This window comes from Ranitomeya imitator, chromosome 1 (assembly GCF_032444005.1).
Source record: "Ranitomeya imitator isolate aRanImi1 chromosome 1, aRanImi1.pri, whole genome shotgun sequence".
In the NCBI taxonomy this organism is placed as follows: Eukaryota; Metazoa; Chordata; class Amphibia; order Anura; family Dendrobatidae; genus Ranitomeya; species Ranitomeya imitator.
The window spans coordinates 265,403,429-265,475,517 of record NC_091282.1 but is presented as its reverse complement, the minus strand read 5'-3'; positions in this window follow the sequence as shown (position 1 = coordinate 265,475,517).

Genomic DNA, 72,089 nt, shown 5'->3' with positions numbered 1-72,089 from the left:
AAAAACACTGTGCACATGCTGTGAAAAAATCTGCGCGGAAAACGCTGCAGATTATTTTCCGCAGCATGTCCATTCTTTGTGCGGTTTTACAACTGCACCAATAGGAAACTGCAGTTGAAAATCCGCAGTGGAATCCTCAGAAGAAACCGCAATAAAATCTGCAGTGAAAACCGCAGTCGTTTTGCACTGCGGATTTTCCAAATCCGCTGCGGAAAAATCTGCAGCAAAATTCGCAGCGTGGGCACATACCCTTACAAAGGTTCTAGGCTGTCTCAAAATTAGCAAAGCATGGTGAGCTCCTAAATGGAAATTAAGCCTCAATCTGTTCTACATTAGTACCATTTATTTATCTAACCTTTTGTCAACCATGGCCAAACTTTTTTTTTTAAATGTGCCGCTGTCATTAATTTCTAAATGATTACATTTTTCAAATAAAATGGAAAAATTACTAATTTTCATGTATTGTCTCATGTGTTTTCTATGTTCTGTTGTGAATAAAATATGACTATATGATATTTCCAAATCATTTCATTCTTGTTCTTTTTTTACATTATACACAGCTTCACAACTTTTCTAGAATTGGGTTGTATTCTACAGGCTTACAAAATCCTGAAATTTGTAAAAACAAAAAATATTTTTTTGTCGCAATTTTTGGAGATTGATAACTTCTTTTTTTCTACCGGTGAACCTATATTAGGGCTTTTATGTGCATTGAGCAATAGTTTTTAATGGCTATATTTTGGGGTATATACAAGGATTTGATGACTTTTTCTTAATTTTTTATGGGAACTATGGCAAAGAAAAAAACAGCAATTGTGATGTTTTGATTTTCTTTTCTTTATGACATTTACATTGTGAATTGTATAATTTTATATTTCAGTAGGACAAACTTTTACAGACTTGACAATACTGAATATGTTTTTTATTTTTTTATGCAAAAATTTGGGTGATTCAAATTTTTCATTTTTTAAAATCTTTTTTAAAAATTTTTTTTATTTTACAATGTATTTTATTGTACCTTTATGGGATTTAAACCTGTGGTCAGCAATGGGCATCTGAAAGGGTGCTACCAAGATTTGCCTACATGTGGCAAAGATTACCTTGTAACATGATTGTACCGGTCAGTTCAATTGCGTTGATACTATTCAAGCCACACAGATAAAGATATCAAGCCATAAATGTCCATAAATTATGTGTAATAATTAGAAATGACATATGGAAAAAGTATTGAACATGCTTAGTCTTACTGAAATATATTTAATACTTTGTACAAAATCGTTTCTTGGTGATGACATCTTCAAGATGCCTCCTGCATGAAGAAACTAGTCTTCTGAATTACTCAGGTGAGATTTTGGCTTATTTATTCCACACAAACACTTTTCAAATCCTGAATTTTCTGTGGGCTCCTTCTATGAACTCTGAGCTTTAGTTCCTTTCATAAATTTTCTATTGGATTCAGATCACATGATTGGCTGGGGCATTCTAGCAGCTTTATTTTCTTTCTCTGAAACCAATTGAAAGTTTCGTAGGCCCCCTTCACATGTCCGTTTTTTGTGTCTGTAATGCAGTCCGTTTTTTTAAGGGCTGTAAATACGGACATTTGCACACTGATTGTATTCAATGGTGGAGTGCACATTTCAGGATTTTCACACATACCGTGTGTCCATAAGAAAATCCCTCAGACATTTATCAGCAGCATGGACAAAATAAGTGCAGCACATATGCATACTGATGACATATGGATGATATTTGTGTGTCATCAGTGTGACAAATACCATGCCTGGGAGCAAGCGGTACAGTTCGTGCTGTTCCCAGGCACCGGCTGCTGAAGGCAGCTCTGATCTATGTCTCAGATCAGATTGCAAGTGGATTAACAGGATTGGAGTTGATGTCACCTTTGTGTTGTCAGGTGACATCAAGCCCAGGGGTTAGTAATGGAGAGACGTCTATAAGACGCCCCTATTACTAACCCCATAGTAAGTATTGAAATAAACACACAGCAACAATAAAATCCTTTATTTGAAATAAAACAAAACACCCTGTTTTACACATTTATTTAAAAAAAAATACAGTAATACTAACCTTTACATCTAATCCATTGAAGCCCATGTTCCCTGTAAAAGAACAAAAATAATGACATTCATCATTTACTGTGGTAAATGTTTATTTTTTTTCTGTTGAAGAATCAATGTGGAGTGTTGTTCATGAAAAAATATAAGACATCCTCTGAAACTAAGCCCTGGTGCATTTATCAGATAAAAAAATAATATAAGGCACTGTCCAACTTTGGGGGAAACTGGCAGCATTCCTTGAGTTATTGAGGGAGCATGGAATCATGGCCTTTATTTCACAACTTGCTTCTTTACATCTCTTAGATATTTGATGTCAGCTACTGCAAACTCCCAACCATGCTCTCTTCTTCCACAAGTAACACCTTCCCTGTGCAGCCACTGCTGTTGTCAAATACCCAGAGGGAGTGAGTCAAAGAGAAAAGGGGATAATAAGATATCAGATGATTAGAGCTATGATTAATTTTCTTATGCTAGTGTAAGGGGATATAAATTGTACCCCTTTAAGCTTTCTATGCTATATATATATATATATATATATATTACATTTTATGTATTGTATTAATGTGTGTCAGGGACAGCATAGTGCCCATTTTTGACCACTAGATGGGGGCATTCTAGTCCACACTATAGATAGTTAAACATAGGAGGGGTTTACTGGGATAAGGCAGGAGTAGCTTCCTGGATACAGTTAGTTGGGGCCAGGGTACCCATACAGCTTGGGTGGGCATCTGAGCCCAGGCTCCCCAGTACCCATGCAACGTTATATAAGCAGGAGCCCAGCCATCCACAGTAGTAGACCAGAATAGAGTCGGGCAGCAGCAGAGTTGGAACTCAGACTGGGAAAAAGGACAGGACAAGATGGGTACACAGGTGGCTCCAGAATGTGGCAGCTCATCGCATGGGCCGATGCCCTCAGATCCAGGGTGAAATGGCTGAGGGAATCTCCAAACACAGTGAGTGTGAATAAGGAGGATGCTGTGTTACTGCAAAGGACAGTACCACTGGGCAGGTCACTCACCATGTGGCAGCTGACTTCTTGGGCTGATGCCCTTAGATCTCATGCGAAAGAGACGAGGGAATGCTTAACCGTTGCAAAGCTGGACAGGAAGGATGCTGAGGAACCGTATGATACTGTCCATCCTGGTTACGTGCTGTGTGACAGAGAAAGGAGTTCAGAGAAAGAGAAAGGAGTGTGAGTTGTGAAACCTGCGGTAAATGCTGTGATAAATACAGATGTGCTGTGTAACGAAGTCAGTAAAGTTGTTCATATAAAATTTGAAATGAACTGTGTCTCAATCTGTGCAAAACCATGTGGAGGAAGCCTTCAGCAATGTAGGGGAGACCCTAGCAGTGCAGAAAGTGGAGTCACAGGTATGCTGGCTAATGGACATTGTTTACATGTGATGGGAGGCCAGAGCACAGATATATCGCAATCCTCGGCCATGACTGGCGTTCCCTCATACTACATCACTTCCAAACTGACTGCAGATATGTTATTAACATTTTGAACATGCAAATATAGAGACATTACATTTCAACCAGACCCACATATGGACATTTTGTAATAAGGGTATGTTTGAAAAGCTGTTATCTACAGACCTGTTGTGAATTCTGTGGCAGAGTTCACTCTTGTGGTCACAAGTGGTACTTCGGCTGATTCTCTCTGGGATCTTCCGTTTGTGGAGGAAAGTAGTACTGCAGCTTCTGAGTTTCCTCCCTCAGGTGATCTGGTGAGCTCGTTAGCTTCTTCTCTACTTAACTCCACCTGATGCTTTGATCCATGCTTCCTGTCAATGTTCCAGTGTTGGACTTGTTTTTTCCCTGGATCATTCCTGTGGCCTGCTGCTCTGCAAAGCTAAGTTTTGCTTATGTTATTTTGTTGCTATTTTTCAGTCCAGCTTGCTTTATTGGTTTTTCTCGCCTGCTGGAAGCTCTGAGACGCAGAGGGACCACCTCCGTACCGTTAGTCGGTGCGGAGGGTCTTTTTGTCCCCTCTGCGTGGTTATTTATAGGTTTTTGTGCTGACCGCAAAGTTATCTTCCCTATCCTCGTTCTGTTCAGCTAGTCGGGCCTCACTTTGCTAAATCTGTTTCATCTCTATGTTTGTGTTTTCATCTTACTCACAGTCATTATATGTGGGGGGCTGCCTTTTCCTTTGGGGAATTTCTCTGAGGCAAGGTAGGCTTATTTTTCTATCTTCAGGACTAGCTAGTTTCTCAGGCTGTGACGAGGCGCCTAGGTTCTGGTCAGGAGCGCTCCACGGCTACCTTTAGTGTGGTTTGATAGGATTAGGGATTGCGGTCTGCAGAGTTCCCACGTCTCAGAGCTCGTTCTATTATTTTGGGTTATTGTCAGATCACTGTATGTGCTCTGACCTCTATGTCCATTGTGATTCTGAATTGCCTTTCATAACAGTACAGGAAGCCAAAAGTGCTAATGATTCTCAATAGAGGGAAAAAAGAAGTTCTGAGACCATTTTTTTTTCTTTGCACTGTGTTTTGTCTTTTTTTTCCCCTAGACATTTGGGTGGTTCAGGACACAGGTGTAGCAATGGACATTAAAGGTCTGTCTTCATGTGTGGATCAGCTCACGGCAAGAGTTCAAAATATTCAAGATTTTGTGGTTCAGAATTCTTTGCTAGAACCGAGAATTCCTATTCCAGATTTGTTTTTTGGAGATAGAACTAAATTTCTGAGTTTCAAAAATAATTGTAAACTATTTCTGGCTTTGAAACCTCGCTCTTCTGGTGACCCAATTCAACAGGTTAGGATCGTCATTTCTTTTTTGTGCGGCGACCCTCAGGACTGGGCATTTTCTCTTGCGTCAGGAGATCCTGCATTGAGTAATATCGATGCGTTTTTCCTGGCGCTTGGGTTGCTGTACGATGAGCCTAATTCAGTGGATCAGGCAGAGAAAAATTTGCTGGCTCTTTGTCAGGCTCAGGATGAGATAGAGGTATATTGTCAGAAATTTAGAAAGTGGTCAGTGCTCACTCATTGGAATGAATCTGCGCTGGCAGCAATATTCAGAAAGGGTCTCTCTGAAGCCCTTAAGGATGTCATGGTGGGATTTCCTATGCCTGCTGGTTTGAATGAGTCTATGTCTTTGGCCATTCAGATCGGTCGACGCTTGCGTGAGCGTAAATCTGTGCACCATTTGGCGGTATTACCTGAGCTTAAACCTGAGCCTATGCAGTGTGATAGGACCTTGACCAGAGTTGAACGGCAAGAACATAGACGTCTGAATGGTCTGTGTTTCTACTGTGGTGATTCCACTCATGCTATCTCTGATTGTCCTAAGCGCACTAAGCGGTTCGCTAGGTCTGCCACCATTGGTACTGTACAGTCAAAATTTCTTCTGTCCGTTACCTTGATCTGCTCTTTGTCATCGTATTCTGTCATGGCATTTGTGGATTCAGGCGCTGCCCTGAATTTGATGGACTTGGAATATGCTAAGCGTTGTGGGTTTTTCTTGGAGCCCTTGCAGTGTCCTATTCCATTGAGAGGAATTGATGCTATGCCTTTGGCTAAGAATAAGCCTCAATACTGGACCCAGCTGACCATGTGCATGGCTCCTGCACATCAGGAGGTTATTCGCTTTCTGGTGTTGCATAATCTGCATGATGTAGTCGTGTTGGGGTTGCCATGGCTACAAGCCCATAATCCAGTATTAGATTGGAAATCCATGTCGGTGTCCAGCTGGGGTTGTCAGGGGGTACATGGTGATGTTCCATTTCTGTCAATTTCGTCATCCACCCCTTCTGAGGTCCCAGAGTTCTTGTCTGATTACCGGGATGTATTTGATGAGCCCAAGTCCAATACCCTACCTCCGCATCGGGATTGTGATTGTGCTATCAATTTGATTCCTGGTAGTAAATTCCCAAAAGGTCAATTGTTTAATTTGTCCGTGCCTGAGCACACCGCTATGCGCAGTTATGTGAAGGAATCCCTGGACATGGGGCATATTCGCCCGTCATCGTCGCCATTAGGAGCAGGGTTCTTTTTTGTAGCCAAGAAGGATGGTTCTCTGAGACCTTGTATAGATTACCGCCTTCTTAATAAGATCACGGTTAAATTTCAGTACCCCTTGCCATTGTTATCTGATCTGTTTGCTCGGATTAAGGGGGCTAGTTGGTTCACAAAGATAAATCTTCGTGGTGCGTATAATCTGGTGGGAATTAAGCAAGGCGATGAATGGAAAACTGCATTTAATACGCCCGAGGGTCATTTTGAGTATCTCGTGATGCCGTTCGGACTTGCCAATGCTCCATCTGTGTTTCAGTCCTTTATGCATGACATCTTCCGAGAGTACCTGGATAAATTCCTGATTGTGTACTTGGATGACATTTTGATCTTCTCGGATGATTGGGAGTCTCATATGAAGCAGGTCAGAACAGTTTTTCAGGTCCTGCGTGCTAATTCTTTGTTTGTGAAGGGATCAAAGTGTCTCTTTGGTGTGCAGAAGGTTTCATTTTTGGGGTTCATCTTTTCCCCTTCTACTATCGAGATGGATCCTGTTAAGGTCCCAGGAGAAGGCTCAACTTTTCGCTAATCGCAGACGCCGTGTGGGTCCCCGACTTCGTGTTGGGGATCTGGTTTGGTTATCTTCTCGTCATATTCCTATGAAGGTTTCCTCTCCTAAGTTTAAACCTCGTTTTATTGGTCCGTATAGGATTTCTGAGGTTCTTAATCCTGTGTCTTTTCGTCTGACCCTTCCAGATTCTTTTTCCATACATAACGTATTCCATAGGTCATTGTTGCGGAGATACGTGGCACCTATGGTTCCATCTGTTGAGCCTCCTGCCCCGGTTTTGGTGGAGGGGGAATTGGAGTATATTGTGGAGAAGATTTTGGATTCTCGTGTTTCAAGACGGAAACTCCAGTATCTGGTTAAATGGAAGGGTTATGCTCAGGAAGATAATTCCTGGGTTTTTGCCTCTGATGTCCATGCTCCCGATCTTGTTTGTGCCTTTCATGTGGCTCATCCTGGTCGGCCTGGGGGCTCTAGTGAGGGTTCGGTGACCCCTCCTCAAGGGGGGGGTACTGTTGTGAATTCTGTGGCAGAGTTCACTCCTGTGGTCACAAGTGGTACTTCGGCTGATTCTCTCTGGGATCTTCCGTTTGTGGAGGAAAGTGGTACTGCAGCTTCTGAGTTTCCTCCCTCAGGTGATCTGGTGAGCTCGTTAGCTTCTTCTCTACTTAACTCCACCTGATGCTTTGATCCATGCTTCCTGTCAATCTTCCAGTGTTGGACTTGTTTTTTCCCTGGATCATTCCTGTGGCCTGCTGCTCTGCAAAGCTAAGTTTTGCTTATGTTATTTTGTTGCTATTTTTCAGTCCAGCTTGCTTTATTGGTTTTTCTCGCCTGCTGGAAGCTCTGAGACGCAGAGGGACCACCTCCGTACCGTTAGTCGGTGCGGAGGGTCTTTTTGTCCCCTCTGCATGGTTATTTATAGGTTTTTGTGCTGACCGCAAAGTTATCTTCCCTATCCTCGTTCTGTTCAGCTAGTCGGGCCTCACTTTGCTAAATCTGTTTCATCTCTATGTTTGTGTTTTCATCTTACTCACAGTCATTATATGTGGGGGGCTGCCTTTTCCTTTGGGGAATTTCTCTGAGGCAAGGTAGGCTTATTTTTCTATCTTCAGGACTAGCTAGTTTCTCAGGCTGTGACGAGGCGCCTAGGTTCTTGTCAGGAGCGCTCCACGGCTACCTTTAGTGTGGTTTGATAGGATTAGGGATTGCGGTCTGCAGAGTTCCCACGTCTCAGAGCTCGTTCTATTATTTTGGGTTATTGTCAGATCACTGTATGTGCTCTGACCTCTATGTCCATTGTGATTCTGAATTGCCTTTCATAACACAGACCCATACCCCTGGATAGCTAAAAATCTGATGCTAGTTTCCCTTTAATGGAAATCTGTCAGCAGATTTTGGACAGGTTTTTGCTAAGTAATCTGAAGACTGAGGATGAGCGAAAGTGCTCAGTGATACTGGAAGCATTGGCTAGTGCTCAGATTTGAAGATTGAATCCCTGCTCCACATGTTTGAAGCTTGTTACACAGCCAATAAGCATGCAGCTATTGCCTGCCAGTCACTGTAATGCCATAGCCATCTTGGTAGTGGCATTAACTGTGATTGGCTGGCCACATTACCTCTTCAGAGGTTATAAAAGGACCTAACACCATCAATACCTTTGCACAGCTCTGGGACAGTTCTAATTGGAGGGAGAGAACAGTTATCCAGTCCTTTGTGTGCACAGTATAATTAATCAAAGTACTCTAGTGTTGATACTGATGTTGATGCTGAACAATCATGCTAACTGTCCTTTAAAGGAGGAATCTTGTGCTATAATATTTGTATCAGATACATTCTGCATTTAGTCTAGGGACTGTTGCAGGAGAAAGGAGAGTGGCAGAATAAAGCATCTATGCAGGGCTTAGGGCTTTGCAGTCTGTTGCTAAACATATAGCTTCTGGATGTGACCACATTCTTTTTTGGGGGTTAAAAAATTACTATATTATAATCCATATAGTGTTGTGTACTTTGTGTTACATTTCTGTGGTGTACAACACTCCAAAGCCTTCTGCAAAGCCTTTATGAGTGTATAAGTACATCAATTACACTTTCAAAATATTTGAATGAGGCCCACCAGTTGTTGCATTCAAGGGTCTATGGATGACTGTATTACCCAACTTAGATTTTTGTCTTGGCTTCGCACTTGGTGCAAAGCCTCCATGAGTGTACAAATACACCAACTATACTTTCAAAATAATTGAATGAGAATTTTCTACCTTAATGGGTCTATATAATACTGGATGACCCTCCTTATAATTTTTTCCTGACTTTGCACTGTGTAAAGTCTTTATTATTGTATAAGTGGCACAACTACACTTTCTTATTTTTTATGAAGCACTCCATTTGGTGCCTTCAATGGTATATGGATGATCCTGCTTATAATTTTGCTCTGGTTTTGCACTGTGTATAGAGCCTTTATGAGTGTAGGAGTACCACAACCATACTTTGTTGACAATATTTGAATTAGGCTCTACAGTTGGTGCCTTCCAGGATGTATGGATGATGCTGCTTGTAATTTATGCAGGGTTTACACTGTTTGCAGAGATTTTATGAGTGTAGGAGATCCACAGCTACACTTTGTTACAATATTTGAATGAGGTACTACAGTTGGTATCTTCAACGGTGTATGGATGACCCTGCTTGTAAATTGTGGCAGGCTTTGCACTGTGTGCAGAGCATTTATGAGTGTGGGAGTACCACAACTACACTTTGTTCACAATATTTAAATGAGCACTACAATTGTTGCCTTCAAGGGTGTGTGGATGACCCTGCTTGTAATTTTTGACAAGCTTTGCACTTAGTGTATAGTCTTTATAAGTCTTTGAGTACAATTACAGGACAATTTAAACATAATGTATATGAGGTTCTCCTTTATGTTTAATACAGGGTGTACCTGAGTCCCTCTTCCATCTAATTTTTGGCAGTTCTTGCTTCCTTCATAATTTATACTGACATTTCCAATTTTTTCATAAAAATGTAATAAAAATTAATGCAAAATTCAGTTTTGGTTTACTTATTTTTTAATTCTTTTAAATCCTTTTTAAATTTTGCCTTATATACAAGTCATTATGCAGGAAAGAACGTTTCTTAACATTTTTGTTCTGTAAACTCCAATTTGTCAAGATTTTGAATGTTTTATTTTCAGTCCTTAAAGTGGAGTAAAATTGCGACAATTGTTCTCATCAGCAAACTGGGAGTCAGAGATGCTTCCAGGGCTCTTTCCGATGCTGTTCTCCTTCCGTTCAGCACTTTTTCCATTATTTCAACATTTTGACTGCCCCCGAGAGCTCCTTGTAGGGTCTATCTAAAAAATTCTCGAATTTCCCATTGACTCCCATTATACTCCTTACTCAAAATGAGCATCCAAACATTAGGAATTGCTTGGTTTGAGTAACGAGCATCCGAGCATTTTAGTTTTATCACCAGGAGATTATCACTGCCTGGACTACAGTTCATGTGACTGCTAGACTGACCACGCCCCATCCTCTGGTAAGTAGCTCACTGTCAATAGGCAATGTACACACAAGGCTGTGGTGTGGGTGGCAGCAGCTTTCTTAGCTTGGCTTCATGCTACTTCTTATAACTCTGATTGTGTCACAGCTGCTGCACCCGGTAAACTAAGTGAACTATTGCTGGAATCAGGGTCTTCTTTCCTATATTATGCTGCTCTCAGATGAGGCAGAAAAAAGCTGGTGACAGATTCCCTTTAAAACTTTATTTCTGTAGGACTTTAAAGTTTTTCATTAGATTATCAAAACTATAACAGCTAAAGAGATATAGAAGCATGGGTGCACACAACATTAATGTAAGTTGTACAGTTGGACAAGGTCCCAGTACGTAAGGAAGCCCTATCATCTTACAAGCAGCCGTCTACCATCTATTAATCTGCAGGTAAATGCCTGTGCTAATGAATGCACCTTCATCCTGGTTATTTTATTTCATTTGTGCTAATGAATGTTAAGGCTAAAAATGATTTGCAAATGGTTAAAGAAACATATGGGGATTTTATCTGATAAAAGGCTGGAATCCAATGGACTCATACACTTTCACAGGGTCCCCAGCCTCTGTATAGGTGTAATGCTTTAACAAGGACAATATTTAAATTCATTGTTAAAATAGATGTAGAGGTAAGTAAATAAGATAATGACTTGTTCTATTAATCATGTTTAATACTTCTGTAAGACAAGAAACACATTGAACGCATTTGTAGCAAGCTGAGTTTAGTTATGTTGTAAGCTCTGCTCATATAACATTAATCAAAGAGTGCAGGCTGCCATTCTTGGCTGAGCAAAACTCTCCCAGGAGCTTCGATTGAACAAAAAAAATGAAATGACTGATTGTAGACGCTGATGTAAATGCTAACTTGATTGTCTTGTCTGATAAAATCAGGCTTTGTGTTTGGTAAGAGTGGATTAACAAATAACAGCATGCCACTGAGGGTTGTTCTTGAGAATGTGCTGCTGACTTGTTATATTGTTTGTGTTATTTAATATACAGCCTTTTTGGTACCATCTCTAGTTATTATGGTAGATAAAGCTATGTGCACGCTCAATTTTCATTCTGCATTAGGATTTTATTAGCTTCATACTGCCTAAACCACGGGCCGCATAATCCAATCCTGGCTATGATGTATTAGCCAAGGGACTCCTTCATAGTTTAGAAAGAAGGACGAGGAGTAAAGACCTGACTAATAAAGATGAGCAAATATCTTCGGCTCCCTCCTTATTCAGCAGGCTATAGCGCTTACCAAACAAGCTGCGGCGGGAACCCGGATACACGGATCACTCCGGCTGGTCAGCTGTTCAGCATCGCAGCTGCATGAGTCGTGGCTGTGTGACAGTCACAACATACGCATGGAGAACCCAACACACAGACTCTCCATGCATGTGTTGTGACTGTCACACAGCCACGACTCATGCAGCTGCGACGCTGAACAGCTGACCAGCCAGAGCGATCCATATATCCGGGTTTCCGCTGCAGCTTGTTTGGTAAGCGCTATAGCCTGCCGAATAAGGAGGGAGCCGAAGATATTCGCTCATCTCTACTCACTAATCCACCGAGGCCCCATCTGGATTGCATACATCTTAGCACTTACAGAGTGCTGCTGCATTCTTTTTTTGTTTATTATGTAGTCAAAGCAACTCGCACTTGTTCACACTTGCTTTTACGTTCGAAGGTGCTGATCATTTTCTTTTAGTATACTGATGTAAGTGGCAACTGCCTCCATATTTGGCTGAGCATTCCTTCAATCAGCCTAAGGCTATGTGCACATGTAGAAAGGAGCCCTGCGGATATTTCCGCAGCGGATTTGAGAAATCCGCAGGTAAAAGGCACTGCATTTTACCTGCAGATTTACCACGGAATTTACCTCGGTTTTTATGTGGATTTTGTGCGGATTCCACCTGCGGTTTTACACCTGCGGATTCCTATTGTGGAGCAGGTGCGGAATCCGCACAAAGAATTGACATGCTGCGGAATGTAACCCGCAGCATTTCCGTGCGGTTTATTCCGCAGCATGGGCACTGCGGATTGCGTTTTCCATAGGTTTACATTGTACTGTAATCTCATGGGAAACTGCTGCAGATCCGCAGCTGCAGATACACTGCGGATTCGCAGCAAAATCCGCAACGCGTGCACATAGCCATAGGCTGTTTTTAACTAGTGTAGGATCAGACCTGCCCTTTACATTTGTAGACCTTCAGCCTGGAAGAGGCATGTTTGATAAATGTTAGCTTAGGGTCCCATGAAGCAAAGATATGCCATGTCACTACTGGTGGACTCTCATGAATTGGTCAAATTTTGCATTAAATACCTTAATTTGTGTAAGTATATTCTATATAGCAGTAATGCAGTCAAAATTTCATATATTCAGTTTTTGCATACATCTTAGCGCTTACAGAGTGCTACTGTGTTCTCTTGTTTGTATATTATGCAGTCACAGCAGCTTGCACCTGCTCACACTTGCTTTATTTAGTTTGGAGGGGCTAGTCAGTTTTTCTGTTTTTGTAGACGTGTGTTCTATATAGCTTGAAAAGTAGACCTGGGATAAAAGACCTGACTAAGCCCATGTTCACACAATCAGTATTTGGTCAGTATTTTACATCAGTATTTGTAAGCCAAAAGAAGGAGTGGGTGAAAAATGCAAAAATGGTGACTTGTTTCTATTATACTTTTCCTCTGATTGTTCCACTCCTGGTTTTGGCTTACAAATACTGATGTAAAATACTGACCAAATACTGATAGTGAGATCGCTGCCTTATCCACTTCTCCTTGACCTCTCCAGTTGAATGACAGGTCTCTCCCTAAGTACACACATGTGAAAGACTTGTAAATCAACTGGAGCAGGGCAAGGAAAATCTACCCAAGGACTTCATCAGACTAGTAAGGTCTCTACCCCAGCCGGCTTTTCAAACTATGGCAAAACATACGTATCTGCCTGCAATCCCGCAGCCGGGCTCTGATTCACGCTATTCATGGCAGCATTAATCTACTGATAGGTTCCCTTTAAAATTACAAAACATTGCAGATAGTAGTAGATCCATCTTCGAGTAGCTCATTTTACTGCTTTTCTGTAGATTTGAAATTTGCTACCATAGTGAATATTTTTATGTGTTAGGCTCTTTCTGCTAGATACATAGACCATAAATGGAGCTGTCAAACCATTATACTCCTCCACATAGAAGATTTTGCTCTCTCACATTTTAGTCCCCCTGCTTAAAAATGGTCTTTTAGAAATGAAAAGCATAATTACTGTACTTTACTGAGATAATTATTGAGGCAACCGTCAACCTCACACTGTATTGGGAAGAACCAGTTGGTCAAGTAAAAAAATGAGACCGGCAGGTCATTTCCCATCATAGGAACGTAGCACATGTCACAAAGCCACCACAGCTAAGATCATAACTAAACAAAAACACTCATATTTTAGTATCAGCTGATGCCCGTTGCTGTCAGACAGAAAAATTTTACTTACAGTTAATTAACAGAAGCAGAATAAGTTCTACTAGGTCAACGACGTAGCACTTGGCCTGTAGCAGAGACGAATGTGTTGTTGGAGAGATTCAGCAGATTTTTCATGAAGGCTCAGAGGTTCAAGTTCTGTCCAAAAGAATATGGTATTTATCACTGTTAGACACAGTAAGTTGCAAAACAGAAAACCTTATACAGCTTCACAAAATAAAACATGTTTGATATGAACCTCCTAAATCTATTTTGCTGCTTTCTATGGGAAAACTTGTCAAGTTGTCATATATCTGTTCCCTGTTTGCACTGTTTTTTTCCGCTACTTCATCTTCAGTGCATCTAGGAAGGATAAGGTATGTTAGTAACTGGTATCAATTTGTGGTATTGATTCAATACAATATATTAAAAGAAAACTTTTTATAGAAAAGTAAAGATTTTTCATAGTACAAATCAACTAGATAGTTGTCACGACAAAGCTGTCGGGTGACCCTGGACCAGGGGCTTCTTCCCTGTCCCTAACACTAGGGAGCGCCCTATCTCGCCCTGTTCCCTGGGATACTTCAGATTGCAGAGATGCCGGGACCTCTTTCCTTGCCTTATCTCCTGAGTTAGCCCTCCATCTGTTCTCTTCCCCCACCAAAGGAGAAAGGGGCGCTACTGTGCACCTTAGTACACCAACGCAACAAACAAGGCAACACAAACAAGGGTTAACAGAAAACTCCAGGCATACAAAATATTCACTTACAAATAACAGAGGAATGCACCAGGGTGTGGAGGTAGGGGAATAAACCAAAACTGAGAAGGATAAGGAATTACCACGCATATAAACCAAGCAACAGTCACAGATAACTCCTTCAACTCTCCTCATACAAACTCCTCTACCTCCATTAGCCATGCAGCAATAAAGCTAGCTCTGATGAGGATTTGTATCAGAGCCCAGATTATAAAAAGGAGTGGCTAACTGAGCACAGGGATTTCCAACACGGCTGATTAACCCCTTTTCTGCCAGAAAGAATAAACACATTTAAAATGAAGGAGAAGTGCTTCTTCTCAGCGCCGGAATAGGTGCAATCAGACACTGCGGTATTCTGGCTACACACTGTCACGGTAACCCCATGACAATAGTATTTAGCCTCATTGTTATTAGCCTTGGTAGATAACTGTAACTCACCAGGATGAAAGGCTTACAGCAATTTAGGAAAATACTACCTATGCTGGGCAAGCAGAAGAGTGGGATAGACAGGGCAGTGTCCTACTGGGGTTGCAAGGTCCCACCAGTAACATTGATTTTGGCTCCTTACTTTTCAACTACATGCAATATTAAATTATACTTATTTACAAATTTACCTATGTAAAGTGAATCAAGTGTATTGTGTCAACTGCTGCTCATGTAAGGGACCTACTCCTGCATAGGGGCCACCAGGGGATTCACCTGTTCCACCATGCGCCAGTCCAAGTATGGAACTGGTTTTCTGAGACTTTGTTACCAATTAGCCCATATGCAGCTGCAGTCAGTCCTGAGGCCAATCCCATTTTTCTTACAATAGACTTGGTACGCAAGGATTAAGCTATAAAGTCATCAAAGAAGAGTTCATGGTATCATTTTCTTAGCTGAATTTTCACATTTACCTAAGGCGTAGCTATCCAATAGTCATATACCATATTTTACGGATTATAAGATGCTTCGGACCATAAGACGCACCTCAAATTTTGGGTTGGAAAATAGGGATTTTTTTTTTATAAAATGGTGGTGCGTCATATAGTCCACTTTTAGGCTCCTGAGATCTTTGACAGTTTTAGATCTTTGAGTGCTTTGATATCTCGGCTCCCGGGATCTCAGCTCCTAAGATCTCAATCTGCTACCACAATCAAAAGGATGTGAAGTGTGAGGACTCCCGACATTTTCTGAAAGTCTGGAACCTGTGCAGCCTCACACAGCCAAACATTACCTCCTCCCAGCTGGGGGCCCACAGCATTGCCCCACTCCTGCCGCCCTTAGCTTCCATTAGTGCCCCTGTCTCTCAGGACCCCACTCCATGGCAGCCTCCACCCCCCTCCTGGTAAGCTACATTCGGATTATATGATGCACCCTCATTTCCCCCCAAAATGCATTTCAGAATCGGAAAAATATGGTAATTGTGCACTCCCCATTGGTTGTTGTCATTATAGTCTTTTATTATGCTAGTGGATTGTAATGGGACCAGAAAGTACAGACAAGCAACGTCCAAGCAAGTATCACAATGGATGGATCTTTGGAGATCCGTAAGGATGAGGATGTTTTTTTTTGTCCAGTTGAGCCTTTTTATTAATTTTTTTTATGTCCTAGACAAACCCTTCTGTGCTACATTTGCAACCTTTTTGTAAAGAACTATGTATCTGCATCTAAATGCTTTGAAACTATTTTATTGTTTATTACTTATGCAAATTTTTGTCAGACAAGGTAGATCTTCATTTTTTGGCTGTGGCTGATACCAATCTATTGTGTTATTTTTATGGATAACATCTTCTATTAGTTATCCCAATGGCTTATTTCCATTCCTTTATTTCAATGAAAAATGCGCTGTGGTTTAGAAAAGTATGTGTGATAATGAGCAATGGTTTTCATTACAGGCATTATGCAGCAAGAGAAGTACACGCTTTTCAAGAAAAGTCTTAAATAAAAAGCTTTAAATCCCATTAGACTGCTCACTCTGTCTCTGGATATGAGATTTAACATATTTTTTCCATCAAAAGAATGTATCTAAAGTGTAGTATTTGGAAAGGAATCCCGCAGCCTCGCACCAGATGTTCACATTACATGCTGAAGTCATGTTTCTGATTGTAAGATTCTACTTCTGCCAAACTTTTCTTTTTATAATTAAATATAATTAACCTCATTTCTGCTCAATGTAGTTGTAAAACATCCTTATAGTAAAGAAATAGTTAAAAGATGTTCAACTTTTTTTTAATAAGAGGATTTAGTTGCCAGATATATTGTTTTAATGACAACTGTGTTACCATAACAGATATATTGTTGTGAATTCTGCTCTTGGGCTCCCTCCGGTGGTTATGAGTGGTAGTGCTGCTGTCTTTGGATCGCAGCATTTATCAGGTGTGTCCACTTGGACAAATTGCAATTTGGACTGGGCTATTTAGTCTTGCTTGATCCTTTAGTCAGTGCCAGTTGTCCATTGTTTTTGGAGGATTCACATCCCTGACTGGTCTCTCCTGTTTGCTGTTCTTTTCAACAAAGATAAGTTCTGGCTTTGTTTTTGCTGTCCACATGTTGTGGGCCTTATAGTTCTGTGCATTTTCATGTTTTGTCTTGTCCTGCTTTGTCTGTGTTAGGATTTTTTGCAGCCAAGCTGTATCTCTGGAGATGCAGATATACCCTCCATGTCTTTAGTCAGATGTGGAGTTTTGTATTTTCTGTGGTGGATATTTTCTAGTGTTTTAATACTGACCGCATAGTTCTCTGTCCTATTCTTTCTTTTTAGCTAGAGAGGCCTCCTTTGCTTATCCTGATTTCAGTCTGCGTATGTCATTTCCCTCTCCTCTCACAGTCAATATTTGTGGGGGGCTGTCTATCCTTTGGGGATTTTCTCTGAGGCAAGATAGTTTTCCCGTTTCTATCTTTAGGGGAAGTTAGTCCTTAGGCTGCGTCGAGGTGTCTAGGGAGTGTTAGGTACATCCCATGGCTACTTCTAGTTGCGGTGCTAAGTTCAGGGTCTGAGGTCAGTACAGGTACCACCTTCTCCAGAGTACGTCACATGCTGCTCCTAGGCCACCAGATCATAACACATATATAGCCTATTCATGAAATATGCCATAAATGTCACCATAAATATCTTATATGTGAGGGCAGGTACGAACTGGGGCTGAAATTCAGCCCTGGCATTTGAAACTACACAGGCCCATGTTGTCCCCATCCCCAAGAACCAGATGTGAATATATTACTAATATAAAAGGAAGATTTTCTACAAGACCAATGTTTCTAATGTGACCCGAGGCCTGCTGGGGTAAGTGACGGAGTCAGTGACTTGGTGCTTCATCACAACTCTTAACAGTGTGGGCATCTTGAGAACACTGATTCTGTTAGCAATGTAGCAGACAAGGCAGCCCCTGACCAGACAGGCCCTTTTGGCATTTGCCAGAATTGCCAGATGGCCAGTCCGGCCCTGTGTGAGGGTCACAAAGATTGAACCCCATTTTGTGCCACCATGAATGCATGCCTGGCTGGGCATACACAGCGAGTAGATATCATGATCCGATGTTTAGTAAGAGAAAAAAGGGCACCACCCAAAATTAGTCTGGATCTACCTGTCACATACCAAAAACTTACAGAGTGTATGTAAGGGAAGAAAGTTTGTGAGGACTAGAATCACCAAAAAATAAATATACAGTAAATCCAAACAAAACATTTAAAAACAATTAAAGAGCATAGATGGCTATGACTAAAAATATACAGGACCTCAACACTGTAGTTTTGGGTCTAATCCTTGAGTCTGTAAGAAGTTAAATGGGTAACCAAATGATCAGATGTTTAATTCATATTGAATGCAAAAGAACAAGCCTGTGTTTGCTCCATATCACAAAATAATGTGGATCCCTAAACAACAGATCTATCTGAGCCTTATTTGAGTTGTTAATTTGTTATTTAATTGCCTGCACTCAATAAGCACATACAGACTGAGACACTATATATGTAATGTGTCTGTAAGAGCTGTTGTACAGATGAGCTTGCAAACATTGAGCAAACCATATGAGAGGTCCAAACCAATAGAGGCCCCTAAGGTCAATTACTATATTTACAGAAAATGCCCTGCTTTTTTTCTGAATCCAAAAGTGATGATAATAACAATCATCATCATGTCAGAAATCTCCTAAAAGTATGAAGCCACTATAATTGGTTCAAAACACGAATTTACCTGACAACAGTATCCTGAAGATTTGTTAAGGGGTTCTCCACCAAGATGCTGTGGTGTGGTAGAATATAGGGTAGTGTCTGCATATGTCTACATGTGGGGCCAGACAGGAATATTGGCTGTCTAAACAACAGTCTCTTTGGTAATTTGGAGTGGCAACCTGTCCCTCTGACTAACGTGGCTAAAAGGTTACAGAATTGGAGCGTGGATTCTGTGTTGCCTGAGAGGAATTGTGAGTGAAGGTCTTCTGTCTTCATTGACCTTGTAGTGGAAAATGGTTCTGGTGTCTTGCAAAGAAAGGACTTGTTAGTGAAACATAAAGTAAAGAGTCGCCAGTTGCCTTAGAAGTTAACTGGTAGTAGTCTACGTTTTATAGAGTTGTGCTATTTAGCAGATGATGTGAACATCCTCCTATCCAGTGATGGCTTTAGTGTATTCTTGGGTCTAATGGTTGGCTCTGTGAGTTTGGAATTGGAAATGGGAAATTATAAACCCAGTGAGGGAAGAGGGAAAGTGAGAATGGAAACAAAAAAAAATCTATATTTACTAAGGACACCTTCAGGCAGAGGTATATCTAGGGGGGGGTGGAGGGACAGGCGGTGAATGTGCCACGGGTGCAGCCAGCAGGGGGGCACAGTTGGGCTGCCTTACGCGGCAGACCGAAGTGTCTACCCTGGCCACTACATTCTGCCGCCCCCCTATATTGGGAGTCAGCAGTTCTCTGTTAAGCTGACAGAGAAGCTGCAGTGCTGGGTGCCAGAGATCAACTGTACTCACATTTTACAAATGTGAGTACAAATGAAGCTCTAGCTGCTGGGTCAGAGCGATGCCAGCAACATGATCAGGTCATGTGATCACACTGTTGATGTCACTCGCTGGCAATACAAATTGATCGTAAATGGTCCAGTGGAGCTGAAGGCACCAAAGATTAAGTGCAGAGAGGGAGATTTGTTCTGGTGATCGGGGTATTTAATTTGTGTGGGGAAATTTGGCATTTAATGTGTGAGGTGTTGGGGTATTAATGTGTGTGGGGATGGGGGTATTTAATGCGTGTGGAGATGGGGCTATTTAATGTGTGTGGGGTGGGCGTATTTAATGTGTGTGGGGTGGGGGTATTTAATGTGTGTGGGGATGGGGGTATTTAATGTGTGTTGTGTGGGGGTATTTAATGTGTGTGGGGATGGGGGTATTTAATGTGTGTTGCGTGGGGGTATTTAATGTGTGTGGGGATGGGGGTATTTAATGTGTGTGGGGATGGGGGTATTTAATGTGTGTTGGGTGGGGGTATTTAATGTGTGTGGGGATGGGGGTATTTAATGTGTGTGGGGTGGGGGTATTTAATGTGTGTGGGGATGGGGGTAGTTAATGTGTGTGGGGATGGGGGTATTTAATGTGTGTTGGGTCGGGGTATTTAATGTGTGTGGGGATGGGGGTATTTAATGTGTGCGGAGATGGGGCTATTTAATATGTGTGGGGGTGGGGGTATTTAATGTGTGTGGAAGTATTTATTTGGGGATGGAGGTATGAAATGTGTGTATTTAATGTGTTCAGGGATATTTAGAGTGGGGATGGAGGTACACACGTGGTCAAAATTGTTGGTACCCCTCGTTTAATCACAGAAAAACCCACAATGGTCACAGAAATAAATTGAATCTGACAAAAGTAACAATAAATAAAATATCTATGAGAATGAACAAATCAGAGTCAGACATTGCTTTTCAACCATGCTTCCACAGAATTTAAAAAAAAAAAAATAAAACTCATAAATAGGCCTGGACAGAAATGATGGTACCCATTAAAATAATGTGAGAAAGGGGACATGTTAAATCAAGGTGTGTGTGTGTGTGTGTGTGTGTGTGTGTGTGTGTGTATGTGTGCGTAGACAGTATGGGGGGGAGATTCTCTGGTGCTGGCGATTTGCATACATGTAGTCACGTGCCAACTAGACATGAGATGCTGAACACGTCTGGTTGCAATGTGGTCAGAAGTAAGCAATTGCATACTTGTGCTCACATGACCGTCTACTCTTACCAAGAGGAAGGGAAAATCCTAAAAGTGTCCAGTGCGTTCGCTGTGAGAATTCAGAAGTCACTCTGAGTGACAGCAGACTTTCATCTCAAACCTGGACGAGCCATTTAATTGTAAAATAAATCGCTATACCATGTCAGGATTTAGCTCTGCTTGCAGTTTCCAGCAGTCATGGCATAACCACTTCACTCATGTGCAATTTTCATACTTACTGTCACATGACAGCTAGCTTTTCTTTATGTTTCTCTCAGTTTGTCATTGAACATTGAGAGAATTAGGGAGAGCAGCTCGTCGGTACATGATTAAGTGTGCAAATCGCATATGTGCTTGGGAAAGGGAGGGGGGACAAACTGAATTTTTGTCCTGGATGCCAGAAAACCTGAATAAAAATCTGACTTCAGAGACGGCAAGAGTAGAACCAGGAAGAGGCAAAGGTAACGCACTGGGGGAAAACCTTTTCGCAACTTATTTTTACATGAAACTCACTCAGACATCTCTTATCTCTTGAAATTCCAGCATTCTCATTCTTTCTTGATTTCTCACACTAGCTGATGAGGGCCAATGTCCACATAAATTCATGGCTTAAAGTGTTGACACCCTTGAAATTGTTCCAGAAAATTAAGTATTTCTCCAAGAAAATTATTGTAATTATACATGTTTTGATATACACATGAGAATAAAGGCAAATTGGACATATCATATATACTCGTGTATAAGTCGACCTGAGTATAAGCCGAGGCACCTAATTTTTTCTCGAAAAACTGGGAAAACTTACTGACTTGAGTATAAGCCGGGTATGCATTTTCCCTAATCCCTGTTCTAGTATGCATGGTTCCTCATCCCCATCCTTGTATGCATGGCTCCTTATCCCCATCCTTGTATGCATGGTTCCTTATTCCCAACCTTGTATGCATGGCTCCTTATCCCCATCCTTGTATGCATGGTTCCTCATCCCCATCCTTGTATGCATGGCTCCTTATCCCCATCCTTGTATGCATGGGCTCCTTATTACCAACTTTGTATGCATTTCCTTTTCCCCATCCTTCTATGCATAGGCTCCTTATTACCATCCTTGTATGTATGGCTCCTTATTCCCAACCTTGTCTGCATGGCTCCTTATCCCGATCCTTGTCTGCATGGCTCCTTATCCCCATCCTTGTATGCATGGCTCCTTATTCCCATCCTTCTATGCATGGCTCCTAATTCTCATCCTTGTCTGCATGGCTCATTATTCCCATCCTTGCATGCATGGCTCCTTATTCCCATCCTTGTATGCATAGCTCCTTATCCCCATCGTAGTATGGGCCCCCATGAGAAAAGCATAAAAAACCCATCCACACCTATGGGAGTGGCCAGCTGCAGGAACGGCTGGCATCGGAACAAGATGCTGCAAGGGCGTGCAGGGAAGGTATCTAGGATTTTTTTTCTTTATACTGGAAGCTGGCGGTTACGGATGTAACTGTGTGCGCTGTGCAGTGAATATTCATTTATCCTTAGCAGCCGGCCCGGCACAGGCTTTAGCCGCAGCCGCCAGCACCTGCCTCCTCTGACCTGCTTCTTCGCTGCTCTCTGTCCCCCACCATAAACTGGGACAATGACTCATGTATAAGATGAGGGGGTCATTTTCAGCACAAAAAATTGTGATGAAAAACTCGGCTTATACACGAGTATATATGGTAATTTCACGCAAAACCCCCAAAATTGGTAGGACAAAATTATTTGCACCCTTAACTTAATATTTAGCTGCAAGCCCTTTGAAATAAATAGCTGCAATCAATCGCTTCCTAAAACCAGCTTCTTACGCATTTCAACTACAATTTTTGACCACTCTTCTTTTGCAAACTGCTCCAAGTCTTTCATATTTCAAAGGTGACTTATCTCAACATCAATTTTAAGATCTTGCCACAGGTGTTCAATGGGATTTAGATCTGGACTCATTGCTGGCCACTTCAAAACTCTCTAACGCTTTGCTTCCGTTCATTTCTGAGTGCTACTTGCAGTATATTTAGGGCTAATGTTCTGCTGCAACCCTCAATCCTTTGGTAATCTTAAGATGTCATGATGTTTTCAGACCATCAAGGCACCCAGTGCCAGAGGCAGCAAAAAACCCTAAAACATCTTTGAACCTCCACCATATTTGAATGTAGTGTAGGTACTGTGTTCTTGTTTTTTGTAGGCCTCATTCTGTTTTCAGTAGGCAGTATAATCATGGGTTTTACCTAAAAGCGCTAGTGTGGTCTCATCTGTCCACAAGATGCTTTCCCAGAAGGATTTTAGCTTACTCACACACATTTTGGCAAACTGCAATCTAGCTTTTGTATGTCTCTGACAACAATGGGGTCCTCCTGGGTCTTCTGCCAAAGCTTTTCATTTCATTTAAATGTTGTTGGATAGTTCCCACTGACACTGATGCACCCTGAGCCTGCTAGACAGCTTGAATTTCTTTGGAACTTGATTGAGGCTGCTTGTTCACCATCCATACTCTCCTGCATTGCAACCTTTCATCAATTTTTCTCTGCCATCCACTTCCAGGGAGTTTAGTGTTATGACCTGGTGGTTAGGAGCACCCGGAATGACCTGATAGTTAAATCTCATACAGGACGAGCTCTGGGATGTGGGAGCTCTGCTGACCGCAAGCCCTAATCCTATCACACACACTAAAAATAGCCATGGAGCGCTTCTGACCAGACCTAGGCGCCTCGTCACAGCCTAAGAACTATCTAGCCCTAGAGATAGAAAATAAAGCCTACCTTGCCTCAGAGAAATTCCCCAAAGGTAAAGGAAGCCCCCCACATATATTGACTGTGAGTAAAGATGAAAGTCACAAACGCAGAAATGAAACAGGTTTCAGCAAAGGGAGGCCAGACTTACTAAATAGACAGAGGATAGGAAAGGTAACTTTGCGATCAGCACAAAAACCTACAAAAGACCACGCAGAGTGTGCAAAAAAGACCTCCGCACCGGCTCATGGTGCGGAGGGGCCACTCTGCATCCCAGAGCTTCCAGCTAGCAAGACAAAATCAAGAAAACCAGCTGAACAAGAAAACAATGAACAAATAATGACTATCAGGAACTTAGCTTCTGCAGGAGAAGGCAGGTCACCAGAGAGATCCAGGAGCGAACTGAACAAATGCAAAAACATTGACAGCTGGCATGGAGTAACGATCTGAGAGGAGTTAAATAGAGCAGTCAACCAAAGGATAAACCACGTCACCTGTGTAAGGAACCTCAGAAGCAGCAGCTTCACTCACAGCCACCAGAGGGAGCCCATAGACAGAACTCACCGAAGTACCATTCACGACCACAGGAGGGAGTTCGACAACAGAATTCACAACAGTTTAGTTACAGTGCCATGGTTTGAAAACTTCTTGATTACATTGCACACTGTTGACAAAGGAACGTCAAGATCTCTGAAGATAGATTTGTTACCTTGAGATTGTTGATATTTTTCAACAATATTGGTTCTCAAGTCCTCAGGCAGTACTCGTCTCCTTTTTCTGGTATCCATGTTTATTGGGGCACACACAGACACACAATGCAAAGCTTGAGTCAATTTATCCTCTTTTTATCTGGTTTCAGATGTGATTTTCATATTGCCCACACTTGTTATTTGCCACAGGTGAGTTTGAACGAGCATCACACTTTTGAAAAGGTGCTAACAAATTTGTCCTGGCCATTTTTAGAGTTTTGGTGAAATGATGTTCGAAAACGTGTGTTTCAAGGGTTCCAACACTTTCGGTCATGGCTGTATACATTGGATTTTTGGCCACTTTCAGATATTTTGTAAGCTATAAATGGTTTTATTAACCTACAGCAGCTGTGAAGTTTAATTAAAATGCAATAGTATGTCATTAACTTAGTTCAAATGTATTCCTCATCTTTCTAGTTTTTACATAACAAAGCTTATCAGGTTTTGCTAGACCCAGCAGCTTTCACGGCTGCCAAGGCTTTCCAGGTTAATGAAGCACTGGAGATGCCACACTTTACAGCTTTCTAGTACCAATTGTTTCCATGTTTGTCATCAGAATTCTTGATCTGTATAGCTTATCATGCTGCACATATAGTGGGGATAATAAGTATTTGATACACTGCCGATTTTGCACATTTTCCCACTTACAAAGAAAGGAGAGGTCTGTAATTTTTATCGTAGGCACACTTCAACTGTGAATCTTAAAAAAAATATCCAGAAAATCACATTGTATGATTTTTCCATAATTAATTTGCATTTTATTGCATGAAATAAGTATTTGCTACAAAGGAAAAACAGAACTTTATATTTGATACAGAAACCTTTGTTTGCAATCACAAAGGTAAGATATTTCCTGTAGTTCTTGAGCAATTTTGCACACACTGCAGCAGGGATTTTGGCCCACTCCTCCTCAAAGACCTTCTCCAGATCTTTCAGGTTTCATGGCAGTAGCTGGGCAACATTGAGTTTCAGCATCCTCCAAAGATTTTCTTTTGGCTTCAGGTCTGGAGACTGACTAGGCCAATCTAGGATATTGAAATGCTTCTTACAGAGCAACTCTTTAGCTGCCCTGGCTGTGTGTTTCGGGTCATTGTTATTCTGGAAGACCCAGCCATGACCAATTTTCAATGCTCTTAATGAGGGAAGGAGGTTGTTGGCAAAAATATCATGATACATGAATCCATAAATCCTCCCTTCAATAAGGTACAGTCATCCTGTCCCCTTTGCAGAAAAGTACCCACAAAGTATGAGTTTTCACCCACCATGCTTCATGGTATTTTTGAGGTTGTACTCTTCTTCCTCCAGACACGGCGAGCGGAGTTGATACCATAAAGTTCTATTTTGGTCTCATGTGACCACATAACCTTCTCCCATGCCTCCTCTGGATCATTCAGATGGTCATTGGTGAACTTAATATTTACCTGGACATGGTCTGGCATGAGCAAGGGGACCTTGCACGCCCTGCATAATTTTAATCCTTGATGGCGTTGTGAGTTACTAACAGTAATGTTTGAGACTGTAGTCCCAGCTCTATTCAGGTCATTGACCAGGTCCTACCATGTAATTATGGGCTGATTCCTGACCTTTCTCAGAGTTATCCCTACCAACAAGTCAAGATCTTTCATGGAACCCCAGACCAATGACGATTTACAGTCATTTTGTGTTTCTTCCATTTTTTAATAATTGTGCAAATAGTTGTTGCTTTCTCACAAAGCTGATTGCCTATTTGTCCTGTAGCTCATCCAAGCCTTGTGCAGGTCTAAAACTTTGTCACTCGTGTCCTTAGACAGCTCTTTGGTTTTGGCCATGGTGGAGAGGTTGGAGTGTGATTGATTGAGGGTTTAATACAGGTATCAAGTTCAAACAGGTGCATTTAATACAGGTAAATGAGTGCAGAGTAGGAGAGTTAATTAAATATAAACTAGCAGGTCTGTGAAAGCCAGAATTATTGCTGGTTGGTAGGTGATTGTGGAGACACGGGGGTCAACGGGTGCTGTGGCAATACTTTATTGACCAAGAAAACAGCCAAATAACACATAGATAAGTCCCAGCAAAATACCCAAGACAGTGAAAAATTACAGGGTCTCACCCTTCAGCTGACTCATCTGGATAAGAGCAGCTGTGACTTCAGAGCTTCCAGGGCCAATTATCTCCACCTGTGGCACACACAGAGAAAATGTAATGACAAGCTTAGGAAGCTGACAGTCCATTAAGAGACCGGAGAGTCACAACATGGCTTCTCCGAACATCTCCATGGAGCCAGGTGACCGGTGGGTCCAAATCCTGTCTTCCTCAAACATATCCTTGGGTTCAGTGATGGTCAATGGAGCAGATCTGTATTCTTCCAGCTGAGGCCGTGGTCCTCTAAGCTGGCATTTTGTAGAATGTCAAATCTGTGTCCCTCGTGATGGAGCCAAGATGCTCTGGCTCCTGTACTGCTGTGCTGTTCCTGGCTTTTTAGTTTTGTAAAGGGTCTCTGGTTCTTTGGATCTCTGGATCTTTCGATGGTCTGTTACATATCCCACTTTTATAGTTCAAGACTGTTATCCTTGCTTTTTTTGAGCATTTAATCACTTTGCATAGTTTGGTCTTCTCTGTTTTGCAGATCAACAAACTAGCTGGTCTGGACAATGTGTAAATAACATTTTAAGAAACATCTATTGTTCATTTACCCTGCGTCTCTGTCATCTAGAATGCATAATATGTTACAACAAACATAAAATTAAAAGTCAATATTATAGGCTTATAAGAACAAAAGTCTGTGTTTTCTTGACCAACAAAGAACAAACACATAAATTGAAAAGTAAACATTTAGATAACAGTCTATGTCTCCTGGCTTACTGAAAATAGGTGTCTGGACAATTAAGATTAAATGCTGTGTCGTCACAGTGATCAAATACTTATTTCATGCAATTATATGCAATTTGAATACATTTAAAAATCAAAGAAATACATGAGGACTTGTAATTATGTCATCAGAAGAAATGAGCCAACTTTTCAAGGTTGGGTTCGCCAAATGTTTAGACGTTCGCTAAACAGTTCAACAAATGTAATTCAAAGGGAAGCTAAACCAAACATATACAGAACACCTTAAGGGTTGACAAAAAGCTTCCCAAACCACTAAATTAAGAGCAGACACCATGAAACGTGCCATAAATTGACCCACAGTAGAAATTTGCAAGTGGCAAAGCAGCAGTCAGCCATTGGCCATGCATGAAATATCAGGGTCTGGGCCAGCATTCACAGCTTTGAATTAAAGTTTCAAGGAGGACTTGGTGGTTAAGAGAGTGGTGTAAACCTTCTTAGCTGGGAGACCTGATACCTCATGAAACACCTCCAATTTTTTTTTTTTTACAGCCACACTCAGATGGCACAAATATAAGTTTCATACAGTACTATTGGTAGAAAAAACAGGCCAGCCTCTCTGGGAGCCCTACTTCTACAGGCAAAACACATGAAAAAGTCCAACTTGGAGTCTCCACATTTCAAAAAATTATTATCACACAGCACTAAAGTGGCATCAATTTCCACAGAGTAGAAACAGTATAATAGGCCTCTGACAACCCTTCCACTACAGGCAACCCACCAGATGGAGACCCAACTTGGAGTCTAAACATTTGAAAAAATATTATCACCCAGCACTAAAGTGGCATCAATTTCCACAGAGTAGAAACAGTATAATAGGCCTCTGACAACCCTTCCACTACAGGAAACCCACCAGATGGAGACCCAACTTGGAGTCTACACATTTCAAAAAATTGTTTGTAACGTTAGTAGCAGTAGTCAGTCATTAGTAGCTGTTCTTTTCTCATATATGTATTAAAACTTTACATTCTTAAATCACAGCACAGCAATTGTTCTTATTTCCCACAGGCCACACCATTGTTTGGCTGTATTTAGCCTCCCTGTTGTGTAAGTCTGTAAGTTTGGGGTTAGATTACATTGATATTTCTGCTTGTTTATGGAAGTGCATGTTTTGTATAATATTTGCTCTAGGCACTTTATATGATTGAACTGTTGTAATACTTGCACATGAATATTACCCTTTAAAGGGAACCTGTCACCTGAATTTGGCGGGATCGGTTTTCGGTCATATGGGCGGGGTTTTCGGGTGTTTAATTCACCCTTTCCTTACCCGCTGGCTGCATGCTGGCCGCAATATTGGATTGTAGTTCATTCTATGTCCTCCGTAGTACACGCCTGCGCAAGGCAAGAAAAGGGTGAATCAAACACCCGAAAACTCCGCCCATATGACCGAAAACCGGTCCCGCCAAATTCAGGTGATAGGTTCCCTTTAACTTTGCATTTTGCACTTCATTCATCTGGTCTATTTGTTTCCCCATTTAGCTTAGCAGCCTCTGTATTTGAATTACTATTTTTAACTGATATCTCATAAAAATGTATATTTTAGGATTATACTCCATGAGCATTTAGTTCTTTTTTATTGCTGTTATCTACAAGTAAGCTGAGCAGCAATAATATATTTGAGTTAGGTTTTTGAGCTGATTTATACTAAAATTGGCATGCTGATTCCAAAAATGTAGTCAGTTTTTTTCTAGCACGTCAAGTTTTTCCTCCACAACTTACCTGCCAGAGAAGCACAATTGCACTGATATCTGTAATAAGACTTGTTATCTGATTACAATTCGACTCTTATAGAGCTACGTGGCAACTTGTAAGAGTAGTCACAACTGAGACAGTGTGGTGAGAGGTGTGTGCAGCTCCCAATAAGTCATAATTATCAATATCTTTACACAAAAAATGTATCATAGTAGGAATAAATAGGATTTGTGATAGCTTTTCTCTTTACATTGGGCGCTTAGTTGTAATTTATATATCTTTTATGATTTCTTTCTTTGTTACTTTTCAAAGCTTGTAACTTTCCATCTCAGTGTTTTATTTACATATGTACATATTTCCTTTGTTTCAGATCATGTCTGTTCCTTCTTCCTCTCGTGTAAATGCCTAAACAACCCTGATTCCTTCTGCTATATTTGTGGTGTTTTCACCATTCCAGTTCCAGTTCATCAGTGCATTTGTAATACAAGCATATTTTGCATATCTTAAAGTAAAACTCGGTGATCAAGATAAGCCATGGGCCCCTCACATAGTGTGCAAGCAGTGTGTCGAGAGTTTACGGATGTGGACCAAAGGAACGCGTGAAAAGTTGGCATTTGGTATCTCCATGGTGTGGAGAGAGCGAAAAAGTAATTCCTCAGACTGTTACTTCTGTTTAGTGAAAACATCAGGATTTAACAGGAAAAATAAAAGTAAAATAGAATATCCAAATCTACCGTCAGCTATCAGACCAATGCCTCATTCAGCTGAAATTCCAGTGCCAGTTTTCGAACAGCTACCATCTCTAGAAGTTCTGAGTGATGTTGACGAACACAGTGACAGCAATGATGCAGAATTTGAAATTCACAAGGATTCAGTTTGTAAGGGATTTGATCAGCACGAGTTAAATGATTTAGCACGTGAATTGGGCTTATCAAAAAAAGCTTCAGAATTACTAGCATCAAGGCTGAATGAGAAACGGTTACTTAAACAAGGAGCGAAGGTATCATACTTTCGTACTAGAGAAAGTACATTTTTGCAGTACTTTCGGTGTGACAGCGGTTTTGTGTTTTGCCATAATATTCCTGGTTTACTACAAGAATTAGGGCTTTCAATGTACAATCCAAATGAATGGCGATTGGCGACTGTTTATTGATAGCTCAAAGCGGAGTCTTAAGTGTGTCCTTCTACACAATAGCAATTTATTTGGTGCAGTCCCTATTGGGCATTCTGTCTCTCTTCGTGAAGAACATGGAGATGTAAAGAGAGTTATTGAGTTATTGAAATATGACACACACAATTGGATCATCTGTGTTGACCTCAAAATGGTTTGCTTCCTTCTTGGTCAGCAACGTGGGTACACAAAGTATATCTGCTTTCTCTGTATGTGGGATAGCAGAGCTCGAGAAAAGCATTGGGTTGAGTCGAATTGGCCTCCAAGATCTGGTCTTAAACCTGGAGATCCTAACATTCTAAATCAGCCACTTGTTGACAGGAAGAATATACTATTCCCACCTCTGCACATAAAACAAGGTCTCATGAAGCAATTTGTAAAAGCATTGCCAACCGACGGCGACTGTTTTAAGTACATCATGTTGGCACTTCCTGGACTGTCCATTGAAAAAATCAAGGCTGGTGTGTTTGATGGTCCACAAATTTGACAGCTCGTCAAAGATGAACATTTCACCGGGACTATGTCAGATCTTGAGAAGAATGCTTGGTTATCATTCAAAGACGTCGTCAAGAACTTTCTTGGAAATACACGTGCAAGTAATTACAAAGAAATTGTTCAGAAACTATTGGAGAGCTACAAAGCACTTGGTTGCAACATGAGTATTAAACTACATTTTCTGCATTGCCATCTTGCCAACTTTCCGGAAAATCTTGGTGCTGTTAGCGATGAGCAAGGTGAACGATTTCACCAAGATTTGAAGGTTATGGAAGACCGTTACCATTACCAGGGTAGATGGGATGTACATATGATGGCTGACTATTGCTGGAGCATCAAACGTGATTGTCCTCAAGTTAAACACTCCAGAAAAAGCTATAGATGTACATTTTTACCTTAAATACTTGCATATATATATATATATATATATATATATATATATCCTTTGTAAAAAACATGATAGTGTTAAAAAACATATTTGTCATGCCTGTTTCTTATATATTTCATTTTTTGTTCATATTTGTACTATTTCAAAAAACAAAAACTTTTTAGGTACAGTAGTTTACATATTTTTGAGAAGACAAAAATCCTATAGTTCAAAAACTTGACGTGATAGAGAAAAACTGAGATCATTTCTGGATTCAGCATCCAAAAATTAGTTAAGAACAGTTGTCTGACCTAACTTCTAAAAAATTGTGTTCCCCATCAATGTCAAGCAGCAGCCACAAAAGCAACAAGATTTTAGAGTGTATAAAAAAAAAAAGATAAACTCCAGCGATCCCAATGAATTGTTACCCCTCTATAAATCTCTTGTAAGGCCACATCTAGAATATGGCATCCAGTTTTGGGCACCATATTTTAAAAAGGATATTCAGAAGTTAGAGTCAGTTCAAAGTCAGGCAACTAAATTATTAAAAGGGATAGAAAGCCTCTCACATGAGAAGAGGTTGGAAAAGTTGGCCTTGTTTAGCTTAGAAAAAGTATGACTCAGAGGAGATCTCATTTATACAATGGGGAAAAAAAGAGTTTAGTCAGTCACCAATTGTACAAGTTCTCCCACTTAACCCCTTCCTGACCTCCGTCGTACTAGTACTGCGCTGCGGGAGGTACATTTCTGACCAGCGCAGTACTAGTACAGTGCCGCCATTTTCCGGTTACCATGCGGCATCGCGCGGTGACCGGATTCCGATGGCATGACAGCAGACCATCTCCGCACATATCCCCGGGGGCTGCACTGCCCCCCCCCACATTGGCAATCGCTGTGATTGGCTGGTCAATTCTAACCAGCCAATCACAGCAATAAAACAACAAAGTTATTAAAAAAAAAAGCATGTGACCGGCTGTGATCTGTGCTGAGTGACATAGCACCAATCACAGCCGTCACAGTGAGCTGGGTGATCCCCACATCATCTCACCTGATTAACACCTAGGGCGCTGATTGGCTGAACAATAGCTTCTAGACAATCAGCGCCAAAGGCGTTAATTTAAAATACCGATCACCTCCCTGCTCGCCATATTTACCTCAGATTTGGCGTGCCGAGCGGTGATCTAAGCCCCTCTGTGTACCTTGAGAGAAAGAATCCATTGGTAGCCAGTGTGATCAACCCGGCGATCTCCTGCCTCCTTCTGCAGCGTCCTGCTCCAGCTTTGTGCTCTATGCTGTGTGCTCTCTGCTGTCATCTGCCTGCTGTGTGAGACCTGTGATCACAGCAGAGCAGCAGCACCTCCCCCACCCCTTTTCCATCCCCCATCCCTGTTCCAGTATCCCACCACCTCCCCTCTACCCACCCTCCAATTGATTTTTTAGCGCACTTTTTTGCGCTTTTTTCCTGTGCGCGGCGTCCCGCGCTGAGCATTCGTGCTCTTCCCATGTCTGCAGCGCTCTGACCAGTATCGCTGCTGATCAGAGACTGTGCCACGGGAATTTTTCTTTTTTTAGATAGTTAACATAGCGGACATTGCAGTCTAAGCGACGTCTAATTTTTTTTTTAAAAATTAATAATAGTAGATAGTACAGTGTAGTTTTAGATGTAGCATAGCCGGCGTCAGTGTTTGGTGACGCCCCCTTTCCCATCCCCGCTCCCTGTTCCAGTACCCCCTCTCCCACCTCCAATTGAATTTTTAGCGCTCTTTTTTGCTCTTTTTTGTGTGCGCCTGGTCCTGTGCAGAGCACTTGTGCTCTTCCTGTGTCCGCAGCGCTCTGATCAGTATCGCTGCTGATCAGAGACTGCGCCACAGGGATTTTTCACTGTTTAGCTAGTTAGTGTAGGAACATCACAGTCTAAGGGCTGTCCCACACGTCCAGATAATTCCGGTACCGGAAAAAATCGGTACCGGAATTATCCGTGTCCGTGTGCCCCTGCGTTTCTGTGGCACATCAGTGTGGCACACGGGCAGCACATGTGTGCCGCCCATGTGCCCACTGGGTACCACACGGAGTGTGCTGGAGACAGTGCTAAAGTTTAGCGCTGTCCCCTGCATCGTGCTGAAACCGCGATTCATATCTTCTGTGCAGCATTTGCTGCAGAGAAGATATGAATAATCCATTTTTTTTGTGGTTTTTCGTGTATAAAATAAAGGTCCATGTCCCCACGCCCTGTGTGGCCCCATCGCTGTTCTGAAAATACTCACCCAGCTCCCTCATTGGCTGTCGCTGCTTCCTCTCCTGGCCGCACCTTCTACTGTATGCGGTCACGTGGGGCCGCTCATTTACAGTAATGAATATGCGGCTCCACCCCTATGGGAGGTGGAGCCGCATATTCATGACTGTAGAAAACAAAATCGTATATAGTAGTTTTATAGGTAGTGTATTAGGTCTAGTCTGCATCAGTGTTTGGTGACGTCCGATCTTGTTGTAGGGAAAAAAAATCGTACTGAGTAGTTTTATAGGTAGTGCGTTAGGTTATGCCGGCGTCAGTGTTTGTTGCTATCGCCAGGAAATCTAGTGCATTAGGGGAGCGTACGTCACATCATTGCTAACGTCCGTTTTTCTTTTGTAAAAAAAAAAAAAAGAATTAGTTGCGTCAATGAACTTTTTAGTGAGTGCAATAGCGGAGCGAACGTCACCTCATTGCTGACGTCCGTTTTTCTTTTGTAAAAAAATAGAATTAGTTGCGTCAATTAACTTTTAAGCGAGTGCATTAGGGGAGCGTACCTCACCTCATAGCTGACGTCTGTTTTTCTTTTGTAAAAAAATAGAACTAGTTGCGTCGATTAACTTTTTAGTGAGTGCATTAGGGGAGCGTACCTCACATCGTTGCTGACGTCCGTTTTTCTTTTGTAAAAAAAAAAGAATTAGTTGCGTAGATTAACTTTTTAGCGAGTGCATTAGGGGAGTGTACGTCACATTGTTGCTGACGTCCGTTTTTCTTTTGTAAAAAGAATTATTTGCGGCGGGTAAATATATAGGGAGGGCATTAGTGTAGTGAACATCTAATTTTTTTTACAAACTTTTTTTTTTAACATCTGATTCTTCTTTTCATTTTTTTCTTTTCTACATTTTATCTCTTGTTTCTCTCCTTTTGGTTATAATAAAGAGAACCCTATTACACAAGCCCCACACATTACACGTGTAAAAACACCACTTACACACACATCCCCAGGGTTTGGGAAAAAAATAAAAATGGCCCATTCGTTAACAAGGCGCTATTCACCAGCGGAGGCTTGCGCCATCCTTGCGTCCAACACGGATTCAGCCAGTGAGGAAGATCCCACATTCCTCTATTATTCCTCCTCCTCCTCATCCTCCTCATCTGGTGAGGAAGGACCTTCAACAAGGCGCCCTAGGACCCAGGCAACTCCTGCAGCAATCGATCCCGTATGGATTGCACCCCCCGAAAATTTTCAACCCGTCATTCCGGATTTCAGCAGCAGCTCAGGAATCCAGTTTGACACCACTGGCCTCACTGAAATTGAATTCTTCAAATTCTTTTTCAGTGAGGAAATAATAAATCTTATGGTGGCCCAGACGAACCTGTATGCCCAGCAATTTTTCACCCAAAATCCCACGTCATCATACGCCAGATGGACCCCCGTAAATGCAGCAGAGATGATGATATTTTGGGGAATTATGCTGCATATGGGCATAATAAAAAAAGCAGAGATTCGTCAGTACTGGAATACTGATATTTTCTACAGTACACCAGTATTCTGTATGGCCATGACAAGGACACAATTTGAAGGAGTCCAAAGATTTTTGCATTATAGTGATAATACGCAGTGTAGGGTTGAGCGAAACGGGTCGGCCATTTTCAGAAGTCGCCGACTTTTGGCAAAGTCGGGTTTCATGAAACCCGACCCGACCCCTGTGTGGGGTCGGCTGTTGTGAATTCTGTGGTCGAGCTCCCTCCTGTGGTCATGAGTGGTACTTCGGCTGGTTCTGTCTATGAGCTTCCTCTGGTGGATGTGAGTGGGGCTGCTGCTTCTGAGTTTCCTTCCTCAGGTGACGAGGTTAAGTCGTTAGGTGCTGCTCTATTTAACTCCACCTAGTTCTTTGTTCCTGGCCTCCAGTCAATGTTCCAGTATTGGTCTTGCTCTCTCCTGGATCGTCCTTGTGGCCTGCATAAGCTAAGTTCTGCTTGTGTTTCTTGGTTTGCTATTTTTTCTGTCCAGCTTGCTATTTTGGTTTGTCTTGCTTGCTGGAAGCTCTGGGACGCAGAGGAAGCACCTCCGTACCGTTAGTCGGTGCGGAGGGTCATTTTGCGCCCTCTGCGTGGTTGTTTGTAGGTTTTTGTGCTGACTGCAAAGCTATCTTTCCTATCCTCGGTCTATTCAGTAAGTCAGGCCTCACTTTGCTAAAATCTATTTCATCTCTGTGTTTGTATTTTCATATTTGCTCACAGTCATTATATGTGGGGGGCTGCCTTTTCCTTTGGGGAATTTCTCTGAGGCAAGGTAGGCTTATTTTTCCATCTTCAGGGCTAGCTAGTTTCTCAGGCTGTGCCCGAGGCGCCTAGGTCTGGTCAGGAGCACTCCACGGCTACCTCTAGTGTGGTGTGATAGGATTAGGGATTGCGGTCAGCAGAGTTCCCATGTCTCAGAGCTCGTCCTATGTTATTAATAACTATCAGGTCACTTTGTGTGCTCTTAACCACCAGGTCCATTGTGTTTCTGAACCACCAGTTCATAACAGTCGGCCATGAGGTCGGCTATCTTCTGAATCTGGTATCGGAATTCCGATACCGAGTTCCGATATGTTTGCGATATCGGGAATCGGTATCGGAATCCATATTTAAGTGTAAAATAAAGAATCAAAATAAAAAATATTGATATACTCACCCTCGGACGCGCCCTGGTACTAACCGGCAGCCTTCCTTCCTAAGAATGAGCACGTGAAGGACCTGCGGTGATGTCGCAGCTTGTGATTGGTCACGTGAGCGGTCACATGGGCGGTCACGCGACCAATCACAAGCCGCGACGTCATCTAAGGTCCTTCACGCGCTCATTCTTAGGAAGGAAGGCTGCCGGAAAGAAGCAGGGCGCGTCCGAGGGTGAGTATGTACCTAATAGACAAGGGTCTAGTTTTCAAAATGGGGTCACTCGTGGGGTTTTTCCAATGTTTAAGCACATCAGGGGCTCTTCAATTGCAACATGGCGTCCGCTATCAATTCCAACCAATTTTGTGTTCAAAAAGTCAAAAGGTGCTCCTTCCCTTCCGAGCCCTGCCGTGCACCCAAACAGTGGATTTCCTCCATATATGGGGTATCGGCATACTCAGGAGAAATGCTCAAAATTGATTGGCATCCATTTTCTCCTTTAACAATTGTGAAAATAAAAAAATTGTTGCTGAAAGCTCATTTTTGTGACAAAAAATTTAAATGCTAATTTTTTCCAGCCATGCTCCTTTAGCTGCTGTGAAGCACCTGAAGGGTTAATAAACTTCTTGAATGTGGTTTTGATCACCTTGAGGAGTGCTGTTTTTAGAATGGTGTCACATTTGGGTATTTTCTTTCATATTGACCCCTCAAAGTGACTTCAAATGTGATGTGGTCCCTAAAAAAAATAGTTTTGTAAAATTTGTTGAAAAAATTAGAAATTGCTGGTCAACTTTTATCCCTTATAACTTTCTAACGAATAAAAATTTTGGTTCCAAAACTATGCTGATGTAAAGCAGATATGTGGGAAATATTATTTATGAACTATTTTGTGTGATATGACTCTCTGATTTAAGGGCATAAAAATTAAAATTTTGAAAATTGCTAAATTTTCAAAATTTTTGCCAAATTTCCATTTTTTTCACAAATAAACGCAAGTCATATCAAAGAAATTTTACCACTACCATGAATTACAATATCTCTCGAGAAAGCATTCTCGGAATCATCAGGATCCGTTGAAGGGTTCCAGAGTTATTACCTCATAAAGTGACAGTGGTCAGAAGTGTAAAAATTGGCAGGGTCAGAAATGTGAAAACAGGCTGGGTCTTGAAGGAGTTAAAAGAGGAGAGAGGCCTGTAATTGACATCATAGGTAGACCACAACTAAGATAGTCAAATTGATAAAACAAATCCAGAAAATCACCTTGTCTGATTTGGCAAGATTTATTTTGCAAACTACGGTGGAAAATAAGTATTTGGTAATTAGCAAAAGTTCACCTCAATATGTTGTTGTATATCCTTTTTTTGGCAATTATTATTATTATAATTATTATTATTATTTATTTATATAGCACCATTGATTCCATGGTGCTGTACATGAGAAGGGGTTAAATACAAGTTACAGATATCACATACAGTAAACAAACTGCGGGCTTACATTCTACAGGATTATGCGGAAGGAGACAATAGTTGAGGGTTGCAGGAGCTCCGGTGTTGGTGAGGCGGTAGCTTCGATAGTGATGAGGCGGCAGCGGTGTCAGTGCAGGCTGTAGGCTTTCCTGAAGAGGTGGGTTTTCAGGTTCCGTCTGAAGGATCCGACTGTGGTTGATAGTCGGATGTGTTGGGGCAGAGAGTTCCAGAGGATGGGGGATATTCGGGAGAAGTCTTTTAGGCGATTGGATGAGGAGCGAATAAGTGTGGAGGAGAGAAGGAGGTCTTGGGAGGACCGGAGAATGCGTGAGGGAAGATATCGGAGATTAGTTCAGAGATATATGGAGGAGACAGGCAATGACAGCAGTCAAACGTTTTCTGTATGTCTTCACAAGGTTGGCACACACTGTTGATGGTATGTTGGCCCATTCCTTCATGCAGTGATGTTTTGGGCATGTCGCTGGACAACACAGACTTTCAACTCCCTCCAAAGGTTTTCTATGGGGTTGAGATCTGGAGACTGGCTAGGCCACTCCAGGATCTTTATAAGCTTCTTATTAAGCCACTTCTTCATTGCCCTGGCAATGTGCATGGGATCATTATCATGCTGAAAGACCCATCCATGTTTCATCTTCAATGCCCTTGCTGATAGAAGGAGGTTTGCACTCAAAATTTCACTGAACTTTCCTATCTCAGCCTGTAGCAAAAACTTGGTCTGTCATCCAGCTTTCCACACTGAACCTTCCTATCTCAGCCTGCAACAAAAATTCGGTATGCTTTTCAACTGATCCCTGCAATATCCCCAATGTTATTTATGACCTTGTTTACTCTGCCTTGATCATATACATCTGGCTCTCTTAATTATCTGACCAAGAAGAGCACAGACCAATCATCTCTGCTTCACACCTGAATGCACTTTGTTGCACACATATTGTTTAGCATAAGTCTGCCAAGATGTCAGTCTGCCCCGTGTATCACATAAGTGTATCATAGAAGTGTGATGCTCAGAATTAATTCCAGAATTGAACCAGAAGGGAACTGATGGTAACTGGAAACAGTCACTGTAAACAATGTTTCTGTTTGTTTTCAATCTCACCCCTATAATCCTTCACTTTCTATTAACCCCCTTAATCCCTACACCTAGTAAGGAAATGGTCATCTTTTCTTCAATCCTCCCCATCCATCTCACCTCCTCCTCTGAACTGTTTATCAACATTCAATACTCTGTCTCCAAATACAGACAGTCTCTTCATGCTCTCTCCTGCTTCCACATGCTAACACTTTCTCTGCTCCTCCTCACTGCCAGTGATATTGCTCCAAATCCTGGTCCTCCTCACCACATTCACAAAGTCATTTCTACCTCCCATCCACGCTCTATCACAACTTTCCGTAACCCCTCTAACCTTATACTCATTCGCCTATGAATCTCTCGCTCTGTCTGCAACAAACTTTCCTACAGCGATTACTCATAAACTTTCCTTCCTCGCCATCATTGAAACCTGGCTTACCTCATCTGACACAGCCTCTCCTGCTGCACTCTCGTATGGTGGATTCCACCTTTCCCACACCCCCGCCCCAGCAGAAAGCATGGTGGAGGAGTTGATTTTCTCCTTTCAGATAACTGCTCCTTCACCCCACTGCCACCCTCTGTTACCCTCCCTTCCTTTGAGGTGCACTCTGTGCACATTTATTCCTCCTCCAGCTGGCTGTCATTTACTGCCCCCCAGGGCCAGCCGCCACCTTCTTTGATGACTTCACCACCTGGCTACTTCATTTCCTTTCCGAAGACATCTATCATCATGGGCGACTTCAACATCCCCAGTGACACTTCCCTTTCAGCTGCCACCAAACGTCTATCTCTAACTCCTCCTTCAGCCTCGCTCAGTGGTCTTCTGCAGCCACTCACAAAAATGGCCACACATTGGACCTCAACTTCACCTGCCTCTGCTCCCTATCTAACCTCTCCAACTCACCTCTCCCTCTTACTGACCACAGTCTACTCACATTCACTTTCCTCTCCACTCTTTGTCCACAATCTCCACCCCACAAACTTGCATACCCTTTCAGAAATCTTAAACACCTTAATCTACACTCACTGTCTGAATCACTTCTCCCTCTTACAGACATAAGTTTCCCACACAATGCGGATGCCGCTGCTGCTCTATATAACACTACAACAGCTGTAGCTCTGGAATTGGTCACCCCTCTCACACATACCAAAGCTGACAAAAACAACAGACAGCCCTGGCACACCAGCCTGACCAGAGAACTGAGACAGGCTACCAGGGTTGCTGAGCGAAGATGGAAAGATCCCACTCCAATGAGCACTTCATCGCATTCAAACAGTCCCTCACTACTTTCAAGGCCACACTTGCTGCAGCAAAACACACCTATTTCTCATCTCTCATATCCTCCCTGTCTCACAACCCTAAACATTTTTCAACACTTTCAATTTTCTACTCCACCCCCCTGCAACCTCTCCCTCTCTATTAATCTTGGCTTTTTTCAAGCAGAAGATTGATAACATCAGAGACAGTTTTGGTTGACAACCACCAGAGCCCTTCCTTCTAAATTCCCAGCCCTCCTCCTCCAAAACCAACTTCTCCACCATTACAGAAGATCAACTCTCCACTCCATTCTCATGATCACATCTCACCACCTGTGCACTTGACCCGATCCCATCCCACTTCATCCCAAACCTCACCACAGTCTTCATTACAACCCTAACCCATCTCTTCAACCTATCACTAATAACTGGTATTTTCCCATCAAGCTTAAAACATGCCTCAATCACACCTATCCTCAAAAAGCCCTCTCTTGACTCATCCTCTGCATCTAGCTATCTCCCCACAACACGTCCATCTTGAACTGTCCTCTCATCTCTCTTCCTGCTCCCTCTTCTACCGCTTTCAATCTGGCTTCCTCATCACTTCACTGAAACTGCCCTAACTAAAGTCACCAATGTCCTCCTCCTCCTAGACCTGTCCTTTGTCTTTGAGTGTGGACCATTCCCTACTATTGCAGAGTCTCTCATCTCTTGGCATCACTGACTTGGCCCTATCTTTGATTTTGTTGTACCCACAGACCGGACATTCAGCGTCTCCCACTTGCACACCACCTCCTCACCTCGCCCCCTATCTGTCAGAGTCCCACAAGTTTCCTAGGGCCTCTGCTCTTTTTCATCTCTACCTTTGGCCTTGGACAGCTCATAGAGTCCCATGGTTTTCAATATCATCTCTATGCCGATGATATACAGATCTACATGTCTGGACCAGATATCATCACCCTACTAACCAGAATCCCACAATGTTTGTCTGCTATTTTATCCTTCTTCTCTGCTAGATTTCTAAAACTTAATATGGACAAAACAGAATTCATCATCTTTACCCCATCTCACTTGACTCCCCCAACAGACCTATCCATTAAAGTAAATGGCTGCCCACTCTCCCCAGTCACACAAGCTTGCTAACTCGTGGTAATCCTTGACACTGATCTCTCCGTCAAACCACATATCCAAGCCCTTCCCACTTCCTGCCGACTCCAACTCAAAAATATTTGCTGGATCCGTGCATTCCTCAACCAAGAACCTGCAAAAACCCTAGCCCATGCCCTCATCATCTCCTGCCTTAACTACTGCAACCTCCTGCTCTGTGGCCTCCCCTCTAACACTCTTGCACCCCTCCAATCTATTCTAAACTCTGCTGCCCGACTAATCCACCTATCGCACCACTATTCCCCAGCCTCTCCCCTCTGTCAATCCCTGCACTGGCTCCCCATTACCCAATGACTCTAGTTCAAAACCCTAGCCATGACATACAAAGCCATCCACAACCTGTCTCCTCCATACATCTGTGACCTTGTCCCCAGGTACTTACCTGCATGCAACCTCCGATCCTCACAAGATCTCCTTATCTCCTCTTCCCACAATCGCATAGAAGATTTCTCCCTCGCATCCCCCATACTCTGTAACTGTCTACCCCAACGCATCAGACTCTTGCCTACTGTGGAAACCTTCAAAAAGAACCTGAGGACCTACCTCTTTCGACAAGCCTACAACCTGCAGTAACCACCAATAGACCAAACCGCTGTACAACCAGCTCTACCCTCGCCTACTGAATTCTCACCCATCCCTTGTAGATTGTGAGCCCTCGTGGGCAGGGTCCTCTCTCCTTATGTACCAGTCGTGACTTGTATTCATTAAGATTATTGTACTTGTTTTTTATTATGAATACCCCTCCATACATGTAAAGCGCTATGGAATAAATGGCGCTATAATAATAATAACATGGCCCCATTCATTCTTTCATGTACATTGATCTGTCGTCTTGGTCCCATTGCAGAGAAGCAGCCCCAAAGCATGATGTTGCTACCACCATGCTTCACAGTACGTATGCTGTTCTTTGGATGCAACTCAGCTTTCTGTCTCCTCCAAACACCACGAGTTTTGTTTCTACCAAATAGTTCTACTTTGGTTTCATCAGACCAAATGACATTCTCCCAATACTCTTCTGGATAATCCAAATGCTCTCTAGAATACTTCAGACGGGCCAGGACATGTACTGGCTTAAGCATGGGACACGTCTGGCACTGTAGGATTTGAGTCCCTGGTGGCGTAGTGTGTTTCTGATGGTAGCATTTGTTACAGTGGTCCCAGCTCTATGCAAGTCATTCACTAGATTCTCTTCTGTGGTTCTGCGATTTTTGCTCACCATTCTCGTGCTCATTTTGACCCCACAGGGAGAGATCTTTTGTGGAGCCCCAGATCGAGGGAGATTATCAGTGGTCTTGTATGTCCTCCATTTTCTTATTATTGCTCCCACAGTTGATTTAATAACACCAAGCTGCTTGCCTATTGCAGATTCAGTCTTCCCAGCCTGGTGCAGGGCTACAATTTTTTTTTCTGGTGTCCATCGAAAGCTTTTTGGTCTTCACCATAGTGGAGTTTGGAGTGCGACTGTTTGTGGTTGTGGACAGATGTCTTTTATACTGATAGCAAGTTTAAACAGGTGCCATTACTACAGGTAATGAGAGGAGGACAGAGCCAGAAATCTTGCATGTTTTTAGGTGACCAAATACTTATTTTCCACCATAATTTGCAAACTAAATCTTGCTATATCAGACAAGGTGATTTTCTGGAATTGTTTTCTTATTTTGACTTAGTTGTGGTCTACCTATGATGTCAATTACAGGCCTCTCTCATGTTTTTAAGTGGGAGAACTTGCACAATTGGTGGCTGACTAAATAAATACATTTTTCCCCACTGTATGTATAAATACATATAAATACATACATGTGGGGGTCAATACAAAGGACTGGCTCCTGACTTATTCCTTACAAAGACCATACTAAGGACTAGGGGGTACTCATTATTGTTGAAAGAAAGGTGATTCCGACACCTAAGTAGGAGATGGTTCTTTACAGTTAGAGAAGTCAGTTCGTGAAATGCCCAACCACAAGAGGTAGTATTGGCAGAAAGTATAACCTCTTTTAAAAAAAGGGCTGGATGATTTCCTCAGTACGCATAACATTGTGTGTTATAAATAATTTAGTGACGAAAAATGTATAATTGGTGGAGAAATGTTGAACTTAATGGAGCTAGGTCTTTTTTCAACCTCTGTACCTATGTAACTACACGTATATGTCCCTTTCACTTGACATTTATAGTTCTCACATTAGACAGGGGCAGATACAATAACATTAAAAATGTTTCACAGAGTGAGGTATGGCAAAGATCCAATCCTATGATGATCAAAGTCACTGAGGACATCGGTACAATGCAAACTCTGGACATTGTTTGTCTACAGAGATTAAAAGGCTCTAGGCATCGTTATGAGCTCTTGTTTGCAATGGGCATTATTTAAATAATTGAACCCATTATTATATAATCACATGAACAGTAGTTGCTTTGACATTTTGTGGTTACCTTGTGCCCTTTTATTCCACCTTACATATAGGAGTCCATGAGTAATAAGTTTCAAATTATTTTGTTTCCCATAAATTTTATGGGAAATGGACAAATCAAAGAATTGTTATTTCTTATTTTTTTTTTATAAATAAAGAAATACATAAATAAAAAAATAAATAAAATAGTATCATGAGACATAGTTTCTTAATATTCCTACGAGTCCAAGAGGCACATGAAAATAAGAATATGGAGAGAGAAAACTGTGACTTTAATGTTTAAAACATTTTACTTAATGATACTGGACGTTCTTCAGCCTTTGGAATACAGCAGTCTGCTGCCTGAAGCAATAATGGAAACAGTGTGCTGTAAATCTAATAAGTGATAGAATGGCAAATGATCCGATTGACACAGTGATCTCAGCATTAAGATAATGCTTAAAGAATAAACACTAAATCAAACCCTTTTATATAGATTTCTCTGATTAGGATGACATTAACTGTGGTTATTAAAAGCCTCAGCCTTGAAAATCCGTGTTCCCTGAGATAAATATCTGCTCTGCTACATCTCTTGTGCCCATTGCATTCTAGATATGTCAATGGTAAAATATTTCCTCCTAGAAGACATGAATACAGAGGAAAAGATGTTAACATTAAACATACAAATGTGTTAATTATATATATATATATATATATATATATATATATACATACTTTATATGTATATATATATATATACACATATGTACATGTATCTGCTACGTCAATTAAAGTGATTAAGTGATTAAAGCGCCCCTGTCGGTTCATTAAGGCTGGCCACTTTCGAGTTTGAGACACCAAATTCATTAACAGGCGCACGCTCCTTTATGGCTTATGTGCATCTTTTCGGTGGCACGTGCCTCCTTGTGACTGGCCATAAATGCTACTCCAGTTAGGGACTAGAGTAACATTTCTGGTGTAAATAATGCTGTCACTATTCATGAATTTTATTGAGCAAGCGTAGCTGCACCTTGTCTTGCCCCAGCTCCTCCCTACTTCTACCCATTTTGGTGGATCAGTCTAAAACTGGCATAAAATTGCTAAAAGTTTCAACTTTTCTGCAACTTTTCAAAGAGCTTTCTGGAGTAAAAACATGAATTGGGGACATAGTATTTTTGATTCAGTATGTTCATTAAAAAAATTGTTTAAACGTTGCTTACATAGTACACCTGTGAGTCCTGCTATCTTTGTCCACATACAGTGGGTATGGAAAGTGTTCAGACCCCTTTAAATTTTTCACTCTTTGTTTCATTGCATCCATTTGGTGAATTGAAAAAGTTAATTTTTTTCTCATTAATGTACACGCTGCACCCCATCTTGACTGAAAAAAACTGAAATGTAGAAATTTTAGCAAATTTATTATGAAGAAAAACTGAAATATCACATGGTCATAAGTATTCAGACTCTTTGCTCAGTATTGAGTAGACACACCCCTTTGAGCTAGTACAGCCATGAGTCTTCTTGGGAATAATGGGAGTCTTCTTGGGAATAATGCAACAAGTTTTTCACATCTGGATTTGGGGATCCTCTGCCATTCTTCCTTGCGGATCCTCTCCAGTTCCCTCAGGTTGGATAGTGAACGCTGGTGGACAGCCATTTCATTTTCAAGTCTCTCCAGAGATGTTCAATTGGGTTTAGGTCAGGGCTCTGGCTGGGCCAGTCAAGAGTGGTCACAGAGTTGTTCTGAAGCCACTCCTTTGTTATTGTAGCTGTGTGCTTAGGGTCATTGTCTTGTTGGAGGTTGAACCTTTGGCCAAGTCTTAGGTCCAGGGCACTCTGAAACAGGTGTTCGTAGCCACATTCATGTTTCCTTCAACGACAACCAGTCGTCCTGTCCCTGCAGCTGAAAAACACCCCATAGCATGATGCTGCCACCACCATGTTTCACTGTTGGGATTGTATTGGGCAGGTGATGAGCAGTGCCTGTTTTTCTCCACACATACCGCTTAGAATTATTACCAATAATTTCTATCTTCATCTGATTAGACCAGAAAATCTTATTTCTCATAGTCTGAGAGTCCTTCATGTGTTTTTTAGCAAACTCTATGCGGGCTTTCATATGTTTTGGACTGAGGAGAGGCTTCCGTCTGGCCACTCTGCCATAAAGGCCAAACTGGTGGAGGGCTGCAGTGACAGTTGACTTTGTGGAACTTTCTCCTATCTCCCTACTGCATCTCTGGAGCCTCCCTACTGCATCTCTGGAGCTCAGCCACAGTGATCTTAGGGTTCTTCTTTACCTCTCTCACCAAGGCTCTTTTTCCCATGATTGCTCAGTTTGGCTTGATGGCCAGGTCTAGGAAGACTTCTGGTGGTCCCAAACATCTTCCAATTAAGGATTATGAAGGCCACTGTGCTCTTGGGAAGCTTGAGTACTGCAGAAATTCTTTTATAACTTTGGCCAGATCTGTGCCTTGCCACAATTCTGTCTCTGAGCTCCTTGGCAAGTTCCTTTGACCTCATGATTTTCATTTGGTCTGACATGCACTGTGAGCTGTGAGGTCTTATGTAGAACTGGTAACTACCACTATTTGATCACTCTAAATGGTATTTGTATAGCATTTTTTATTTAGTAACTTTATCTTGGTATTATTCAAACATTACAGTGGAATGTAAATGTTTGGGCATCCCTGTTCAAAATTACTGTTATTGTGCACAGAAAAGCAAGTTGAAGATAAAGTGATCTCTAAAATGACTAAAGTACGGGCACCCTAGTACCTAGTAGCACCACTTTTAAAAGTATCATAGCTTGTAAACGCTTTTTGTAGCCAGCAAAGAGTCTTTCAATTGTTGTTTGAGGGATTTTCATTCATTCTTCCTTGGAAAATTCTTCCAGCTCTGTGAGGTTCCTGGGTCACCTTCCATGTATTACTATTTTGAGGTCTAGCCACAGATTTTCAATGATGTTCAGATCAGGTGACTGTGAGGGCCATTGTAAAACCTTCAGCTACCGCCTTGTGAGGTAGACTAGTGTGGATTTTGACTTGTGTTTAGGATCATTAACCATTTGTAGAAGCCATCTTCTTTTCAACTTCATATTTTTTGCAAATAGTGTTAAGTTTGCATAAATAATTTGTTGAAATTTCATTGAATCAATTCTTCCCTCTAAGTGTGAAATGTTCCCCATGCCATTGGCTACAACACAACCCCAAAGCATGATTGATCCACCCTCATGTTTAATTGTTGGCGAGATTTTCTTTTCCTTAAATTATGTGCCTTTTTTTATTCACACATACCTTTGATCTCTATTGCCAATGAGTTCTATTTTAGCCTCTTCCATGAAGGCCATATTTGTGCAGGTGTCTCTGAACAGTAGAACAATGTACCAAAACTCCAGAGTCTGCTAAATATTCTTTTAGAACCTCTGCCTTTTTCAGTCAAGCGGGAGTTCAGATTTGCAATCTAGCAATCCTACAAGCAGCTCTCACTGAAATTATGCTTAGTCTTCCAGACATTATGTTTAACTCCATTGTTCCTGTTAACTTCCATATCTTATTTACATTTCGAACTGAGGAAAGGGCAGCTTGAAACCGCTTTCCTATCTTTTTATAGCCTTCTCCTGGTTTGTGGGCCTCAGCCTATTTCATTTTCAGAGTGCTAGGCAGCTGCTTAGAAGAACCCACAGCTGCTGTGTTTCTGCACAAGGTTAGAGGAAGATGGGCTTTTATAAAGCTGGAAATAATAATAATGAACAAACTATAACCCTAACAAGTTAGTTAAGGTCTGAAATCTTACTCAAAGTTATCTAAGCACAGAAATCTCCAAGGGTTCCAAAACTTTTGCATTGGCCTATTTTCCTTTTTGTAAATGTTAAAATGTAAAAAAACTACAATATACATTTTTTGCCTAAAATACAAAGGAAATCTGTCATCTTTAACTTTGAGCCTTTAAGAGATCATTTCATATTCAACTCGCTTAGGTGTTCACAATAAAAGAAATTTTGACCAAGGATGCTCAAAATTTTATATGCCACTGTATGTTGTGGTACTAATAATGTGTTAACTGCTTAGCTATAATAGTGAGATATAGTGTTGATCGAGCACTGAAATGCTTGAGTGCTCGGTTTTCAAATTGAGCTCGTCGGACTCTCGGACCTGCTCGACTTGATTAGCGAGCATAATGGAAGTTAATGGCAAACTCTAGCATTTTTCCAGAGGACAGAAAAATTCTCTCCCTCTGTGCCCAGCTCAGATAATTCACTTAAGGGCATCCGAGCACTCGAGAATCATGAGTTACTGCTCTCTACTCGATTGAGCACACCAATGCTCGATTAAGTATCGAGCAGTGTTGAGCACACTCGTCTATCAATAGTTAGGGATTCATGGAATATATTTAGACAGGAAAAATTATCACATGGATAACCAACCAGGAGTGTTGACATTTCCAAAAATTAAGAACTGACACCACTAAAATGGCATAAATTCCACCAAAGTAGAAATAGTATAATGGAGAACAATATCTATTTCACTACAGCCAACTCAGCATGTGGACACACAACCAGAAGTGTTAACATTTCCAAAAATTAGGGCCTGACACCACTAAAGTGGCACCAGTTTCACCAGAGAAGAACTAGTATACCACCAGAGTCACCCAGTGCCCATTCCGCAAGATGTTATGCTCTTGGCTATGCTTACCCGTCCAAGTGTCTGTGGTGAAATGCACCCTGGCAGACAAAGATTTAGTCAAGGAACATGTGATATTATCTGCGACATGCAGGTGTAGCGCAGGCACAGCTTTCTAAGAGAAGGATTGGAGACTGGGCAACTGGTCCTGGGGGACTGCGATGGACATCAGCTTTTGGAAACCGTCAGTATTTTCAAGACAGAAAAGCAGCATTTCCATGGCCAACAGATTGGAGATGGTGGAGTTCAAACTCTTAGCTTTGTCTTGTGTAGGAGAAAATAAATCTTTTACGTGACCATAATTGCAGGACCATGAGCTGGCTGCAGTGCTTAGAGAGGGCGGAATACCATGAACTGGACAAACTGCTGGACTGTGAGGGTGGTGCAGGCGGAGATGTTACAATGGATTGAGAAAGTTGTGGTGTACTCATTCTGACATTTGTCAAAAACAGCAAGGATGTCCGTTTCTGTTACAGCTGACAGCGGGCTCTCAGTCAGTGTGACTGGAGCGTGAAAAGAACCTGAGGTTCTGCGGTCACAATATTTGGTACGGAAACAGAGGAGGAGGAAGAAGCAGCAGATGTGATGGATGGGGTGGCTGATGGTTATTAAGGCCCGCTTGTCCACATTTTAGCACAGTGGGATTTCCCAGAGTAATGCATGTTGATTGCATATGTGAAGATTCATACATATAGCAGTCAAATTATTGCACTTTTTTCCTCTACTCTTTTTTTTTTTGCAAAGTTGTCAGATTGTGTGAGTTGGCTCATACTTTGTGCTGTCAAAAAAGTTCAAGGCTAGGAAACCCGTGCCACCACTGGAAGCTGGAGACCTGCGTACGTTGCTGGTCACAGCCATAGTGCTGATTGAGGATGCATTGCTTGTCATGGCTGCATCACTACGAGTCTGTGATGTACGGCGCAATGTAACCTCCTCGTCTTCCTCCTCAGATGACCTTATCAACTGTGTGCCTCTGTGTTTATGCCAACTGGGCATCTATCACCTCATCATCCTTTGTGTTATCACATAACTCGCCCTTTGAGTCATCCTCCTCCTCTTCCTGACCTGACAGAACAGTACAGTCTGTGTGTACCTCAGATATCTGAGTCTCATCAGGATCCCCCCCGGGGGTTAACATCTGATGACGAGGGTCAGGATGCTGCTCACACCCTATTTAGTCCTGCCCCGGTTTTGAAGCTAAAAATATTTTGGACATCGGTGCAAATTTCCTCCTCTTGACTTTGTGAAGCTTTTGAGTACACTTCTGATGCCCATGACATAGAATTTGTGAACAGCTCTTCATTCTCTCCCGCCTGTGGTTCATTATTGTAAGTTGTACGGTTGGAGATTTGTGACGTAGGTGGAAGCAAGGGTAATTTGGGTGCCACCTCTGTGGACTGTACTGGGTGTGATATTAAGGTGGAGGAAGAAGAAGAGAGGCCACTTGAATCTGCGCTTGCTATCCACTAGAGCATATGCTCCTTCTGTGCCTCATCAACGAGGCGTACTGCTATTTGTCTTCTAAAGAAAGGTAGTGGAGTAGCCCGTCCAATAACAGAAGTTGTCAGTTGTCTTTGTACAAGACGTGACGATGTTAGTCCATTAGTGCTTTCCCAAACATTACCACCTTCCCCACATACACCTTGAAAACCAAGCCTTATCCCCCTTCCACCATGACCTTGCTTTTTCCCAGTCATGTTGCACAGATAATGTGGTAGAAGCACAGTATTAGAAACAAAAAATTAGATGTTAAACTTTGCATCAGCTCTGTAAACAGCTGAATTTCAGCAGCAGTAAATGACAAGGTGAAATATGGCATGCTGAATTGCGTTAGTCACAGAGGAAATAATTGTTTGAGTGAGGATGAGGTGTGTATGACAATGAAGATATGCTCCAAACAATTTTAAAATTATCTTTTCCCTAGTTTATGACGTTAGTAACACAAGAAATATTTTTGGGCCTGTGGATGAGTCCAGTATAAAATAGACTAGATATTACAAGCAATTTGAAAGTGTGATGTTTCCTACTGTACAACGTTAGTAACTGAGCACACTTTTTTTTAATGTCAATGATGCCTGTATAACTTAGAAGATATGCTCTAAACAATCTCAAAATCTGCTGTATCATGTTTGTAAAAAAAATACATTTGTTTATGTGAAACAGTTCTGCACACACAACAATTTCACCAGAAAATGACAATGTAGGATATGAAGGGCTATATCACGATTTTTTTTTTATGTGTGTGAGGTCTGCAGACAGCTTCATATCACTGCCACAAAATAACAACGTGGGATACGGCAGAAACAATTTTTAAAAAAAATATGCATGAGGTTTGCAGACAGCTTCATATCACCATCACAAAATGGCAACGTGAGATACAGCCAGCTTTTGCAACAGAAAAAATACTATTTTTTTAATGTGCATGAGCTATGCACACTGTGGAATTTTACTGCCACTAAATAACAAGGTGAGATATGGCATGGTGAATCATGGTAGCAACTGTCCACAATTTTTTTTTTCATGCACAACGGATAAAATCACAGAAAAATGTCACCACACCAACAAATGACAAGGTGGGATTTGGCATGCTGTTTCACATTTAGCTAGTGAAAAAATAAGATTTAGAATGGTCTACTCGTGCATGGAGCACGATAGAAGCAGTGCAGAACACACTTGTATGACATGTGCCCTGCTGTCTTTGTCTGTGAACCTCAGTAATGGCACACAAAGCAAAATCTGCTGGAAGGTCGATTTCACAGCAAGCTAAACTATCTGACTAATAAACAACCTCCTAGCTAATAAGCTAAAATCTAGCTGCTAATAGTGCTAGCAGCATAAGTAGCCTCTCTGCGCTGTTACAGTGTCAAAATTGCACTAAAACAAAATGTCCCCTCTTTATATGGGGAGGAGCATGTGATTTTAGCAGCCAATGAGACAAGCCGTTGTGTGAGGACATTATGGATGTTTCCTGCCCCCTGATTGGCTAGCGGCAATGTTCACACATAAAGATAGGAAAAAAATGTATTTACAAGCACGCCGCTCCTCTGAGCTCTGCAAATCCCCCTACCTTCATCAAACAATGGCCCCATGGTCATGATACACCACCATTATCGCAACCAAAGTGCTGAAAATATTTTAGTGGCAACACAAATATTATCCTGCACTTTTTACCGAATGTTTCCGATTTGAAAATTTTGCCCTCGTTTCCGATCACGAATCTGAATGTGCCATATTCGTGATGAATTTATGCTTGGCGATCGTTTTTCGAACAAATTCGCTGATCACTACTTACATTCTTATGTTCTTGGTTTTCATGGCTGAAACTGCACATATTGTGCAAAAAACTTGAGACAGTAATGCCATTTCATTTTTTTTAAGGATGACATTCTTGGAATGATGTAATTGTTCTATCTGTATAATTCTTGCTTTTGAGGCTGGGAATACAGTTGAATTACTTACTGTCTATAATTATACTTAAAGTAACAGTATTTTAAGTAAAAGAAAATGTTACATTTTACCTAAGTGGTTGCCTGGAAGTTGATAGGCAGCAAATTATTATTTTTGGCAGATAAATGCATTTCGTTCACATACAATATGTGTGCATAGAATCATGAACATCAAAATGTGCAGTAGAAACAGATCTAAAATGTATGTATATTAGTTTTCTGCATTTAACCCATGGCAACCATTTCCACACTGCATTGCTCTATAATTGTTATTCAGCAGTAAAGTTAGGATGCCTGCTTTGCTATTTGGGATAATCTAGTAGTTGAACAATAAAACTCTAGGTTTGCATCTACTATATAAACTTAAAGTAAAGCTGCACTCTGTAATGCTATAATATGCAAATATTGAATATATGAAATTGGACACGCACATTACTGCTGTAGAAAACATTATTTAAAAAATGAAGATACTTAGGGCACAAATTGGCCAATTCATGTGGTGTACCCTTTTGCCAGGACTCTAAACCTAACATGATGCCTCTACTGGGCTAAAAGCCTACAAGTATTTTGGACAGGTAGGATCAAGCTGTATTTAAAAATTTCCTAATGCTGAAGGGAGGAGTACTCTGTCAGAGGGTGTGTACTACAAACATATAAATCTATGGAGAGGTGAGAAGAGAGGAGGGACAATGATCTCTCAGCACAGTGCCAGACCAGACAAAGTAAGCAGAGACACAGGCAGATCCCGTTACAGGGTAAAAAAATGCATTTCACTTCAGTGCTGTATTCACAGCCACAGAGCTCAGTAATGGTGTATAATGTCTTCTATGCTGCAGCGTATGCTTTTGTGTGTGCTGCAAAGAAAGAAGAGCAATAATATCACTAATTGTGTTCAGCATACGAAACACCATAGCAGCTTGTCTACACCTAACAAGTCAGAGACAGTGTAAAAGCAGTGATAGAATTTTCAAAAGTGAAAATCGGTGAAAAATAGTATTATGGTCATAATGGTCAGAATTAGTTGGGGGGAACCCATGGATGAATTTTTTTTAATGTTTTGTTTGGGTACCAGAACGGTACCCAAACTCGAACCTGGACCCAATTTAGATAAATGAGGGCCCCGAACATCCATTGTTTCCCATGCTATCATCTGTGTGACAGCATGGGAAACACAGGCTCTGATCATTGGTAAGATTGCTCCTTTCTCAGTGTTTTCCAGCTGGTGTGAAGAGCAGTGGCATCACTGATGTGACCACTCTCAAAATCATCTAGATTGTCGTGGGACATGGCTATTAATGGATTATCGTCAGATAGGTGAGGAATATGGCTCACAAACTGACATCTGACAGCATGGGAATAGCAGCACTCTGATCGGCGGCAACCACCACACCGCTGATCAGAGCCGCCGGTGTTTCTCTCGTTGTCACACAAAGGACAGCGTGGGAAACTCCCTATGTTTGGAATGCCAAGCCCAAACAGTAACACGGTCTTTCTGGAAAAGTCTATGTTTGGGGTCCTGCACGGACACTGTGTTCGGTCAGGGCTGCCACTAGGAATTTCGGGGCCCCATACTGGCAATATTTTCGAGGCCCCCTTGAAACTCTGCCCAGGCTCCACCTCAGCTCCGCCTCCACATCTCAAACCGTCCACAGTCCCACCGCCCGCTCTTGGAAAAACTCATCTTCAGCAACACGTCATCACCAATCTGATATTAACAGTGCCCAGCAGACAGCAGATCACATACATAGCTAGCAGTTTTTGTTTTGGCCAAAAGAATTTTTAAGCCACCACCACGAAAAGGTAGACTATTTTGACCAGGCTCTACTCTACTCTAACCTATTAAACATTTCTTTATATTTTCTATATTTGTATTTATTTTTCTTGAAGGGAATGAGCCACATATATTTTTTAGAATGACCATTAATACCACGTACAAGGGAAAAATACCATCACACCATGACCAAACGACATATTACCACATATAAGGAACAAATATCTCCATACTGTGACCAGATCACATATTACCATCTCATAGTGACCAGATAATACCACATACAGGGAGAAATACCACCACACCATGACCAGATCACATACTGCCACCACATAGTGACCATTAACTGAAAAAAAAACAGCACTAATGCCATTATACACAGGAGCTCTGTATATAATGTCAGTGTACAGGTAATACAGTGATCACCAGTGACATTATACACAGGAGCTCTGTATATAGTGTCAGTGTACAGGTAATACAGTGAACACTGGTGACATTATATACAGGAGATCTGTATATATACTGTCAGTGTACGGGTAATACAGTGATCACTGGTGACATTATACACAGGGTATCTGTACATAGTGTCAGTGTACAGGTAATACAGAGATCACCAGTGACATTGTATACAGGAGCTCTGTATATAGTGTACAGTGAACGGGTAACAGAGTGTATAGTGTCAGTGTACAGGTAACACACTGACTCACCAGTGATGTCTCTAGCTGAAGTTCTTCATCTTTGCTTTTCTTTTTCATGCCATAATTTGTTCCAGCCAGGACTCGTCTCTGCATAAAATAACACATAGTTACCTAGAGCACCGCTTCCAGAGCACATTCCCCACTTTTCCCTTTCTTCTACACTACACATCAGAATACAGAGCCATAACTTTTTTATTTTTCCGTCAATATGGCCATGTGAGGGCTTATTTTTTTGCGTGACGAGTTGTACTTTTGAACGACATCATTGGTTTTACCATGACATGTACTAGAAAATGGGAAAAAATTCCAAGTGCGGTGAAATTGCAAGAAAAGTGCAATCCCATGTGTGTTCTTTGTTTGGCTTTTTGGCTAGGTTCACTAAATGCTAAAACTGACCTGCCATTATGATTCTCCAGGTCATTACGAGTTCATACACACTAAACATGTCTAGGTTACTTTTCATCTAAGTGGTGAAAAAAAATTCCAAACTTGGCAAAAAAAAAATTGCGCCATATTCCGATAACCGTAGCGTCTCCATTTTTCGTGATCTGGGGTCGGGTTATGGCTTACTTTTTGCAAGCCGAGCTGACGTTTTTAGTATTACCATTTTGGCGCAGATATGATATTTTGATCGTCCGTTATTTCATTTTAATGTAATGTCGTGGCAGCCAAAAAATATTAATTTTGGCGTTTAGATTTTTTTTCTCGCTATGCCGTTTAGCGATCAGGTTTATCCTTTTTTTATTGATAGATCGGGCGATTCTGAACGCGGCGATACCAAATATGTGTATGTTTGATTTTATTTTTATTGTTTTATTTTGAATGGGGCAAAAGGGGGTGATTTAAACTTTTATATTTTTTTTATTTATTTCATATTTTTTTAAACTTTTTTCTTTACTTTTGCCATGTTTCAATAGCCTCCATGGGAGGCTAGAAGCTGGCATAGCCTGATCAGCTCTGTTACATAGCAGCGATCATCAGATCGCTCCTATGTAGCTTAATTACAGGCTTGCTATGAGCGCCTACCACAGGGTGCCGCTTACAGCAAGCCGGCATCAGCAACCATAGAGGTCTCAAGGAGACCTCTGGTTACTATGCCGATGCATCGCTGACCCCCGATCATGTGACGGGGGTCGGCGATGAGCGCATTCCTGGCCGCGCGGCCAGAAACGGTAGTTAAATGTCGCTATCAGAGTTTGACAGCGGCATTTAACTAGTAAATACCGGTGGGTGGATAGGGATTCCCCTCGCCACAATTGCGTGCACATGTCAGCTGTTCAAAACTGCTGACATGTCGTTGGCTTTGATGTGGGATCACTGCCGAAGCCCACATCAAAGCAAGGGATCTGACCTCGGGCGGGATAGTAAGGGGTTAGTTAGCCCCTGTACTCTTTCCCCCAATTCATTACCAGTCACTGCATTCAACGCCCCCAGTAGATGCCTCCCGCTCCCCTGATTCATTATATTTACATGCCCCTTCTGCCCCAACTCATTGTCGTCTTCACTCTCCCATGACCACCCTCTATTCATTAGCAACTGCTCTCCCCCCACATTCAATACATAATTTACTCCCACCACTCTCAAAATTCATCAATATTTGCTCTCCTCCAAAGCCTCATTTGCTCTACCCGTCCCCCACCTTCAATTCAATTGCTGTCCCCCGACCCTCACTTCATCATTTGCTGTCCTCTCCCCCTCACTTCATCATTTGCTGTCCTCCTCCCCCCTCACTTCATCATGTGCAGTCCCCTTCCATTCATGTCCAGTCCCCAGTCCTCTTCCTCACAACATCAATTGCAGCCCCTTCCATCATTCGCAGCCTCCACTCCATCATCATTTACAGCCCCCTCCAACATGTGCAGATCTCCCCTTTCATCATGTGCAGACCCCCCTATAATGTGCAGACCCCCTTTTCATCATGTGCAGACCCTCTTTTCATCATGTGCAGACCCCTTCATCATGTGCAGCCCCCCTTTATCATGTGCAGCACCCCCTTTATCATGTGCAGCACTCCTTTATCATGTGCAGCCCCTTTATCATGTGCAGCACACCCTTTATTATGTGCAGCACACCCTTTATCATGTGCAGCCCCCCTTTATTATGTGAAGCCCCCTTTATCATGTGCAGCCCCCCTTTATCATGTGCAGCCCCCCTTTATCATGTACAGCCCCTCTTTATCATGTACAGCCCCCATTCATGTGCAGTGCCCCTTTATCATGTACAGCCCCCCTTTATCATGTGCAGCCCCCTTTATCATGTGCAGTGCCCCTTTATCATGTACAGCCCCCTTTATCATGTGCTGCACCCCTTTATCATGTGCAGCCCCCCTTTTTCATGTGCAGTGCCCATTCATCATGTGCAGCCCTCCATTCATGTGCCACCCTCCATTCATGTGCAGCCCCTCTTTATCATGTGCAGCCCTCCATTCATGTGCAGCGCCCCTTTATCTTGTGCAGCGCCCTTTATCATGTGCAGTCCCCCTTTATTATGTGAAGCCCCTTTTATCATATGCAGCACCCCTTTGTCATGCGCAGCCCCCTTTATCATGTGCAGCTCCCAATTCATGTGCAGTGCCCCTTTATCATGTACAGCCCCCCTTTATCATATGCAGCACCCTTTATCATGTACAGCACCCCCTTTATCATGTGCAGCCCTCCATTCATGTGCAGCGCCCCTTTATCATGTGCAGCCCCCCTTTATCATGTGCAGCCCTCCATTCATGTGCAGCGCCCCTTTATCTTGTGCAGCACCCTCTTTATCTTGTGCAGCGCCCCTTCATCATGTCTAGTGCCGCATCATCCTCTCCTCACCCATTTAATTCATTTTAAATAAGAAAAAAAACGTTTTGCATACTTACCTGTTATGACCTGGTGGTTAAGAGGCCACACTGATATGACCTGGTGGCTAAAACGCAACATGGAGCGAGCTCTGAGAAGGTGGTATCTCTGCTGACCGCAGTCCCTAATCCTAACAACAAAACTAGAAATAGCCGTGGGATGTTCCTGACTCTCCCTAGACACCTCTTCACAGCCTAAGAAATAACTACCCCTAAAGAAGGAAATAGAAAGCTATCTTGCCTCAGAGAAAACCCCCAAAAGGAAAGATAGCCCCCCAACAAATATTGACTGTGAATGGAGAGGGAAATGACGTACACAGAAATGAAATCCGAATTCAGCAAAGGAGGCCAATACTAAACTAGATAGACAGAGAGAAAAGGATACTGTGCAGTCAGTATAAATAACTACAAAATCCACGCAGAGTTTACAAAAATGAACTCCACACCGACTCACGGTGTGGAGGGGCAAATCTGCTTTCCCAGAGCTTCCAGCTAGCCTGAATAAGATATAGTGACAAGCTGGGCAAAAGAGACATATTTGCAAAGCAATAGAGTCCAAACAAATGGACAAACAAAAACTAGCAAAAACTTATCTTTTGCAGACAAGGACTGGCCATATGAAAATTCCAAGGAGAGAACCAAATCCAACCAAGAACATTGACAGCAGGCATGGACTAAAGCCCAGAGCAGGTTTAAATAACAACCCCAGGCAAGGCGATTAGTGAAGGCAGCTGCTACAGCTACCTAAAGGAGCAGCAGTTCCACTCGAAACCACCAGAGGGAGCCCAAGGGCAGAACTCACAAAAATACCATTAGCAACCACAGGAGGGAGCTCCAGAACGGAATTCACAACACTTACCTCATAAGCGATCCCCAGCAGGCGCAGCTCCGCTTATGGTCAGTGTCCTCGTACATGTGGGCGCATACGCGATGACGTCATAGCGTACGTGCCGACACCTGTCCAGAAGTCCAGGGAGAGGGGAGGGAGTAGGAGCTGCGCAGCCGTCCCGGTAAAGACGGCTGTGCACAGCTCCCAGAAAGCTCCGGGGCCCCGGCGCCGCCATGTGTGCCTCAGGCCTGCAGCACATTAGTGCAGGCCTGCAGGATGGGGCCCCATGAGCAGTAGCACAAGAGGCGGGGCCCTGCGGGACCACCTGTGTGCCACTGATCATCGGGCCCCATACAGCAGTAAGGTCAGTAATGGCCTGATGGCGGCCCTGTGTTCGGTACAGACCTCAAATTTTACTTTTTGGGTTTGCCCATCACTAGTCAGAATGACAAGTTATTCTGAAAAGTTACCGTATATACTCGAGTATAAGCCGACCCGAGTATAAGCCGACCCCCCCTAATTTTGCCACAAAAACTGGGAAAACTTATTGACTCGAGTATAAGCCTAGGGTAGGAAATGCAGCAGCTACCGGTGAATTTCAAAAATAAAAATTGATGCTCCATACCATTCATTATTGCCCCATAGATGCTCCATATAAAGCTGTGCCCCATATAATTCTCTGCACCGTTCATTATGGCCCCATAGATGTTCCATAGAAAGCTTCCCCATATAGAATGCTCCATACTGTTCATTATTGCCCCATAGATGCTCCACATAAAGCTGTGCCATATATAATGCTCTGCACCGTTCATTATGGCCCCATAGATGCTCCATATAAAGCTGTGCCACATATAATGCTCTGCACCGTTCATTATGGCCCCATAGATGCTCCACATAAAGCTGTGCCATATATAATGCTCTGCACCGTTCATTATGGCCCCATAGATGCTCCATTTAAAGCTGTGCCACATATAATGCTCTGCACCATTCATTATGGCCCCATAGATGCTCCACATAAAGCTGCCCCATATAGAATGCTCTGCACCGTTCATTATGGCCCCATAGATGCTCCTTATAAAGCTGTGCCTCATATATAATGCTCTGCACCGTTGATTATGGCCCCATAGATGCTCCTTATAAAGCTGTGCCCCATATAGAATGCTCTGCACTGTTGATTATTGCCCCATAGATGCTCCATATAAAGCTGTCCAATATATAATGCTGCTGCTGCTGCAATAAAAAAAAAAGTCACATACTCGCCTCTCTTGCTCAGGACGCCGGCGCTTTCAATATTTACCTGCTCCTCGTGCGGCTCCGTCTCCAGCATTGACGCTCAGCAGAGGGCGCGCACTGACTACGTCACCGCGCCCTCTAACCTGAGCATCACAGCTAGAGGACGTTGGAGATGGAGCCGCACCGGAACGAGGAGCAGGTAAATATCGCGCAGCGCACCCCTCCCGGTATACTTACCTGCTCCCGGTGCGGTCCCTGCAGTCCCGGCGCAGCATCTTCTTCCTGTATTGAGCGGTCACAGTTACCGCTCATTTTCAGTCATGAATATGCGGCTCCACCTCTATGGGTGGTGTAATGAGCGGGCAGGTAAGTATAATTACACAGCCCCCGCTCCCCCTCTTCTGCCGACCCCCGGGTATGACTCGAATATAAGCCGAGAGGGGGACTTTCAGCCCCAAAAAATGGGCTGAAAATCTCAGCTTATACTCGAGTATATACGGTACCTTAAATGACAAGTACTCTTAAAAAACATTTCTTTGGCAAAACTAAAGTCTAAGAACAAAACTCTAAATGTAAGGCTTCCGTCAAAAGAGTTTTATAGCAATAACAGAAGTTTAAAGCTTTGTACAACTTTGTAACATTTTTTATTCTTCCTATATATCTAGAATGAAAAGTGAAGTAACTTTGCAGTAGGTCTTGATTAAAATCCTCTGTAACCCTTCTGAGTCTACAGTTCTATTGAAACCTCTGTATCTTCATGGTAAGAGCCATTTAATAAACCCTGCATAAAATAAATTGACCCTGCATAGTGATGGGCGAATACATTCGGCACTATTCGTTACTCAAACGAATAGTACGGTATTCAGGCTGTTCGTTACTCGGCAAGTAATTAGGTATTTGCCTCAGTATATTTGAGTGACCCACCCAGCTTGTTTGGCACTTTATTTGCAGCCAATGAACATACGGAGCTAACTTGCCAATCACAATAATGCTTTCGCCATCTTTGGTGTGGTATTACTGTTATTGGCTAGCCTTCCAGCACCATAGGGAATATTTAAACACTTCTGGTGCCATCTTGCGCACATTGCAGCCGTAAACGTAGTGAGAGCGTAGTGTGAACATAGGGAGAGTGAAATGAGAGTAGGGACAGTGATAGAAAATTATAGTGAGCGTTATTTATTCAAAAAAGCTCTTTTTTAGAGCTGAAGACTGTCAAGATTACTTGTTTTTTTTTGTTAGTAGTGATGGGCGAGCACTAAAATGCTCGGGTGCTCGTTGCTCTGGTCGAGCAAATTGGAATACTCAGGTACTTGACCCGAGCAACGAGTCCAATGTATGTCTATGGGAAACTCGAGCATTTTTTACACAGCCCCCCAGGCGGTTTGCAGAGGGACTAGAAATTTCAGAAATCGATGGGAAAAGTGCTGAAATTACATGGGAACAGCATGACGAAGACCCCTGGAAGCATTTCTGACTCCCAGGTTACTGCTGTGAACAATGTTGTCAACGTCTTTTACAGACTGACAAGAAAACATACAAAAACAAAAACAAAATGGATTTTCCTGGGAAATATTGTAAGGAACATCCTTTGCAGCGTAATGAATTGTATATAAGGCAAAATAAATAACCAAAACCAAAAATATTCTCCTCCACACATTGAACTGTTCACACGTAGCGTTTTTGATGCGTTTTTGAACTTTAAAGACAAATGCATTCACTGGGAAATGTAATTTTAACATTCACATTTTACAACCTTTTCTGGCCATGTGGTGTGTTTCATTTATGAAGGAGGGACTCTGAAAGTCACAAAGACTATTTTTATATGGCATCAGGCAGCCTTTACTATTCTTAAGAGCCAGCAGCCAGCCCTCACTATTCTTAGCGATCCATCAGCTGGCTATACTTTGTTGTTCCCATTATTAAACAGTGGGTCTTAGACTATTATAGCATATGCAGCATATGTACTGGGGTATAGCATATGTACTGGGGTATATCCAAATATGCTATTTGGATATACCCCAGTACCCCTTTGAAGAGACATGCAAGAGGGCCTCATGAAAAAATGTTCCCATTATTAGGAAGTGGGTCTCCCATAGTATTTGCCTATACAGTGAGTGGCAGGGCTGCCCAAAATTTGGATGCACCCCAATACCCCTTTGAAGAGACGTATAGAAGGGCCTCCTGAAAACAATATTCCCATTATTAGGAAGTGGGTCTCCCATAGTGTTTGCCTATGCAGTTAATGCAAGGGCTGTTAAAAATTTGGACGCACCCCAATACCCCTTTGATGAGACGTACAGAAGGGCCTCAAGAAAAAATGTTCCCATTATTAGGAAGTGGGTCTTCCATAGTGTTTTCCTATGCAGTGAGTGGCAGAGCTGCCCAAAATTTGGACGCACCCCAATACCCCTTTGACGAGACGTACAGGAGAGCCTTATGAAAAAATGTTCCGACTATTAGGAAGTGAGTCTCCCATAGTGTTTGCCTTTGCAGTGAATGCAAGGGCAGACAAAAATTTGGAGGCACTGCAATGCTCCTTGGAAGAGATATAGAGGAGGGCCTCATGAAAAAATGTTCCCATTATTAGGAAGTGGGTCTCCCATAGTGTTTGCCTCTGCAGTAAATGCAAGGGCAGACAAAAATTTGGAGGCACTGCAATGCCCCTTGGAAGAGACGTTGAAGAGGGTCTCATAAAAAAATGTTCCTATTGGAAAAGAGTGGGTCTACTATACTTGTGATGCCCATGCACTAAGTGTATGGGCTGACAAACACTTACCCCTGGGGGGTGTCCATGAACACACTGTCTAACAAATTGTTTTAACGGGCATCACAAACACCCTTTAACCTTCGTCAGGCTGCATAATTTTACAACGTTAACAGGCTGCAGAGGTACAATTGTACCTTCATATATATTTTATTGAAATTTGGTCAATATATTCTGGACCAAAACTGCAGAGATGTCACGAAATTTCAGCCCTCTACGGCTTTTCGAAAAAAAAAAGTTATTGCAATTTTAAAATGGAATAGTTACAATTGTACCTACTCAGCCGGACAAAGGTTAAAAAAATGATATTGGTGTTGCATCACAGACCACGGTTACCCTGATGATATGGTAGAGGAGGAGGATGAGGATAAGGAGGAGGACAACAGCAAATAGCTCAGGATAGGATAAGTCCATCAACATCCAAGTGCTACTAAGGTGGAAGATATAATCGGCACTAGAAAATTGGCCTTTAATTCAATTGGTTTGTCATATTCATTCCTTGCGGGACAAGGTATCCACCTTTAGTCCAGAACTTGGACGCTGACGGACCTATCTCTATATTCTATCTATTGGATATGAGCAGTCGGTACACTGATGAAAGTCAGAGTTACATGACCGAAACATTTATGTTATTGTACTGAATTTTGGATCACATTAAAATAGCTTCACTTTATACTCGCTTGTGTGCCAAGTCTTCATTCAACTTGTAATGGTCTGGGACCAGCTAATAGAACAGGTTGTGCCACGTTATATTCTTACACAATCTACTCACCAAGAGGATGACTGACCATGCTCTCCTCCTCCCTGTCCTCAGGCCATCCAGGATGAACAGACAGTATGACAGTTGTGCAGGTAGTACCATCTATAGAACATGAAACTAGCTCTTGTTCTTCCCCCTCCTCCTTCTCCTCTTCTTCCTCATTGTCACCCAATCCACGTTGGGATGAGATGAGGCTGGGCTGTGTGTAATCACACTGTATAGTTCCTTGCACCATCTCATCATGCTCTGCCTGCAATGCATCCTCTTTGATTATGAGCAGAGCATTTCAGAACACAGAGAAGCGGGATGGTAATGCTAATTATGGTGCTCACCATCTTGGTGGAGTTTTCAAAGTTTTGGAGGATGGTACATATGTCTGACATCCATGTCCACTCCTGAAGTCTCTTGTGTGGAGTCTTAACTGAATATCAATGGCCTTATTGATGCTGATAGTCAACAACTGCCCTCTTCTACTCACAAATTCTTTCCAACATCTGCAGTGTAGAGTTCCAATGTGTGAGGACAACACACACCAGTCAGTGAGTCGGAAGCTGCAAATGCTACTGAAGCATGGCAAGGGCAGCAGAAGCTGTAGCTAACTTTCTAAAATGGGCACACAGAAGTCGTACTTTGACAAACAGATCCGGCAGCTCTGGGTATGTTTTGAGAAACCACAAGGTTAAGCACATGGGCCAGGCATGGTATGTGTGTGAGCTCGCCTCACCTCGGATCCGCCACCATGTTCTGGCCATTGTCACACACAACCATGCCTGGCTGTAGGTTCAGTGGTGTCAGCCACAGATCTGACTGCTCTTTCAGAGCTTTCCACAACTCTTCAGCATTGTGCGGTTTGTCACCTAAGCATATTAGCTTCAGCACAGCCTGTTGCTGCTTGGCTGAGGCAGTGCTGCAGTGCTTCCAGCTTGTGACTGATGTGGTCATTTCGGAGATGAAGGCTGAAGAGGAGGAGGATAATTAGGTGCAGGAGCTGTATACGGTAGGAGCAACCCTGATTGACCTAGATCCTGCAATCCTCGGCGTCGGGAGGATGTGTTCCTTGCAAAGGTCCGACTGGGTCCTGGCTTCCACTATGTTAACCCAGTGTGCCATCAGCGAGATTTACCGTCCCTGCCAACAAGCACTTGTTCACGAGTCCGTGGTTAGGTGGACTTTCCCAGTAACTGCATTGTTGAGGGCACTGCTAATGTTGTGGGACACGTGCTTGTGTAATGTGGGGACGGCACACCAGGAGAAATAGTGGCGGCTGGGGAACGAGTACTAAAGGACGGCCACTGCCATCAGGTTGCGGAAAGCTTCTGCCTTCACAAGCCTAAAAGGCAACATTTTCAGCTCAAACAGTCACGAAATGTGTGAAATTAGTAGTGTGGCCTGTGGGGCTGCGTATTTGCACTTGTGTTCCAAAAACTGCGGTATGGACAACTGAACACTGTGCTAGGACAAGGACATGGATGTGCTTGCTGATGGTGCTAGTTGAGTGTGCGCAATCACAGGTGTAGGGCAGGAGGCATCTTTGCATGCACCATGGATAGGGGATTGGCTTGAATGCAAAACAGTGGAAGAAGCTGTGGTGTCACCCACATACACTGTTCCTGGACCCTGGGGTTCGGCCCACAAAGTCTCTTGCTTTGCTGTCATGTGCTTGATCAAGCTGGTGGTGGTCAGGTGGTAGTTTTTCTACCCCTTCTTATTCTTGCCTGGCAGGTGGTGCAAATGCCAACTTACGACGCATTGGTGTTACGGGGAATGGTTGCCCGCCTTCTGTCTGTGGCCACAACACTTCTTCTTCTTGCCTATTGGGGTGCTACGCATCCCTCCCCCTATTAGAGTTGCTTAGCTTTAATGTTCTCGGATTCATCATTTGTCACAAGATTTACTTCTAAGTCCTAAGTTCATAATTGTCATCAAATTACAAATGAACTATGAGATGGTTGCATAACCAACCCAGCTTATGTTGCCCCTTTTATAAACCAAAGATCGATACAATATGTGCAAAGACAGATTTCAGCTTGACCTAGCAATAACCATTAGAGTAATAATAATCCTATAGTAATAAAGATAATGACATGGAACATGTGTAATCAGCAATAACTGCAAAAACTTGCAATAATTATAGATGAGCAAACAAATGAAGTAATGTGGAAAGCACCTAAAACTTCTCAATAAATACTGAGCTGTTCGACCAATAAAGATCAGAAATCATTTGAGACATAATCTGCTCTGTCCTGTTTATTTCTCCGGCCGTAAGACCTCCAACAAACAATTTGGCAATAGACAATTAAGATGAGAACACACGCATCCTGTGTGCCCAACAGTTGTCCTCGCTCTGCATGTCCTCCTGCCAGCTTGGGTCAGTTACTATATCATCCACCACCTTGTCTTCCACTTAAGCACCATGGTCCTCCTCCTGACTTTCTGGCAATTATGTCACATCATTGTCCACCTCTTGTGACACTTCCCACTGTCACCTTTGTGTGACCGTGGCTGCTTAAATACTTGGCCATCGCTACATGCAATCTCCTCTTGCCCCACTTCAAGTGGACGGGGGCAAGAGGCCTGAATCTATAAATGGAAAAGTGAACAGCTCTTCGGAGTGTCCAAGTGTGAGATCAATTGTCTCCGGGTGACAAATAAGCAGCCCAGACTCACTGCTACTGAGACTTGACCATGTGGAAGACAGGGTGGTGGTGGTGGCAAAGTGACTAGAAACATTATCCGCTACCCATCCAACAATCTTTTGACACTGCTCTGGGTTCAATAGTGGTGTGCTGCGGTCCACTAGTAATTTGGACAGGAAGTTTGGGCGAGTAGAGGTGGGTGTTTGTTGTGGCATAATTTCAGCTTGCCCATGGCCATGGCCTCGGCCTCGGTTTCTGCATGCACCATCACATCCAGTTTCACGTCCCTTGCCACGTGCCTTGCCCATTTTAAATGAAGGACAATATTTTCCACGTTCACTACAAATGGCTGAATTTGGAGCAAACTTATATGTGGTCCGTGTGACGGACAAACCACAGTTTGAAATAGCTGTCCTGTAGGTAACTATTTTTACCAACAAACTAGTGACAATAACTTCGCTAACACACTACAACAAAAACTAAATGGAGGGCAGAAATGGCAGATATTTGAGTGCAGTTATATGTGATCCGTGTGACGGACAAACCACAGTTTGAAATACCTGGCCTGTAGGAAACTATTTTTACTGGCAAACTGGTGTCAATAACTTCACTAACACACTGTAACAAAATTTATAGGGAGGTCAGAAATAGCAGAATTTTGAGCACAATTTTTATCTCTGATCCGTGTGATGGACAAATCACTGTTGTAAATAGCTGGCCTGTAGGTAACTATTTTTTACCAGCAAACTGGTGTAACAACTTTGCTACCACACTGCAACAAAATTTAAAGACAGGACAGAAAAAGAAGAATTTTGAGCGCAATTTTTTCTCTGATCCGTGTGACGGACAAACCACTATTGTAAATAGATGGCCTGTAGGTAACTATTTTTACCTGCAAACTGGTGTCAAGAACTTTATTATCACACTGCAACAAAATTTAAAGGGAGGCCAGAAATGTCAGAATTTTGAGCGCATTGTTTATCTCTACAGATTTCTTTATCCGATATGGCTTTTTCTTTGCCTGAATGCCAGCATTGCAAAGTCGCATCTTCCCTGTAGCCATTGACACTGGAGTTTTGTGTGTACTATTTAAAGGGACTCTGTCACCTGAATTTGGCGGGACTGGTTTTGGGTCATATGGGCGGAGTTTTCGGGTGTTTGATTCACCCTTTCCTTACCTTCTGGCTGCATGCTGGCTGCAATATTGGACTGAAGTTCATTCTATGTCCTCCGTAGTACACGCCTGCGCAAGGCAAGATTGCTTTGCGCAGGCGTTTACTATGGAGGACAGAGAATGAACTTCAATCCAATATTGCAGCCAGCATGCAGCCAGCAGGTAAGGAAAGGGTGAATCAAACACCCGAAAACTCCGCCCATATGACCCAAAACCAGTCCCGCCAAATTCAGGTGACAGGTTCCCTTTAATGAAGCTGCCAGTTGAGGACCTGTGAGGCGTCGATTTCTCAAACTACAGACTCTAATGTACTTGTCTTGTTGCTCAGTTGTGCAGCGGGGCCTCCCACTTCTCTTTCTACACTGGTTAGAGCCTGTATGTGCTCTTCTCTAAAGGGAGTAGTACACACTGTTGTCGGAAATCTTCAGTTTCTTGGCAATTTCTCCCATGGAATAGCCTTTGTTTCTAAGAACAAGAATATATTGTTGAGTTTCACATGAAAGTTCTTTTTTTCTTGCCATTTTGAGAGTTTAATGGAACCAACAAATGTAATGCTCCAGATTCTCAACTAGCTCAAAGGAAGGTCAGGTTTATAGGTTCTCTAATCAGCAAAACTGTTTTCAGCTGCGCTAACTTAGTTGTACAAGGGTTTTCAAGTGTATTCTAACCATCCATTAGCCTTCTTACACAGTTAGCAAACGCCAAGTACCATAAGAACACTGGAGTGATAGTTGTTGGAAATGGGCCTCTGTACACCTATGAAAATACTGCATTACAAACCAGACATTTGCAGCTAGACTAGTCATTTACCACACTAACAATGTATAGAGTGTATTTCTGAATCATTTAACTCCTTCATGACCCAGCCTATTTTGACCTTAATGACCTGGCTATTTTTTGCAATTCTGACCAGTGTCCCTTTATGAGGTAATAACTCAGGAACGCTTCAATGGATCCTAGCGATTCTGAGATTGTTTTTTGTGACATATTGGGCTTCATGTTAGTGGTAAATTTAGGTCGATAATTTTTGCATTTATTTGTGAAAAAAATGGAAATTTGGCGAAAATTTGGTAAATTTCTCAATTTTCACATTTTTAATTTTTATTCTGTTAAACCAGAAAATAACATTTTCCACATGTTTACTTGTGGAAACTTCTCTATTTCTCTACTACTTCTCTACTTCCTCTAGTTCCACATATTTACATCAGCACAATTTTGGAAACAGCATTGTTTTTGTTAGGAAGTTATAAGGGTTAAAAGTTGACCAGAGATTTCTTATTTTTACAACAAAATTTACAAAACCATTTTTTTAGTGACCAAATCACATTTGAAGTGACTTTGGGGGTCAATATGACAGAAAATACCCAAAGTGACACCATTCTAAAAACTGCACCCCTCAATCTGATCAAAACCACATTCAAGAAGTTTATTTACCCTTCAGGCGTTTCACAGCAGCAGAAGCAACATGGAAAGAAAAAATGAACATTTAACTTTTTTGTCACAAAAATGATCTTTAAGCAACAATTTTTTTATTTTCCCAAGGGTAAAAGGAGAAAGTGGACCCCAAAAATTGTTGTCCAATTTGTCCTGAGTATGCTGAAACCCAATATGTGGGGGGGAACCACTGTTTGGGCGCATGTCAGGTCTCGGAAGGGAAGGAGCACCATTTGACTTTTTGAATGGAAAATTAGCACCAATCGTTAGCGGACACCATGTCGCGTATGAAAAGCCCCTGTGTGTCTAAACATTAGAGCTCCCCCACAAGTGACCCATTTTGGAAACTAGACCCCCCAGGGAACTTATCTATATGTGTGGTGAGCCCTTTGAACCCACTAAGTGCTTCACAGAAGTTTATAACGCAGAGCCGTGAAAATAAAAAATATTTTTTTTATCTCCAAAAATGATTTTTTTAGCCCTCAATTTATTATTTTCACAAGGGTAACCGGAGAAATTGGACCCCAAAATTTGTTGCCCCGTTTGTCCTGACTACGCTGATACCCCATATGTGGTAACTTTTTGGGCACACGTCAGGGCTCGGAAGGGAATTAGTGACGTTTTGAAATGCAGACTTTGATGGAATGGTCTGCGGGTGTCATGTTATGTTTGGAGAGCCCCTGATGTGTCTAAACATTAGAAACCCCCCACAAATGACCCCATTTTGGAAACTAGACCCCCCAAGGAACTTATCTAGATATATGGCGAGTACTTTGAACCCTCAAGTGCTTCACAAAATTTTATAATGCAGAGCCGAGAAAATAAAAAATAATTTTTCTTTTCCACAAAAATAATTTTTTGCCCCCAAATTTTTATTTTCCCAAGGGTAACAGGAGAAATTAGACCCTCAAAGTGGTTGTGCAATTTTTCCTGAGTACGCTGATGACCATATGTTTGGGTAAACCACTGTTTGGGCGCACGTCGGGCACCGGAAGGGAGGGAGCACCATTTGACTATTTAAACAGAAGATTGGCTGGAATCAATGGTGGTGCCATGTTGCGTTTGGAGAGCCCCTGATGTGCCTAAACAGTGAAAAACCCCTTAATTCTAACTTCAACACTAACCCCATCACACCCCTAACCCTAATCCCAACCATAACCCTAATCACAACCCTAACCCAAACACACCCCTAACCATAACCCTAACCCCCAACACACCCCTAACCCTAATCCCAATCCTAACCATAACCCTAACCACAAGCCTAACCCTAACCCCAACACACCTAACTCTAATCTTAACCCTGATTCCAACCCTAACCCTAATTCCAACCCCAACCCTACTCCCAACCCTAACTCTAATTCAAACCCTAACCCTAATTCTAACCCTAACCCTAATTCCAACCCTAACCCTAATTCAAACACTAACCCTAATTCTAACCCTAACCCTAGTGGAAAAATAAAAATAAATATATTTCCTTTATTTCATTATTTTCCCTACCTATGTGGGTGATAAAGGGGGGTTATCTACTAAATTTTTTATTTGTATCACTGTGATAGAGTCTATCACAGTGATCAAAATGTACCTGGAATGAATAAATCTGTCTGCCGGGAAATTCGGCGAGCGCACTGCACATGCACCTACCATTTTGGAAGATGGTGGCGCCCATGAGGGATGACGGATAGACATCGGGAGGGACACCGGGACTCGGGAGGTATAGGGGTGTGAGATCGGACCGCGGGGGGGAGTGGAGGACAGGACTGATGGGAGAGGAGGGCAGTGGAGGACAGGATGGAGGGGAGGAAAGACTGACGGCAGCAGCCGATGATATTGCAGCATCGGCCATGGCTGGATTGTAATATTTCACCAAGTTTCATTGGTGAAATATTGCAATTGCTCTGATTGGCTGTTTCACTTTCAACAGCCAATCAGAGCGATCGTAGCCACGGGGGGGCAAAGTCACCCCCCCGGGCTCAAATACAAGTCCCCCTGTACTTGCAGGTCAGGTGACATTTGAATTAACCTTTTCACCTGGCCTGAAGGAACGCGATCCCGCCATGACACCACATAGGCGTTACAGGTCGGATTGGCACGACTTTCATGACGCCTATATGGCCTCACAAGTCAGGAAGGGGTTAATGTTAGCTTCATTGGAAAAAACTGTGCTTTTCTTTAAAAAATAAGGAAATTTCTAAGTGACCCTAAACTTTGGAATGGTAGTCTACGTTTTTTGTGTCACTGCAACATTCCATTAAAATGCAATAACGGGCGATCAAAAGATCGTATCTGCAAAAAATAAGACCTCACCCAACCCGAAATCACGAAAACTGGAGACACTACTGGTCTCGCAAAATTGCGCAATTGTTTTTTTTTTTAGCAAACTTTGGAATTACTTTCACCACTTAGATAAAAAGAACCTAGACATGTTTGGTGTCTGTGAACTCGTAATGACCTGGAGAATCATAATGCGCTACACCACTAATGAACCCAGACAAGTGCGAGGATGTTGTGGTTTGGATGGCAGACAAAGGCTCCAATGTATTGACAAGCAGCACCACAACACTGGCCACTCTGGGAAACTGTTTACGTTCCCTTGTAATTTATCATGTCTCTCAATGTGCACCATTAAAGAGGGTCATGAGGAGGTGGAGTGTAGTGATGCCCAAACATCTGAGCACCCACGGCCAGGAGAAAGGCACGTTTGGGAAGGTCAATTGATTTCTGAAGAGGTGGAGGATAATCATGATACACAGTTACCATCAGGTCAGCCTTAAATTGCAGGTCAGAAGGAGGATGAGATTGAGGAATTAGAAGACGATGTGGTGGTGATGATCCAACCTGGTACCGTGGCACGCCTAGTGAGCACAGCAGTGCAGAGAGGGATGGATCCATAGCAAGAAAACAGGCAAGAAGAGGTAGTGGTTTGCCCAGAGGTAGAACTTGGTCAACTGTTCCACAGAGCACACACACTTGGGTAGATAAATGGTCAAGGGTGCTTTGTTCCCCTGTATGGCAGTTTTTTTTTAAAGTCCTTCAGGTAAAACCACTGTAATTTGCAGCATCACCAAACTAAGCTAAGAACAGGCAAGAACACTGCCAACCTGAACACTACCAGCATGCAAAAGCACATGGCAGCCAAGCACCACAGTAGATGGGCGTAACACCTAAGTACCAAATCTACATCTGAGGGTGAAGCCACTGTCCCTTCCCTGGGGTTCTGACCTTCCCAATCTGCTGACCATGAAGCAGGTGCTGATGCCTCCTGCCCATAACCAGTGGTTGCTCACACACAACAGTCAGCAACCACGTCCACTTCGTTGTCACAGCACAGCTTTCAGTTGTCCGTGCCACAGACATTTACTAGAAAGCAGAAATATCCAGCCACCCACCCATAGGCCCAAATGTTAAACACCCACATTGCCAGATAGCTAGCCCTGGAAATGTTGCTGTTTCGACTTGTGGGAAATGAGTCTTCCCACGACCCCATGGTACTTGATCCCAGCCGACAATATTTTTCCTGGTGTGCCGTCCCCGCATTACAGAAGCACGTGTTGCACAATATCAGCCTTGCTCTGGCCAACGCAGTCACAGGAAAGGTCTTCCTAACCAGAGACAAGTTTTGTATGGACAGAGATGATACACTTCCCTGACGACACCCTGAGTTAACCTGGTGGAGTCTAGGATAGAGTCAGAGCCTGAGACATTACAGATCTTACCCATACCAAGAATAGTGGGCTAAACTTCCATCAGTGTTTCAGTCTCCTCATATTACATTTCCTGTCTCTCCTTCTCCTCTTTCTCCTCAGCGGAACTAGCCTCCTCATCACTCCCCAGCTGAAAAATCTGAAGCACTGTCTTGGCGAAGCCGCGGCACACTCTGCCAAAGGTCATCTGTTTAGGTGATAAAGCTAACAACGCAGCCGAGCTGTTGAAAGGGATAAAAGACCAGACCAATCAGTGGTTCTCCCCGCTGAACCTCCAGCCAGGTCTGGTTGTGTGCGATAAGGGGCGTAAGTTGGTGGTGGTTTTAAAGCTCTGCAAGCTGGTAGACGTTCCATGCAGAGCCCACATGCTGAACTTGGTTGTTCAGCGGTATTTACAAACATACCCTGACTTGCCTGACCTACTTGCCAAGGTAAGATGTTTTAGCGCACATTTTCGAAAGTCATCTCAGGCTTTCACCGGTCTAGCCTCATCACTGACTGATTTGTGACCTGCCCACACACTGGAATTTGACCTTCCATATGTTGGCAAGGCTTAGTGAGCAGCAGAGGGCTGTCTCTGAATTCCAGCTTCTCAATGCCCATAAGAGTAACACTCAGCCTCCACACATAACAACTGCCGAGTGGGTGTGAATGTCATGGACGTGGTTGTGGAACCACTGTGCCTCGGTCCACAGAGAGCCTGTAGGGGCATGACTAAGTAAGCACTGGACTGTTCAGTAGAGCCTCTGATGGTGAGGTTAGGCTTGTCTCCCAATGCACGCCAAGTGCCACTGCAGGACAGACCAACGGATGCTCGGCAGCTAGACCTGGAAGGACAGACTGGATTGTGCGGCAGGCGGCAGAGTTCATATCAGAGATAAGCAGGCAGAGTTCATATCAGAGATAAGCAGGCAGAGTTCATATCAGAGTGCAGCAGGCAGTATCTGCACCAGAGTGCAGCAGGCAGGATCTGCAAGAGAGTGCAGTAGGCAGGATCTGCACCAGAGTGCAGCAGGCAGGATCTGCATCAGAGTGCAGTAGGCAGGATCTGCACCAGAGTGCAGCAGGCAGGATCTGCACCAGAGTGCAGCAGGCAGGATCTGCATCAGAGTGCAGTAGGCAGGATCTGCACCAGAGTGCAGTAGGCAGGATCTGCACCAGAGTGCAGCAGGCAGGATCTGCATCAGAGTGCAGCAGGCAGGATCTGCACCAGATTGCAGTAGGCAGGATCTGCACCAGAGTGCAGCAGGCAGAATCTGCACCAGAATGCAG